This window comes from Magnolia sinica, chromosome 12 (genome assembly GCF_029962835.1).
Source record: "Magnolia sinica isolate HGM2019 chromosome 12, MsV1, whole genome shotgun sequence".
Classification (NCBI taxonomy): Eukaryota; Viridiplantae; Streptophyta; class Magnoliopsida; order Magnoliales; family Magnoliaceae; genus Magnolia; species Magnolia sinica.
In genome coordinates this window covers 46148366-46220454 of record NC_080584.1, presented here as the reverse complement: position 1 = coordinate 46220454, position 72089 = coordinate 46148366, and the positions used below count along the sequence as shown (strand labels likewise).

Below are 72089 nucleotides of genomic sequence, written 5' to 3'. Positions count from 1 at the left end.
TGGGTTTGACATGGGGCAGAGGCTATCTGCCCGATCATCACTGATGTGGGTCCCCCAAGAGGTCTACAGCTTTCCAGTATGGATGTGGGTTTAAATGATGTCGAAAGACTGAAAGAATTGAAGAAAAGGGGGGATGAGGGATGAAGGCTCACCGGGAACGGAGAAGATCACTGGAAATTGACTTGGGTACGCTTGATTGCAAAAGACCTGGACCTTGAAAATAGGGTTTTGCAAGAAGGAAAAGAGCAACGAAGGTAAGGGGAACCCTTCGCACGGGCGCGGTCCTCCCCCTTTAACAAACGCCCAGCCGTACGAGCATTAATTACTCATCATCAATGTGGAGCTAATGCGACTCCTCAGGTCTCCCGCCTCAACACGTGGCATGCCCCCACTCGCCGCATGGCTCCACTACCAACGACGGGCCCGTGTCACCAACTTACACGCTTGACGCCAAAAAGGCGCTCTGACAACTCACGTGGCCTCGAGCCATGGGACGCCACCTCAAGGGAACTGTACCTGATCAATGGTACACCTCGGTATTCACGCCTGCTACCTTATTCAACATTAATGATAGGACAACTAAGCACTCTGAGCAATAACGGCCCGACCTGACCAAGAATGACCTACTTCCCAAGCCCTCTTAGCGGATTTGAAAGTAGGGGGGCTTGTTGTTGCGGATAAAATAGACCAACCTATGAAAGAAGAGTCGGGTCATGTAAGTGTTGTGATGTATATAGCACCCTTATTTGTCAAATTTCGATGAGACAAAACAGCTTATAGTGTGACTTATTCATAAGATGGAAAGTTCCCCTTCAAGATCTACACATGAAGTTGGAATGTGCAAGAGATGAAGATGGTTACTTCAAGGTTGAGTTCTACTTTACTTCAAGTTTAGGATCAAGCTACAAGTACAAGTCTACTTTAAGTAGAAGATCCATTGAACGATACTGAAGATTCAAGTAGTAATTTCAAGGTATATACTTCAATGTCCAATAATTTCAGGTATAACTGACTTTAGAAAGACCCTAGACTTAGGTCCTTTCATATTCCAATCATTCACGTGTTTTTATACTTTGGTTAGGCTTTGGTTCGACTAGTCCAAGCCTAAGTTTGACTAGTCCAAGCTCTGGTTCGACCAGTCCAAGATTCAAACTCAAAAATTGAATTTTTCTAGTGGTTCCTCGACCAGTCGAGCAGGGTGTTTGACCAGTCGTGGACACATCCTCGACCAGTCGAAGGGAGCTCGACTCGAACTCCAACAACTAAATTTATGCTCCCTTGACCAGTCGAAGGCATTACTCGACCAGTGGAACAGGCACCTCGACCAGTCGAAGGACGGTTTTATTCGATCGTGTCCAAAATTTGAAATTTGATTGATTCTTCGATCAGTCGAAGGAGACCTTAGACCAATCGAAGAAACCAATTTTTAGCCTATAAATAGAGGTTTTTTCTCACTCCAAATTCATTTAGAAAAGCCACAAAAAGCCTTCACTTGAGAGAGAAAAGTCCCTGTCATTTTCAAGTTCTAGCTCGGTAATTTTAGATCTTTTTATAGTTTTTTATTTTTGTAATTCCTTCATCTCTATTTTGTGAATCTTATATTTTAAAGGGAGTTTATACTCTACTTTGTGAGATCTAAGGAATTCAAATAAGAAGCCCAAGGTTTGAGTTAATTTAAAATCTATTTAGAACCTATAACCCTTAATTATGTTTATTGGACATTGAACATCTATACATGAAGTGAAACGGTTCTACGGGCTACATCAAAGAGCATTTTCAGAAGAAGATAAGTATTCTTTATTTATTTTTGGTTTCTTGAGATATCTAGAAAATCTTCATATTGGTTTTGACTGAGATAGCCAGAAAATCTCAGCGTGGGGTTTTGATTGTGATAGCCCATTTGAAAACACAACTGTATATGTTTTAAGGTGAATATGAGAAAACCTTGATTATTAGTGAATGCCAATATCACATGGGTTGTGATTATTAGGAGTGGAGTAGGTGTGGCTGTTTGAGAACAATGGTGTACACACCGAACCACTATAACTCCTGGTGTTTTGTGGTGAATGATGTATGTGATGTATATGTGTTGAATGATTGTAATCTTTTCATGTATATGTGGTGAATGCTTGTAATATATAACTTTCTTCCTTTGCCTCTTGTCTTAGTTTGTGATCTTGATACTTACTGTGTTCAAGAAATCAAGTTGTCCTACCTAAAACATTTATTTTTAGTGTAAGATTGTCCTTTGAACAAGGTTTGAAGTAATTTCTCAATACAATTACAATTGAGATCTTTGATTAGTTCTAATTTATTTAATCTTTCAGTTCTTTAAATTTTAAATTGGCATAGTCCTATTCATCCCCCTTTAGGACTGATAGCTCACCCTTTTCAAGTCGGAAATCAACGTATCAAACTCCGGAGGCAGAAGCGCGAAGCTTGGTCGCCGACTAAGTAGGCAGGTCGATACGATCATGGTCAATGCTCCAGGTTGGCACAACCCAGCTCCCTTATTTCTCTCCGGATTGGAAAATCGACTCAAACCCATGTATAAGCAATCTGAAGAGGCTATCAAGACTCATGAAGAAGTTAAAGGCTATAGAAATTGGACATCACAAAGACCTTCTTTATAAGCGAAAGGACTTCACTTTGTTTGGTATACGTGGGTGAGCTTCCTGATATGCACTGCCATTCCCTTGGTTCGACCTCAAGGGGAGCTCGGTCTATCTGAGCTCGGTTTTCAGTTACAACTCTAGGTCAATTCTGGATAGCCTAGCTTTATCTGAGGGAGATATGCTCAAAATCTTCTCTAGAGATTGTGGAAGTCATCCGCGACACGGGTGTGATCTTAAGATCCTCTTCGAAGATCTCAGGGGATCCTCCTACTTAACAGGGAGATCTTCCCTACGTTCTCATCCCCCTTCAACTATAAAAGGGGACATAGCTAATGGTGAAAGGCACACACAATTCTCTACCCAAAAACTCTACTTTGACTAGACCCAAATTCCTGGCCTAACTTTGGCATCGGAGGGTCCCCTACTCTAGTCAGAGTCTCATTTGTCTTCTTCCTATGCAAGTATTAGAAGGTCTGAAAAGGGTGGACCTGATTTTTACATCAGCACCTTGTAAGTTAAAATATTTGACTATTGGATTGGTGGACATGTATAAAACGATTAAGAATGAAAATATCCAAGGTCATAATTCCAAGACGGTGTGGCCCTTAGCATGGGCCCACCATGAACTATGTATTCAATATCTATGTTGTCCATCCGTTTTTTCATATTATTTTAGAGCATGACCCTAAAATTTAAGCAATCTAGTACTCAGGTGGACCATACCATAGGAAGACATGGTAATTGTCTATTAAAGAGCCACAAAAGTTTTGGATCAAGCTAATATTTGGTTTTTCGCTTCATTTATGGTCACGTGACCTTATCAACAAGTTGGATGGCAACTAATTATTACATAAACATTACAATGAGTCCTAAGAGGTTTTAAAAGTAGGTCCTTCAATCACCATTGTTTCTTATGATATGGTCCACTTGAGTTTGGATCTGCTTCGTTTTTTTTTTTTTTGGATCATATCCTAAAATGGTATGAAAAAATGAATGAACAATGTAGATGCAGAATATATATATAAATATATATATATATAATATATATATATATATATATATATATATATATATATATATATATATATATATATATATCAAGATAAGCTCCATGGCAAGGGCTGCATCTTCTTAGGTGAGGCCGGGCACACCCTACACTTAATAGGATAGTTAAACCAACTTAATAGGGATCGTTTGGCACTATGGATTTCGAGGAATTTGAAGGGATTTCAAATTCCTTTTTTGTTTGGCACCTTAAATGGTTGGGCATTTCAAATCCCCTCAATAAAGGGTTTAAAATTCAAAATGTAAGCTAGGATTACATCTTAAAATTCTCTCATGAGTCACATGTGTAAAGTGTGTTGTTAGTTTACTAATTTACTGAGCACATGACCCGACTCACCAATGATATTGCAAAACAATCATATTATCATCTGCATCACTAAAATTACTTGAATAGAAATTTTGGCTAAAATATATATTTTAATAGACTTATTAAAATCATTGTGTCAAAAATTTACATACATATACTAATTAGAAGTATTTAATTTGATTTAGTATATAAAGTCAAACCCTTTTAAATTTATTATGAATAGAATCCACAGGCCAAATACAAGAGAAGGATTCCAAAAATCCTAAGGTATTTCAAATCAGGAATTTAAAATCCATGGTGCCAAGCCAGGCTAGGATTGTGATCCACAGTTGTGTAAAATGTTCTAGTCCTGCGTATGAAGCTCAGAAAAATGAAGCGGATTTCGTCCTTTCCCCCATGGTAATCCATGGGGGCAGGGCTCCATGGGGCCCACGGCAATGTATGAGCCAAAAACGAGTTAGGTATAGAGCTTAAGCGGACCACAAAGTGGGGTTGAACGTCCACCATTAAAAACTTATTGGGAGTTCGGAGAAGTTTCGGATCAAGCTGATATCTGTTTTTTCACTTCATCCAAGTCTACTTATGAATATGTTGGATGGTAAAAAACATCCTTAGAATGGTTTCAACGGTGGGTTCCATTATAACTGCAGCTTACTTTGGTGTGGTCCACTGGAGCTGTCGACCTGCTTCATTTTTACGATGATACCTTACAATGATACGAGAAAAGCGATGAACTGCGCAGATAAAACATTTACATCACGGTGGGCCCCACGTAGCCCTACCTGTACGGATTACTGTCCGGGAGGGGTAGGACGCAATCCGCGTCCTAGGAAAAAACCTCAATTTCGTTCGGTTCCACGGAGCAGCGTAAAGCAAGGAGAGAGAGGAGAGAGATGGCAGCATTGAGAGCGGCGGTGTCTGGCCGTATTGGTATCACCAGACGCGTCTTCTCGACATTTCCCTTCTCATCTCCAGCTCCAGCTGCAACTCCTCAGCCCGCTGCCGAACCTTCCACCAATCTCTTCGTTTCAGGCAATCTCTCTCTCTCTCTCTCTCTCTCTCTCTCTCTCTCTCTCTCACACACACACACACACACACACACACACACACACACACACACATCTCTGCCCGCTTGTTTGCATGGGGCCAATCCATCAGGACAGTCCTAGACGGTCCTGATGCACACGGCAGTGTGATAGATTACTGCCGGGCCCGGACGAGCAAAATCAAGACTTTGATGAGGTTGGATTTCACCGTCTCAAAATCCTACCTATATTACACGTGTTAGCTTCCTGCCTGCTTGTTTGCACGGGTTGATCCATCAGAACAGTCTTACACGGTCCAGATGCACGCGGTAGTGTGATAGGTCACTGCCAGGCCCGACAAGAAAAGCCAGACTTTGAAGAGGCTGTATTTCATCATCTCAAAATCGTACCATGGATTACAGGCGGCAGCCGACTGCCTGCTTGTTTTCACTGTCCAGTCCATCAGGACAGTTCTAAACTGTCCTGATGCATATGGCATGGTGATAGGTCACTGCCAGGCCCTGACAACCAAAATCAAGACTTTAAGAGGCTGGATTTCCTAGCATGAATCTGGGTCGTTCATCTGTTGGGTTTAAGATCATTCTGATTGGAGGATGCCCCCTGTAATACCGGTTCTAAATCCCAGTGATCGAGCGTGATTCATTGACCAAAAACAGGCCTGGTAGGGATGAACCCGACTCAGCCAGTTTGAGACCTAACCAGGGTTGACTTGGATGAGCTGACTTGTTCTCCTTCAATATTTAAAACCACGCATCGGACTGACCATAGGAAGCCAAGGTGGTTATTTGCCAATATTCTAAGTGGAGAAGTGGGAGATGTGAAGTCTAGTCTTATCTAGTCGTTCCTACTTTGAGCATGGTTTGCCGTAAGGGCCATTATGTAAAGGTAATGGTGGCAACCGTTATGTATTATAGGGTCGTAAAGGCCATAACGGCCGTTTCGGAAAAAAAGAGAGTTGTAAAGGCTGTTACAGCCCTAGTAATGGCCCGTTACAACCCGTAATGGTCTATTATGGGGCTGATACAAGTTCTTCGGTTTTTTTCTATAAAAATAAGAGACAGTAATGGCTGTTACGAGGGACATAATAGCCGTTACAACCCGCATCATAAAGGTAATGGTGGTGGCTGTTATGGCCACCATTGCCATTGTGAAATACCCTGACTTTGAGTTATTTGCCTTCCATGTGGGGCTCGCTAGATGGGATGTCCAATTTCAAAATGTACAGTGGGGGTGGGTTGCTGTCCAACACGTCATTGCTTGCATTTCTCATGCAAACATGTCCATCAGTGATACACATTGTTTGAAGTATTCTCTATATTATCAAAATATCCTCGATATTATCCGTATCTCCAGCTCGGCGATGCCGATAACACTGGTAGCGATACTGATAATACTGGTAGTATCAGATATGTATTCACATCGTCAATGTATCGCCAATATTTTCAACCTGTAAATTCTAGGTGACGCTTGTATTGTCAGTGTATCAACGATATTTCAAAATTTCACCAATGTATCGATATCGCCCAAAAAATGTCTATTAATAAAATTTCCATTTCAAATTTTTATAGGCTCATGGTTGTGTGTAGTGTTCAATTTGTTGACGATAATACTTTCATCACAACATGAGCGCTATTGATACCGCAATCTTTCGTTTCCTTTTCAATTGTCGACGATTTCTCAACGAAATATCTTGTGTTGTTGATATTCTGAAATATTGATGGATGGGATGGAAGTTTGGATGGATAAATGGGATGGTTGGACTGATTTGTTGTAGATGGATGGGATGGTTGGACTGATTTCTATCAACAACCCATGCTTTTAGGCGCTCATTAAATGAAAACTTATTATGTATGCATTTTTTTTTTTAACAAATTTTTTATTCCTAAATATGCAAATATAAGTATTATAGCATATCCTGAAGTTTCACTGAAAAATACCACTGTTTTTCCCATATTTCCCCAATGTTTACTCGCATTTCCTGTTATCGGTGATATTATTAATGATATTATCAGTGATATCGATATTGTTTTCATATCCTCGGCCAACAAAACTTGTGGCGATACCGATACTTCAAACATTGGTGATACAAACAAGATTTTGATTTATCTCCTCCAAGGACCCGACTTCAATTCTCCAAGGGAGCATGGAGGGCTGGTGTGCGCATTATCTTTGACCATCTAAAGACAGCTGGTGTGAGCATTTCACAATTCAAAATGCATGTTGAGATCAATGTATTCCAGATCAGTCACGTAATGGCCATATATAATGGAAACGGTGGTAACTGTTATGCCTTATGGGGTCATAAAGGTCGTAAGCTAGAATTGTGAAACGTATCAGACTGTCACTATGTTGGATCAATAGTGTCATATCATGGAACATACAAAATAAAGAAAATATATTGGTTTTAGTTTGTGTGTGTGTGTGTTTTGACACTATTGATGGTTTTGTTTTGTTTTTTCTCAAAATATTGATAATCTGATATGTTTCAACTGATTTCTGTAACATTGTTTATGAGATTATTTTAGTTAATTAACAATCTCTTCAAGTCTTCTTTTTGTTGTTTGGTTTCAACTAAGGAGGTCCTTCACTGTTCTCTTCGCATTCATTATAGAATTGGTGAATTGAATGTTAGAGAGGGCAATAGAGAGGGTGTTTGTCAGATGCTTCAAGGTTGCGATAATCCCATCTCAAGTTTGTTATTGTTGCCTTAGTTTTCTATTTTTTATTTTTTGTGCTTGCTAACTTTAAGTTTTCATTGGATTTATTCAAATGTTTTTATGGATTTGGTAGTTAGTTAGGTGTAGTCATTTGTTCCTAAGCTTGAGAATGATAGAAAACTTGCAAATGTATAGCAATGGTAATACAGGGGCATTTTCACACCAGGCTCCAGTGGGGGATGCGGGGGCACACTCAGGGTGGGTGGCCCGGGTGATGTGGGTGGCTCGTGTGAGGTGAGACCTGTGTGATGTGGGGCCCACGAGGGGGGTTTGACTAGGGACCTAACCCATGGGAAGTGGGGCCTGGGCTAGGAGATAAATAGACTAATTTGCCATGCTCTATCAGTTTGAGGTTTTCGAGCAAATGGTTAGTTGTCCTGCGTCAAAAGTGGTATCAGAGCAAGAGATCTTGTGTCTGAGATTCCTCACCGGGGGTGAGTAATGCAGGGCATTTTCACACTGGGCTCAAGTGGGGCGGCTTGCGTAAGGTGAGGGCACACTCGGGATGGGCGGCCCGTATGAGGCAAGACCTATGTGATGTGGGGCCCACGAGGGGGTTTGGTCGAGGGCTTGACTCATGTAAAGTGGGGCTTGGGATATGAGATAAAGAGATTGATTCGCCATGCTTTATCAGTTCAAGCTTTTAGAGCAAGTGGTTAGTTGTCCTGTGTCAAATGGTTGTTTCATATTGTGATCATTCTACCAGGCATTTTCAAGTAATTAAGGTGATCATCTTTCCTATGGTAGCGGGCATGATGTGTTCCGTTATGGCCTTATCTCCAAGAATGTTGGCCTTTTGATTGGTGCATATGTTACTCGACATGGATGTTAATGTTGGCCATATGGGTATGGATCTACATGTTGCACTTGCTTGGTCCCTAACTTTAGGGCACCAGGGCAGTGTAGAGTATTAATTTTTTAGTATGACTATTTTCTTTTATTAGGACATTTTCAAAATTTTAATGTTTGTAATCTATTTTTTAGTGTCTTAATAATTTTGGCAATCTCAAGATTTGAGAGCTTCTCACTACTCCCAAGACCGGTGCTCACATCCTTGCTGAGAGGATGGATAGTATGGTCCATTCGAGCTCTGGTTTGGCCTTAATTTTGGGCCCACGCCCTAGCTCAAGAGGATGGATGGTATGGATATAGCACATACAACATGGTGGGCTCGATTTGAGCCCAAAAAAGAACAAGGCTAGAGTGGAGCGAGATGACTCACCTAAGTGTGCAAAGCGACGATTTTCCTCTCTCGATCGGTTTTGGCATGGGGGAGCATGGGAGGAGATATGAGAGAGGAGAGGGAGAGTATGGGGGATATATATATATATATATATATATATATATATATATATATATATATATATATATATATATATATATAGGGGGTATGGGCCAGGTATGAGAGAGAAGAGGGGGAGTGATGTTTGGGCAAGGGAGGGGAGTGTGGGTAGAGAATTCCTTTTCTTTGTTGACTTGAACTAAGTGCAAGCCAACGAAAGCTAAGCGAGGTGTATAGTGAGGGTTGATGTGGCATGTGGGGTCCATTTTAAGTCTATGTTCAACAAGTCCAAGTCTTTGGTCAACAAATCAACATGTAGGGATTTGTGTGTGTGTGCGTGCATGTGCTATGAACATGTGCGAGAGTAGGTATGTGCGTGGGGTAGTATACTTGAGCGGGGTCATGTAGTTTGGTGCACACATGCGAAAAGTACACATGAATAGTAAATCTTCAACTCCAAGCATATATATCGTAAGTCCGGAGATTACAATCTACCCTCATAAAAAAAATCGTCCTTGAAATTGAAGGCACAAATACAACAACTAAACAAACAGATGAGCATATCTCTCTCTAATCTCGGCCTTGTGCTCCCAAGTTGCCTCATCTTCACTGTGATAACCCATTGGACCCTCACAAGCGGTAAGCGGTATTGCCTTCAATTGGATCTATTCCATCTGATCAACAGCTCTCACAGGTAGTAAACTGGGTATCTCTTGTAACACATTTGGAAACTTGCAAACTACTGGCAACAAGTCGATATTCAACTTTGGTTGCTTGTCTCCCCGTGAGAGTTAGAAGGCTCTCTAGTGGTCCCTCTCTTAACATCCTTAGGTATTAGAATAACAACTGCCCATGAGTGGAGAAAGTGATCGTCTTCTCGCAGCATTCTAATCTATCGTGAAAAGCTGACCACCAATGCATCCCTAAAATAACTTCCTATTACGATATCTTCAGGACGATCATGTCTGTGGACAACACAAAATTTGCAACTAATATAGGGCAGGATCTACACGAAAGGTCTAAGGTGGCGGATCTCCCTAAAGGTGTCCCTATGACTAATTGCTTCACAAGGGGTTGAAAGAATATACCCAAAGTATGTGCAAAAGCATTAGAAATAAAAGAATGTATACCCTTGGAATAAAAAAGAACCTTAGTAGGGGATGCAAAAATGACTACGGTACCTTCCACCATGAATCAAGAAGCATTCGGGTCTCCTTGCTTCAAGGCAAAAACCCAGCTCTGGGATGACAGACGCGAGGCTCGATCTCTCTTCTGATGCTGATGCTGTTGCTAGGGTCTTGACTACTACTGCTGAAACTGTAGCCTCAACGAGTACTAGAATTACGACATCTGTTGAATCGGTGGCCTTTACTAATACTGTAACCCTTGCTCTTGCTGCTTCCGTTAATACGACCTCTGATGCGACTGCCCCTACTGTTGCTGGAACGAGAGTCTATGCTACTACGACAGGCAGGAGCAATATCGTAAATGATGCCCAGCCTCTCCGCAGTTGATGCACCTAGCCTGATTCGGCCTTTGAGTTGGCCCTGTTAGAATTCTTGTGGCTAGGCTTGCCATCATCTGCCACTTAGCGGCGCTGGGCTGCAAGTCAGGCGTTGCTCTTCCTTTGCCCTTTTGTTACTCCCAACTCCTCTAGGATTGCTTGAGATCCTTCTCGATGAGGATTGCTTGCCTCACCAAACTGGTGAAGCTGTAATGCCCCATTTTTTATTTGCATGCTTGGAACTAAAGATTTACTATTCATGTGTACCTTTTTGCATATGCACACCTACCCGCACGACCTTACACAAGTGCACTACCCCACACATGTACCTATTCTTGCAGATGTGCATCACATGCACGCATACTCTCGCACACACAAACCCTCACAAATGGAACAAAGACTTGGATTTGTTGACCATAGACTTTGGAGTGTTCCCTACATGGCACATCACCCCTCACTTTATATCTCATCTTGCTTTTGTTGGCTACTTGGACTTGGTCCAAGTAGAAAAAGAGAATTAATCACTACTCAAACCATCTCTTACCCATGACATCATTCCTCTATCGTCACCATTCCACCTCCACCACAACAACCTAGCTCTCCCTCTCACACTTGCAACCCTTAGCAAAAGAGAAATAGAAAGAAGGAAAAAAGAAAGGAGAGAGAAAGCAAGAAAGAAAAGAAAATAGAGAAATGAGATAAAGAAAGAAAGGGGAAAAAAGAGAGAAAGAAAGAAAAGAAAGGAGGAGAGATGATGCCATCAGAACCATTCGCCGGAGCCAATCGAGGGAGGAAAACTGACACTTCACGCCTAGGCGGGGTCATCTTACACCATCCATCATTTTTTCCCCCCACACTATCCACTTGATGGACTAGCGTTGGGACCCACTTGATATATGTATTTTGTACATGCTGTTCATCCAGTGGAACCCATTGTGATGCATGTGTTTACCTGTCAATCTGTTTGGATAGATGTCGGGCACACCATGACATGTGTATTTTATCCTCACTGTCCACCTGCGCGTGGATTGCATTGTGAGACCCACCATAATGTACGTATCCTATCCATCCACGCTATCCACCTGTGTGTGGACAACGACGAGGGGCCCACCAGATGTATGCGTATTATTCACGCTGTCCAACTATGGACCCCACGCTGGGGCCCACTTGTTGCATGTGCTTTTGCATGCTGGTACACAGGAGGCCCACTTGATGTTTGTGTTTTACACATGCCATCTAGCTGAATGGGGCTCGTTGTGATGTGTATTTTACCCACGCTGTCTGTCCACTGGATAGGACGTGGGCCTGCATTGATGTATATATTTTATCTATGCCATCCATGAAGTGGGCCCACCCTGAAGTATGTATTTATCCATGCCATCTAGTTGTGTAGCCCACTGTGATGTACGTATTCTATACACACCGTCAATATAGCTGGTGGGACATCAATGACACTGGCTAGATGAAATGAAAGGTGTAAGTGGACATCAGCGACACTGACTAGATGGAGTATCCATGTCAGGAGAGAGGCTAATGTTGTGGCAGATTTATTGGTTACATACATTGTTGGAAGTATTCCCGATATTCCTAAATATGCAAATATACACATTTTAGCATCTCTTGAAGTTTCACTGAAAAATTCCGCCGTTTTCCCCACATTTCTGATTCTCAGTAATATGAATGTTGTTTCCATATCCCTGACCAATGAAACTTGTAGCGATACCGATACTTCAAACACTGGTTACATATAGTGGATTAAAACTTTCCCATACATTGTGGACACTCATATTCCCTCTGTGCTTAATCACCTAATCCTTCTATCCTAATGCCACTCCTACTTCCAAATTCAGTTTGGATTCATGCTCCCACTCTTGCTTCCACTTCTTAGCCATTAAAGGCCTATCTAGATTGGGGGTTAACTAGGAGAATGCAAGGCAAAGCAAACTTGTGACATAAACGGATGACAAACTGACTTCAGCACTAGGGGAAGTAAACCCTTTGCACTTGTTCATTTTGCTAAAGAAAAGTCATGGAAAATGCTCTGTCTTTGCATTTGAGTGTTTAGGTTGCAACTTGCAACTCCACAAAGGAAAACCTCGTCTCCCTCCAATTTTTTCATTTAAAATATCGCATCAGAGGCAAACTCTTTTACCTCCATTTGACTTTTTGAAAAAAGAAGAAGAAGAAGCTACACTTCCTTGTTGAGGTGGGGATGGCAAAGGCAAACAACATATTGTGGCATCCTCCACTTCCCAAGCAAGAGCAAATGTCCTGCAGACACAAATTGAATGCTCTGCTAGTTTACCCTCATACAAACAGGCCCTTTTAGTTTCTAACATTTTGAAACAAACACTTCCCTCTCCCACAACTGAATCCTTCAATTTGCGTGGGAGAACTTGTGAAGATCCATGTTTTTGTGTGGGACCCGCATGAACTTGAGATCGGGGCCTACACAATGGTTTGAGAAATTTGAAAAATATGGAGGAAGCAGAAGAAATTTCTGCCAAAGTCGTGTTTGCACACGTTTTACAGTCTGCCCATGATAGTTAAAGTCTTTTTTTTGGAGGCTTTCAAACAGCAAGTGGGAAAAAGTTGACACAGAGACCCAAGCACCTTTTTGACAGATGGACATGTTAGCTGTGCAATGATGCAAAAATCATGGAAATCCAGCTTGTAAAGATTGAGATATGAAAGCCCAAAGTGGGCCCTCAAAATTTCTGCATGCACTTGGATTTCATTTGTATGTAGCTTAGGCCTGCCTTGGTGGGCTTTGGTAAGATTTGGGCTTCAATTTCTGTCGTGGGCCACTTGTCATCCACATACTTGGATACTCCATTTGTCCATGCTTCTTGATTTGTTGGAGAGCGGCAGGCCATACATGGATCTGACCTTTTGGATCAACAACAACAACTGTTGATTTGTGCGAACGGCTGGCCTATTTTTTTATATATATATATATTTTTAAATCCAAATGATCTACATGGTCCAACTGTTGGAGGACAGTCTAGATGTCCTCCAGGTGGATTTTGATGTCCTCACTAGATTGTATATGGAAACACAATATAATTAGGAGGAAAAGATTTTGCTTGAATTAGTTGGATTTGTCATTTGGGAAGTTGATATCTGGACTTTCATAAGCAAAATCCTGGATTCTAAACCACCAAAAGTGAGCTTCATCTCCTTAGATTCATCAAAAAATCTTCAGAGGATTGGAGCACAAACATATAGATATTGAGTTCTCAAATGGTGGTGGTATGACAAAATAAAATCACTAAGGGCATATTTGGATTTGGATTGGTGGAAAACTAAGGAAAGCGAATAGTATTCCTTTGATCTAAGTTTTCCTTTGTTTGAGAAACATAAAAAGAGAAGAAATTGACCATTTCCTTAGCAAGGCAGTAAATCCTTTTTTAAAAAAGCCAATTGGTGGGAAAAGAAGTTTCCCATTGATGTGACGTTTTAAATGGAAAATTGGAGGAAAAAGAAATTTTCCTTGAAAAGTGCTAAACCAAACATCAAAAAATGCAAAGAGCATTTTCAGGACTTTCAGTAGGAAAACAAATAAGTGCAAAGGGTTTCCTTCCCTTAACGCTGTTGTCAGTTCACCATCTGCTTATGTCACAGTTTTCTTTTTTCCTTTCCTTCCCAGTTTACCCCCATTCCAAACATGCCCTAAAGTTCCCAAATTTGGGATTGAGGAGAAAGGGAAAGAATGAACAGATTTGGGATGGTCGTACGCTAGATTACAACCCAACAAACTCTTGGAAGACTGAAAAAAAAAAAAAAAACAATTGGAATCTGATTTTTACTTTTAGTGTTCTACAATTTTCTTGAATTCTATAATGATTATCATCATCATCATTGTAGCCTGTCCCCTAGTATTTCGAGGCTGGGTCTTAAACTGTAGATCACTAAAACTTTTATGATAAGCTTCCTACCAGACACCAACCTTCCTCATTTATCATGGCTTTTAAAGGTTCACACTGACACTTGCCAGTAAGGTCCCACCCATTATTGGCCCCAACCCAGCTATTACATGAACTCTCTAAAGAACAATAGGCAAAGTAGGTCATGGAGGTGTCATTGCTAGGCAAGCCACTAAGCTCGAAGCCACGTATGTAGGGTTGTGTTTAAGCAATTGCCTCAAAATAGTAGGGAAGCCACTGATGCATGTTTACTACACACCATCCACATGCAAACACAAACATAACCAACATTATACTTCCGCCTAACCATATTTGTGCATTATTTGGAAAGGGGAATTTGCTAAAAAAGTTGAGGTCTCTATCATGCAGTGCTAGACAAACTCGCTAGGCATGATTGGATTTGTTACCCATTAAAAAAATCCTGGATTTGGTCAAGTTGGGAAAGTTGCAACAGGATGGTAAGTATTGGATGATTTTTCATGTACAATAGAATAACCAAATTATATCCATGACTTATCATGGGTCTTGATGGAATTGAGTTAACTCACTGACTTTTCTAGGTACTGAGTTGAGTTGTGAAGACAATGGCATGCATAAGTTGAAAGCACCCATGTAAGATGCCAGAAGATTCACAAGCAACCTTAAGCTGCACGTGCACCATTGGCAATCTTGACCCCACTTGCCAACCATCACGTCCTTGGGTAGGATATAACATATCATAGAAGTATAGACTTCGGCTAGAATATAACTAGGATCATATTTATCTTCCATCCGTATGAACTCTAGAAGGCTTATGTGTGGCATGCCAGGACTATGCATGTCTTGAGCATAAAATTGATGCCTGAATTTGGTTCTCCCAATGTCTTGATGCTTCATCTTCAAATTGAGTAGGATTGATGCTTGAATTTGTTCTCGTTGATGTGGCGCTCAATTGCCTTTTGAACGAGCGTATTACCTTGTGTGTCTTAACTTGATCTTCAAAAGGGAATTGAGCAAGGAAGAACAAGGGAATATTCTCCTTCCAAAGGTTTCCGAAGCCTTGGCTAACCACTCGAAGAGTTACTCATTGGCCTTGGGGGAGAAGAACTCCCAACACTACTAGTTCTTGGCTCAAGTTCGCCTTCTCCGCTGCTAGCAGAAATTTTCTTATGGAGAGTTTTTTTTTTCCCTCCCGAAAAGGGCCTCTGGAGGAGAGGGTTGGTAGTGTTGTAATTAGGTGATCTAAAAGATAGTGAATCATTAGATGAATGACAAGTTAAGCTATGGGTTGTTGATTGGGTGGTCAAACCATAAATTGTAGAGAATTGAGGAGTATTGAGTTTGAGGGTTCTAGGAGGTTTCTAGAGGGTTTGAAGTTGAATGGTTGGGATTGAGACACTTGTAATGATCTTGGAGCTTGGGAAGGGTAGAATTGGGATTTCATGTTTGTAAGGTTGTTAGGGGGAAAGTTTTGTAAAAAGATTATAGGTTAGGGTCAAACTAAGCCTTTTACTGTATTTTGGTAAAAAAGGGTCAACGGCTCAATGAATTTCAAATTTGGCTTTTGGATAATTTCATGCATTGTTTTACCTGCACACCTAGCTCTCAGCTTTTCGGTCATAGCTCGGCACTAAGGCGTCAGGGTTTGGGTGTTTATAGCTTGTTTGAAAGGTAATCGGATAGGCTAACTATGGTTTTGATTTGAGGGTCAAATTCCTAGGGATTAGGGAGATGTAAGGTCTACAAGTCAGATCAACTTTTCAGCTTGCAACAATCAATTGATGTCATGCACTGTTCGGTTTTTCAATCATAACTTGGTGCCCATTCGTCTGATTGAGCTGAAATTAGGTCCATTGCAATGGTAATTTGATGGGCAACAAGATAGACATATCAATCAAAGGAATTGGACATGGAAAACCTAAAAAATTAGAGCCGAAGTCATGACTGTTAAAAGAGATGGCATCGGCCTTGGGCACTTAAAAAGTTTGTCCGTGTATAAGGGCCCATATTTTGTTGCTAAATCCCTGGAACGCTGAAAAGTTTTTCCTGCATGCAGATATTGTGTACAGAAAAGTGGATGTGGGTCTCTACCATGGTATTAAAAAATGGTTACTTAACGGCCGTTAAGTAATGGTAATGATCGGAACCATTAGGCGATATAGGGTTGTAATGCCCATTTTGAAAAGAGGGACCATTCTGGGCCCGTAACGGTCTGATACAGGGCAGCTACATTTTCTTCCTTGAAAAAGATTTTCACTGTTACAGGACCATAACAGCCATTGCTACCATTATTGAATACCTTGGCCCCAACCCTATTCCAGATTGGGTCCCACACCACTTTGGATTGAGTTGGGCCTCATCCCCTATGCTGGGAATGGGGTTTCTGGTGAAGTTTGATTCTTACCTAGGTTAGGCTAGGCTTAGATTGAGGACATGGATGCTCACACGATATTGTGCAATTTATGGATTGAATCGATGCAAGGCCTCCTTAAGGGTGGATTGCGTTAGTTAACTTATACACTCTATTGAGGGGTGATATCTACAGGAATCTACTGATGCATCCAAGCCACACATCTGTTAGATGGGTCCCAGATGGTCCTATAAGCTAGCCAATTCATGATCAAGCCCATCCAAGGGTGCCTGATCAAAGATCTGACAAATCCAACCACCCAAAGATTCAATTTTTAATATTCGGATGACATTGATGGTCCAAATTGGCTTGATTTAGGGTTTTGATCAGATCCATGTTCTGATGACAGGTCTGGACCAAATCTATGGTCTAATTACATTGAGGGACCCACATATTTAGTTGGGAGCCTATCCAGTCTAATGATTGTACCATGGGCCCCATATAATCAATTGGGTCATTGGGGGGCCAGATATACCAATCTGATGCTTATAGTTTATTACATATTTCCAGCATAGTGTTTTCTATATTCAGCATCTATTTTGCAACAATATCTGTCTACAGATTGTTATTTTTAGGTGTATACAACCAGCTACAACCATTAGATGTCCTATTCAACTGGCATTATTGATTTTGGAAAGTGGATTTGGATTTTTTAAGCAATATTTTGCTCTCTAATATTCATTTTTTTTTTTTATAGAAAGTTTCTTTATGGCAGTAGAAGGGAGTTGTCATTGTTGCCTTTCAAAAAAAAAAAGTTATCATTGTTTTAAATAGAAAGAAAATTTATGGGCTGTTTCAGTGAGGTATTTGGGGCAGGAATTTGCAAAATCCATGGATTTCAAATCTCCCATGTTTGCTTTTCGTTGGGGATTCACCTAAATTAATATATTTTCCAAAGCATCTCCCCCACATCCGATGGGATGCCCCCAAAATCATGCTGATCCAACCATCAAGTGGGCCATCAAATGGATTTCAAGGTTTCTGGGTGATTGGTCGTTTTTCTATCATGTGGTCAACATGATGATTGGATTCACATGAATTTTGGGCCAATCTATTTTCATGATTGAGCAACCCTGTTGGATGGATTGGATGTTGTACATGGGGCTGTACATGAGTCGAGCTAGCTCGAAAAGCTCACTCGGCTCGAGTCAGCTTGGATTGACTCAGCTTGAAAGGCCGACTCGGGTTGAGTTAAGCTAATTTTTTAAAGCTCGAGTTGAGTTCGAGCATGGTGCATTTCAACTCGAAACTCGACTCGACTCGAAGCTCGAACTCAAGGTCGACTCGGCTCGAGTAATATTTAATTTTTTTAAATATTATATATATTATATTAATATTAAATATATATAATATATATACATAAAAGTTAAAAATAAAAAACAGAAACCCTACCCGACCGGCCCTACCTTTACCTTCCCTCTCTTTCTTTCCCTTACCCCACCCAGCCGCTGCCTGCATAGAATATCATCGAAACGTTTTGGTGGAACATGTTTGTTGCTTGTTTCCTTTGCCCCTCTCTCTCTCTCTCTCTCTCTCTCTCCCTCTCTCTCTCTCTCCGAGCCAACCTGCGCCCAATCCCAACTTGGCCCGCTCATTCGGCCACCACAAATAAAGGTAGGTGAATTGTGATTATTGTTTTTTATTTATTTATATTAATACAATAATTATATGATTGTAGTTGTAGATTGTTTTAATTTTTATTTTCGAATAAGATTGGGTTGGGTTGGCTGGTTAGGCGATGGGTTGCATCGGGTTGGGTGCTGGTTTGAGTCGGGCTGGGGTTTGGGTTGGGTGGGGGGGCTGGGTTAGGTCGGATTGGGCGCTGGCCCGCTAGGTTGAGTTGGGTTGGGGTTTGGGTTGTCGGGGTGGGGGTTGGGTTGGCCCCACCAGGAGGATCACCTAATGCAAAGGTCAGCCTTATATACTCATCATATAGGTGACACCCTATAAAATAATTTACAGCCATTGGTAAATAGCAAAACAGAAGTGTGGTCCGTCATTGAATGGTTGTTGCTGAGGCTTTCAAAAGCCAATCTATGTGATTGTGCCAACCTATTGGATTGGTTGGATTTTATATACACATGAAAGCTTATAAGCTATACATTGGTTGGACCTTAACTTATAATCCAACATATTGGACTTGAGACCTTCTGAATAAAATAAGAAGTTCAAATTGATTATGATAGAAGTGGCTCTAGTAGTCTAGTTGCATAATTTTTGGAAGAAAAAGAAAACATTCGCTAAATATGCTTTGTTTATAAATTATAAGTTATAACAAATTAACAATATTCTAAATGGTGTGCAGCAATGTCTTCAGAAGATCCATCCACCGATATTTGGGATTATGGATCCCAAGTGTACTCCTAAAACTCTGGAAGAATGAAAATCCAATGTAATTTGTGTGAGGCCAGATTTGTTAATAAAACAAATCAGCTTAGACTACACTTATCAGGTCGGTGGGAGATGCAAAACTATGTCCCAAAGCATCAGATGAGGTACGATTTTTATACCAGGCTCTTGTAGACTCCAATAAAAAGCCTTCTACCCCCTTCCCCACACTGAATACAACTAGCCATAAGATATACTATAACAAACCCGTTCTAATTAATGAAGATTCTGAAATAGAGAGGGTGAAAAGAATAAGTAGGGAAGAGGAAGAGGAGAATGAAGCTAGATTAAGAAGAATGGAAGAAGAGCAATTACAAATAGCCTTGAAGTTAAGCAAGAAAGTGGCAGATGCATCAAGATATTAACGATGTGCTCCTCGATAACATGACACAGAAGAAGTACTGAGCTCGACAAGCAAGAAGCCATCAAAGTTTATTTCCAAACTCGCCTAATTTTACAAGAACTTGGGTATTCCATATAGATCAGCTCATAAAAATAGTTTGAAAAAATTAGCTGAATCTATATAAGAGCATGATGAAACAGTCTCCCCACCTTCTGATTCAAGTGAGGTTAATGAGCATAATGGAAAGGATACCACCAGCCTGAGCTTGGACGACAAAAATTATGGATCTGATCTAGAGTAGGATAAGGAAAATATTAAAACTTAACTTTGATGTATTAAATTTTTTAGTTGTAGTCTTGTAGACTTGTAGTTGTACTTATATGGAGTAAATACATTGACTTAATTTTCCTACTATAATGCTCTAATTTAACTTGCTTACCATAAATGCATTATCTTCTTATTTGTTCTTAAATTTTTTACATGTTGACTCGTAGTTGTATGGATAAACTGTTTTTTATATATTTTGATATTTGTTCTTTAAATATTGATGCTTATGATTATTTGTCATCTGATGTTGGTCATTAATATTTAGGCCACCTAGTGGTTTAGCAATATACCCCCCGTTTAGGAATTTATATTGAACAAGTACAATCATTACACTGAAAATACTTGTTCTTTATGGATTTCTAAATTGTCCCATTTTGGACAGTTCGGTATCATACCATGTTCTTAGGTTGTCATCATTCAATTTACATGTAGTTGGAATTTCGGTAGTGTTTCCCTATATTCTCTCCAGATATGTGGTTCTTTACTAGTTGGTTTCCACTACATGTGTAATGGATTACATGTGGGTATGACAATTAATTAGTATTGAATTTTACATATATCTGGAGAATATAGGGAGGTGCTGCCGAAATTTCAATTCGCATGTAAATTTTATGGGGACAGTACATGGTATGTTACCGAATGGGATAGAGATAATTAGCAGCTCTAGATAGAGACAAGTAGGAATAAGATATTTAGAGACAATTAGTAAACAAAATTTGAAATAATTGTGGACAATTTATAGTTATGTATATGTATGTATGTTGGTGGATTTATTTATTAGGGGACTATTTGAGACACTTGTGTCTTGTAGTTTATGGAAGGGCCTGATATTGTTTGTATTATATATTTATATATACGTATAAATGTGATTGATTGATTACTGCAGCCTATAAAAGCCCTGATCTTACCCTACCCTTGTTATCTTTTGATTTTTAGATGACTAGTGAAGAAAACACAAGTACTCCTGGCCCTGGTGTGTCAATCACATCTCCTTTTGTTGTGGAGGGAGACAAATTAGAAAACAAGGTTGAAACAACTTCAGGTTCGGTGAAACCGTGAAAGAGAAAAAGAGATCAGCGATATGAGAATCTTTTGATGAGAGCATGCAACCAGATGGTTCAATCAACATTAGCTGCAAGTTTTGTAAAACTCTTTACAACAAGCATTCTGGTTTTTATACAACTTACTATTAGATGCATCTTGATAAATGTATGAAGAGACCAAGAACATTGGAGGGTGGAGTCCAACAACTGCTTTCATTTACCATTCTAAAGATTACGACTCTTAACGTATAAGTATGATTTGGAAAAACTGAAAGAGTGGTTTGCGAGGTTGGTGATAGTTAATGAGAAGTTATTTAGCATGGTAGAAAGCAAAGTTTTTATGTGATTTTGCAAATTTATAAATCTCAAATGTGAGAAGGCCTCTCGTATTACTCAGAAAAAAGAGTGCATGAAGATATATGATAATGAGAAAGCTAACTTGAAGGCTCTTCTGACATTCGTATCCAGAATAAGTTTGACTTCGGATATGTGAACGTCCTTGAATCAAAGAAAGGAATATACGTCATTGATAGCACACTTCGTTGATGCAGATTAGAAACTACAAAAGAGGATTTTAAACTTCTGCTACGTTCCTCCTCCTCATACTGGTGTGGTACTGTCCGACTGCATTTACAACTGTTTGGTTGAGTGGGGCATTGAGAAGAAATTTTTTTCAATTACTTTAGATAATGCCTCTTCCAATGATACTTTGGTTTCTTTCTTACGTACTCAGTTCAAGGCTGTTGGAAATTTATTCTTCGAAGGTAAAAATATTCCAAGTCAGATGTTGTGCTCACATACTCAACTTGATTGTGTATGAAGGACTGAAAGCAATTGATTCAACGATTGCCAACACACGAGATAGCGTTAAATATATAAGGGGCTCACCTTCAAGATTGAGTACGTGGAATGATATAATCTAATGTTTGAATTTGAAATCTAAACAACAGTTGAAGTTGGATGTCTGCACACGCTGGAATTCAACTTATGAAATGTTGGATATGGCTTTAGAATTTAAAGTTACATTCCCTGAACTTGCAACACGCGATAAAATGTATACATACGTACCAAGTGATGAAGACTGGAAGAAAGCTGAAGATGTTCATCAGTTTCTTAAAGTTTTTTACGACTTCACGAAGATTTTTTCAGGAAATAAGTATCTTACGACCAGTGTTCAAGTTGTCGGTGTCGCTACAAGTTTCACCGGCCAGAGATAAAGATATAATATTGTTATCGTCGATAATATTGCTGATAACTGAAAATTCGGAAAAAAAGGGAATAACACGAGGAAAATGGTGGAATTTTTCACTGAAACTTCATGTCAAGCCTAAATACACATATTTGTATATTTAGAAATTAAAAAAAATACAAAAAAATTACATTACATAACCGTAGGGTCCACTGTGATCATCAGTTTCTAATTAGTTGCTTCTTGGTAGTTGTGATGAATGTGCCCTATATACACATCATTAGTAATATCTACGGTAAATTTGCCATACGCACACCACAGTGTTCAAGTTGTCCATCAAATATGAACGGTTTCTCATACCCAACATCCTCAATTAAATGTATGTGCCTTATATCCACACCGTCCATCAAATATGACAGCTCCTTTTAAGGCATGATCAGAAAAATGAAGAAGATCTAAAATCTTAAGTGGACCATACCACATGAAATAAGCTGTTGTTATTAAATCATCACCACTGAAAACATCATGGGGTCCACCAGACTGTTTATTTGCCATCCAATCTATTGATATGGTCACAAAGACATGGATGAAGAGACCAGACAAATATTAGCATAATCCAAAACTTTCATGGCCCATGAGAAATTTTATTGGTCGATTACCACTATTTCCCATTTTATGGTCCACTTGCTATTAAGATCTGCTTGTTTTTTTTTGGAGCATGCCCTAAAATGAGTTTTCAAAACAAATAGACGGAGTGGATATAAGGCACATGCATCACAGTGGGCCCCACGGTTAGGGATTCCACCCACCTCAGTGGATAGGGACCCATTAAAGCTACGCCCAGAATCCCTCAAAACCAGGAGCGCGACTTGGGTGCAACCCCGGAATAGCAATTTGAGTAGGACGCTGACCATAGGGCCCACCTTAATGCATGCATTGTATATCCATGCCATTCATCTGTTTTTCCAACCTAACTTAGAGTGTGGTCCAATAATGAAGAAGCAATTTCAGGTGGACCGTACCACAACAAACAGTCATTGAACATTCACCATTAAAAACTTCCTAGGCTCCACCGTAATGTTTGTTGATTATCCAACCTATTGATAAGGCCAAACATACCTGGATGAAAGAAAAACAAATATCTGTTTGATCCAAAACTTCTGTGGCCCACAAAATGTTTTTAATGGCCAATAACCATTGTTTCCTATGGTGTGGTCTACAAGAAAATTATATCTGCTTCATTTTTTGGATCATGCCCTAATTTAATATGAAAAAACAGATGGACGACATGGATATACAATGAATGCATAGAGGTGAGCCTTACGATAAGGGTCCCACCCACATCACTTGTTTCGGATGCGGATTGCGTGTGTGCCACACCACCGACCTCCTTGGTGGGTTGATGTCACCAAGTTCTATTGGCCCCACCATGATGCATGTGTTATATCCACATCGTCCATTCATTTCACAAGATCATTTTAGGGCATTGGCAAAAAAATGAGTTAAATTCGAATCTCAATGGACCGTACCAAAAAAGCAGTGAGGACTGAACGTCTACCATTGAAAACTTCTTAGGGGCTTTCAGATTTGGATCTACTTAAGATTTTGCATCAGTTCATAAAATGATCAGTAAAAACGGATGTAGAGGGTGGATATACAAAAAATGCATAAAGGTGGGCCCCACACATTAAGGTAACACCCACTAAAGTATTACCCACTTAACACCTAATCCACTTCCCTTAATAAACGGATTGCGTATTGAGCATATGAGAGTGTACTTTGTAAATTCTGTGGAGCCCAACATGATTTGGATGTGTTATCCAAACCGTCCATCCTTTTTAGAAGGAAAATTTATGGAAACAAGTTAAGAATTAAGCATATCAGAAGTTTGTGGACCACACCACAGGAAACAGTGTAAATTGAACACCTACCATTGAAACTTCTTCGGGGCGACAGAAATTTTGAATCAAGTTGATATTTGTGTTATCCGTTCATCCTTGCCTTTGGATCCTTATGAAAAGGTTTGACGAAAAATAAACATCACTGTGGGCCCTAGGAAGGTTTCAACAATGGAAATCATTATTCTCACTGTTTCCTGTGATGTGGTCCACTGGAGCTTTGGATATGTTTCGATTTTGGGTTTAGACCCTAAAATGAGTTGGAAAAAAGGATGGACGGCGTGGATAAATCACATACATTCAAGGTGGGCCCAAGAGAGTTTACTTGGTACGATAAAGCGATAAAGCATACCGAGTATATCAGTACGCAATTGGCTTCCACCCTTCGAAAGTTAAAAAAATCATTTGCAGGGAGGGAATTTTCCCGAAGAAAGGGGGATTTTCGAAAGGGGGGTTTCATTTGCACTGAAAACTCTCCCATCTCAGAAAGGGAATTTTCAACTGAGGGATTCATCAGATTCGCTTCTTTCGATTTCCGATAACCAGGTATTACCTAAATCAAAGATTATTATTTTTTTTTGTAAAGTTTTTTCCTATTTTTACGTATTTACGCAAGGATACAGTCGATATTCTTGGCGAGAATCCAAATTATCAACAATATCGAAAATTTCGCCGATATTTCATCGATATTCCGTAGAGAAACTAAAAATTGGGGTTTCGGTTTCGCCAGTGCAGCGACACCAATATTATCAGCGATATTTTGATAATATCGCCAACAATTTAAACACTGCCTACGACATATCAATTTCTTCCTGAAATTATTTTCATTATGGACGCGCTAAAAAAGTGTCGTTGATGGTCCAGATTTTTAAAAAGCGACGGCTTTAGGAATGCAGATAAAATTTGATAAGTATTGGGCTGAATGCCTCTTGTTAATGGCTATTGCAGTTGTCATGGATCCACGATACAAGATGACAATGGTTAGATTTGTTTTCAGATCACTTTATTCTAGTTTCGAAAGAGTTTCAGCAGAGACCGCCATTATTAATGCTGCAATTGAAGAGCTGTTCACTTCAAATGTTGATGATTCAGCCGAAACATCAAGTAGAATAGGTACTTCTCAAACTGCGGGCAAACGACTTCGTGACTTTGTCTTTTTGAGACCAAGAAGAAACGGAGACGCATAAAACTGAATCCGAAGTGGAGAAGTATCTAAAGGAGCCGGTCATAAGGCTACAGGAAGACAATTTCGATGTTTTGCAGTGGTGGAAGTCGAGAGCTCGTGAATACCCTAGACTTTCGGTAATGGCACGAAACATTTTATCAATTCCAATTTCGACCGTGACATCAGAATCAACTTTTAGCACCGAGAGCAGGGTAGTTAGCAAGTATTGAAGTTCACTCGCCTCGAATACAGTTAAAGCCCTGATATGTATGCAAGATTGGTTATATCCAGTTTGGAGCGGTAGCAATTTCAATGTTGAAGAGTATGAGGAGGATGGAAGTGAAGACGAGGTCCAGAATGCTTGAAGGAATGTAAGCTTTAAAAATTTTGATTAACGTTTTATATTTTCTGATATATTTTAACTCTTTGGATTTGATGTTGATTGTTGAGGACTAACATGTGGTTTTGTGGTATGATAGTCTCTAGAGGTTTATGTGACATTCTTTTTTTGTCTTAGTAATGTGGCATATAAGACATTTTAAACTTAACACGACTGACATTTAATTCGTATTTTTTAGCAAAAAATATAATAAATTTACATATTTACAAGCTTGACTCGACTCGACTCAAACCACTAACTCGACTCGAACTTGACTCAACAGCTTTCCAAACAAGCCAAGCTTCAATGTTGAGCTCGAGGGTGAGCTCAAGCTCGAGCTCGAACTCGAGTATAGCATGGACGAGTCGAGCCGAGCTTGGCCCACCTCGACTCGACTCGACTCGGCTCGATGTACAACCCTAGTTGTACATGCCCCATTGCTGGCCTCGCATGCAGCTAGTTGCACGTTTTCTAATTTATAACTGGCATGTGAGACCTTCCCGTTAATGTCTGTCCAAATCCATGGATTTGTAGTTTGATTCCCAAACATTGAACTTTGGAATTTGTCAAATCCAAATCCAATGCAAATCCATCAATTAAAAGGTCGTTTGGTTCCTTTGAATCCAACCCTTTGGAAATGGATTCCAGTAGTTAGAGGGTGAATTTATGTTTGGGTCCTAGGAAAACATGGGAAATGAATTCCCAAAATTATGATTCTTATCTTTAAGATAAGTTGCAAAATTTTGGGAAATCAATTTCTATCTAAACGTCATATTTTTGAAAATGATAAAAGGCCTCTCCTTTCCTAAAAACTGTTTCCCAATATCCAAACACAAAATTGGATTTCCCTAAGAATCAAGGTGTTCCATAATGGTAACAGTCGCCGTCACGGCTACTGTCATTACCATTTCGATACAGCCATTTTGGCCTTTCCTTTAAAAAAAAAAAAAAAAAAAAAACCTGTTTCGGGACTGTTAGTGGTCATTTTTCTATAATGGCTGTTTCGGCGTTGTCACACGCAATGGTTATCGTTACCAGTGTTCGAAATATCGGTATCGCACTATGTATCGCACCCTTGGGATACAAATACATATCGGTTATCGCACGGGATATATAGTTTGTATCGCATAATTTATCGCACTTTTTGGGAAACATGGGGAAACATTGAGGAAATGGTTGAAATTTTTAATGAAACTCTGGAGATTGTTAAAAAAGCCCTTAATACACACTTTTAAATTATAACATCTCAAAAAAAATATGCACATAATAAGTTTCCTTTGTATAGGGTCCTAAGTTATGCGATGTTTAGCTGAAATAATGCAATTATATTTAAATTGGATGCATGATATTTATAAATATATCATAGTCATGTATGAAAACGCAACCAATTCATTGAAAAGCAAAAGAAGAACTAAAGAAGTAAATTTTGAGAAATATACATATTAATAATGGGGACTAGTTGTGATCTAGAACCACATAAAGTTGTGTGGTGGCTCATAATCATCATCTCCATCTCAATTTGGAAGCAGTTTTACATTCCTCCCATTGGTGTGGCATACCATAGTTTTTTAATCAGGCAACTTTTCTATGTACGAATCACCGGATGAATGGTGGATTTTACATTTGCAGCATATCAGATGGAAAATAAATGACATGGTGGACCCTGAAGTGACGTCACCAAGTTCTATAGGGCCCACCATGATGTGTGTTGTATCCACACCGTCCATCCATTTGGAGATATCATTTTAGGCCATGAGAAAAAGAATGAGTCAGATCCAAAGCTCGAGTGGACCCCACCACAAAAAACAGTGGAGAAGGGACGCCCACCATTAAAAATTTCTAAGGGCCACAAAAGTTTTCAATCAAGCTGAAATTTGTTTTTTCCCTTCTTTCATGTCTGTCTTAACTTATAAACAGGTTGGATCTCAGATAAACATCATAGTGGACCTTAGGAAGGTTTCAACAGTGGGCGTCCCTGTCCCCACTGTTTTCTGTGGTGGGGTCCACTCCAGATTTGGATCTGACTCATTCTTTATCTCATGCCTTAAAATGATATAGGCAAATGTATAGACGGTGTAGATATAACACATTAATCATGGTGTGCCCCACAGAACTTGGTGCGTCACTTCAGTAGCCAGTCTGGCCACGCAACCTATCTTCCGCGTCCGGACGCGGATTGCGTACTAGCCCCGCCCGTCCCTAACTTCGAACAGGCAGTTCTGTGGGCGGGCCCACCGTGATGTATCTGTACATCCAAGCCGTCAACCCCTTTTCTCAGATTATCTTAAGGCATGAGCACAAAAATGAGGCAGATCCAACGCTCAAGTGGACCACACCAAATAATAAGCATGGTTGCATTAAAATGCACAAAGCATTAAATGTTGGTTGGTGCTCTGTTGGCCCCACCATAATGTATTTGTTTCATCCATTCCGTTAATCCATTTTTTATGATCATTTTAGGATTGATACAAAAAATTATAGGATGTAAATCATAGGTGGACCACACCACAGGAAAACAATAATGATTGGATATCCACCATTAAAATCCTCCTAAGGCCCACTGTACTGTTGATTGGGTCCTAAAGACCCAGATGAAGGGAAGAAATAAATATCAGGTTAAATATCAGGTTGATCCAAGGCTTTTATGGCTCCCAAAACGTTTTTAATGGTCAATGCTCATTCAACACTGTTTCCTGTAATGTGGTCCACTTGAGTTGTGGATATGGTTTAATTTTGGGCTCAACACCTAAAATGATCAATAAAAACGGATGGACGGCGTGGATAAACCACATACAATCACGGTGGGCCCAACAAAGTTTACTCAGTAAGACAAGAGCGTGCTACACTTAGTACGCAATTCCACGCCCGTCATTGACGGGGCACATTGCGTCACTAAGTTATGTGGGTCCCACTGTCATTCATGCACTGTATCAACTCTGTACATCAGCTTTATCATATAATTTTATGGCTTTAAACCAAAATTTAATCATATCCAAATTATAAGTGGACCACACCACCTGAAATAGTGTGAATTGAAGTCTACTGTTGAAAACTTCTCGGGGCCCACAGAAGTTTTAGATCAAGATGATATTTGTGTTTTCCATTCATCCATGCCTGCGTGATCTTATGAACAGTTTGGATGACAAATAAACATCACTGGGGGCCTTAGAAATGCTTCAACGGTGGAAATCAATACTTCCACTGTTTCCTTTGGTATGGTGTACTTGAGCTTTTGATATACTTCAGTTTTGGGCTCAACCCATAAAATGATCTGGAAAAACGTATGGACGGTGTGGATAAACCACATGAATTCACAGTGGGCCCAACAGAGTTGAGTCAGTACGATGAGAGTGTACCGAGTAACTCAGTACGTGTCACCATTTCATTTTAACCTATCCGCGCGCTCCATTTTCACCCATCCACGCCCCTCTCCTTCGCATTCCCTCTCCTTCATGCACGAAAGCATGCGTTCCAAAGCAACGTTCGCGGCGAGGTTTCCTCAATCCTGCCTGATTTTTCGCCGGAATCTTGGAAAAATTCCCACCTCCGATCACCGATCTTCGCTGCGGCCTACAGGTACTCTCTAATTTCTTTCATTTTTTTTTTAAAATGATTCTTCACATATACGCGGCTTTTAATGGTCGGTTGTGACGATACCGACGATATATCGTGCGACATCGACGATATATCGGCCGATATCTGGATTTTGGGTTTTTTGGTATCTTCCGGGAGTTATCGGGAGGGTTTTGTCTCGCAGGGTTGCGATAATGATAATATCGGCCGATAGTATCGATATTTCGAACACTGACCGTTACCACTATGCAATGGCAGTTACATAATTGTTTTGGCATACCATGTTATGAACAACTTTCCCAGTACCCAAATACCATAGACAAAACTCTTTCACTGGGAATCTGTTTCCAGGAAATAGTTTCACATCTGTTTAGTATTCCATGGAGCCAAACAGTAAGGACTGGTCTGGGGCTTATAAATGCCACAGCCTCTCTCTATGGTGGGTGATGATCATTTTGAGTGAAATGGCTCTTTAACATGTGTTGCTTGATTTTCTGATACCGTTAGTTGCTAGGCTCCCACACCTCCATCCGTGGTATTTCTCAATTGTATGGCCTAATTGTTGAGTTTGTAACAAGTTGGTCTTTGAATCTGGTATGTACAATTTCAGATTTATGATCATTTTGATTGTGTTGCGTCTACCTTGTTGCACTTGCCCAAAGCGTGAGAGGGAGTAGGAGAGAATTTGGGGATGGGGTTGTGGAATTATCAGATTCGTGAGAGTGAAGAGATTGAGAAGGATGTTACCCATAGACTTCAAGCTGGTGTGCCTCTGGAGTTTTATATGATCATCATGTAGCACTCAAACTGAAATGGAATTTGATAGAATAGCTGTAAGACCAGGCATGCTTTATGGGGCAGAATGTTGGGCAGTTAAGGAACAGTATGTTCATTGGATGAGTGTAGCTGAAATGAAGATGTTGAGATGGGTGAGTGGCATGACAAGGAAGGATATAATTAAAAAAACAAATGCATTCGAGAGAACTTAGGAGCAGCATCAATAGGTAAAAAGATGAGGGAAAGTAAACTTGGGTGGTTTGGTCATGCACAACGAAGTCCAAGAACTGTGCCAGTTGAAAGGGTTGAGTTGGTACAAGTTGAAGGCTCTAAAAGAGCAGGGGAAGGCTCAATAGGACGTGGATGGAGGTAGTAAGAAATGAATTGATGACATATGGTCTAACTGATAGGTTGAACAGGATTGGTGTAGCTGACCCCAATTAACTAGGATAAGGCTCAAATCATGATATATAAACACAAACAAAAAACCTATACTTGAAAAGCATTTTCTGCACATGCCAGTAATCTTGCTACTAAGGATTTCCCTGGCTCAAAAATCAGGCTGGTTCATCCATTAGGTGGCTGTGTTTTGTATGTTGCATATAGACAAGTGGTTATTTATTAGTCCTTTTTGTTCATACATATGCGTTGCCTGCATAGGAGTAGACCAGCCTGATTTTGGGCTGGGGTATGTATGCCTGATCCAATGAATGGCCTGGATTTTACACATGGGCAGAGCCTTGAAACATATCCTGTGAGGATCCTCTTCGCTCCTTTGATTAATCTCCTTCTAATTTCTTTTTATAGTATTGATACTTGGAAATGTCTAGGAATCCAATCTGTGCTCTACCAATCAAGCATGCTGATAAGATCTGCAAATCTTTCTTTACATGCCTTCTGCAAAGTCCTCCCTTAATTTGGAGCTGATGGCATCAAGAGATCTGAAGAATCTAATGAATGGTGAAGTTTACTTGTCAAGTAAACTGCATTCATTTGTTTGCTAGTTGGGGAGGATATTGATGGTAGATGTTCGTCGCGATATTGCATCTTCTTAGAAGCGAATCCATCTATTTTCAGTTTGGAATTCTCTAATGAGGCAATGATAGACTCTGGGGTTTTGGTTACCTATAACTCGAACAATGGAAGAGGGGAAAAATGTACTTTTATCTTTCTCAAATCACCTAATTGTGCCCCACAATGGATGGCCGATGCCCCAAGAAGCACTCTGACTGGAGGTGCAACTCGGGCGGTTTGGGTCGGGTTGAGGTTCGACCACAGCCCAACCTGACCTCAAGAGGACGAACCCGCAACCCAACCCAACCTGAATTCCAACCTGTTAGGCTATACCCGACCCTGAAGTCCTCTGTACTCGACCCAACCCGAACTGACCCGACCCAAATCCACGTGATCATTCCCAACCTAACCTGACCCAACCCGAATTTGCTCAACGAACCCAACATGAATTCAAATCAGGTTGGCACTTTCCAACACAAACCTGACCAGAGGACCTTGACAACGGAAATCAATCTGAACCGCACTTGGGTTGGTTCAATTGCAGCTGCAACTCTGACAAGACAGTATTAACCCTTCCATTGGTACCTTTCAAATGGATGACCAGTAAAAGAAATACAGCAATGGTCGACATTCAAACGAAAAAAAGTGTCTGGTTGGGTTGGGTTGAGGTTCAACTTGGGCAGTTTGGGTCAGGTTGAGGTTTGACCAGAGCCCAACCCGACCTCAAGAGGACAAACCCGCAACCCAACCCAACCTGAATTCCAACCTGTTAGGCTGTACCCAACCCCAAAGTCCTCTATACTTGACCCAACCTAACCTGACCCAACCCAAATCCACATGATTATTCCCAACCTAACCTAACGCAACCCAACCCAAATTTGCTCGGCAAACCCAACTTGAATTCAAATCGGGTTTGGCATTTTTCAACACAAACCTGACCCTAGGACCTTGACAATGGAAATCAATCCAAACGGCACTCGGGTTGGGTCAATTGCAGCTGTAACTCTGATAGGACAGTATTAACCCTTCCATTGGTACCATGCAAATAGATGACCGGGAAAAGAAATACAGCATGGTCAACATTCAAATGAAAGAAAGGGTGAAATATTGGCTGGCCTGGATATTCCTATTTGGCTGATGTTAAGGGCATGATTGATTCACTCTGTGACCCATTATCTCCTGTCTGGATTACTGATCAATGAGCCCTCCTTGTATAAACTGAGAACCAGACCAGGCTATCCTAACCTAGAGTCCCTGACCAGAACATCTGCTAGTTAGTAGAATTAGTCACCTTTGACTGGACTGGATTGCCATGGCAACATGGGTGAAACTGATACATTCTTACCAAGAAGAAAACAAAACTTATTATGATTATCTGATTTCATGCTTATGGGTTGGGTTAATGATTTACTAAGTAGTAAGCAAAATGGTTATTTTTGGGGATTTTTACTGCAAAATTCCTGACTATTTCTAATTTTACCAAAAAATGCCTCCAAGAATCAAAATTCCCTCGATGTGCTTTTGGAGAGGTGAAATGTTCAAATTGCCTTCTTTATTTTCTTCTTTAAAAAGTGGTAAATTCAATAATTATTGGGCCCAGGTGGTTTATGTATGACATCCAACTTGTCTAACAGATGCACCCTACCATGATGATCAACTGAACATAAAAATATGGCTGATCCAACAAGGAGTTGGGCACACAATGAAAAACAATGTACACCAGCCAAACAAATCTAAATTCGCATTTAGCTCGTCTGATTATTTGACCGGCCAGATTTTTGGTTCGTCTAATCGTCATGTTGGGTTGCATATTATGGATGGGTTGGGTGTGGCGCACATACCACGTGGCCCCCACAATTCTCAACTTTACCACTTGTTAAACAAGAAAAAAGAAAATGAGGGTATTTTGGTAATTTCTCCCCACAGAAAGGCACCGGACAAATTCTGATTACCAGAGGCATTATTGATGCAGGACATGGAAAATTAAATATGATATGCAAGATTTCAGGCTTAGATCCTTCCAATTCAGAAACAATCACACAAATTCCATGTCCCACATGAAAATCCAAACATTCAATTAAAAAGGGGAATCTATGCAGGTCCAAGCCGACACAGGCTAGGACTGGGCCAATAAAAATTATAAATCAAACGATGTCAAAGGGAAATAAAATCAACAACTCATGCATAAAAATCAGTCCCTAATCCAAAGGATTCCCTAATTTCAATTCAAGGAACCCTAAGGTGATAAAAAGGGGCAAATCAATTAGGGATCATGTAATCTAGGGTTAAGATTCATGAAAAACGGCTATGAGAGGATAAAAACCTGAGCCGAAAGATGATCCCGCGTATGGACAGCAACAATGGCCCAAACGGACGTGCATGTGATCCCGGTTGCACTTGTATGAGGCCCACTATTTAGAAAAATGCTACCTTGGCTCTGGTCGGCCAGGGATGGACTCCAAAACTCCCAAATCTCAGCTCGAACCGATGTACGGTTTGTGCGTGGTACTCCGTCAAAGTTTCAGCTCGCCCGTGGGCCGAAATCTGGAAACCTGCTGTAATGAAGAAATCTGATGCAACAAAAGGACAAATTCGAAGTACGGATGGTGGGGGAAGATGGAAAAAAAGATGATGGAAGATGGGGGTGAATTGGGATCGATGTGGCTTCGCACCACGGTAGTTAGCCCTTCGAAAAGAGAGGGCTTCGCACCCACTTTTGAATTCTTCCACAACTCACGAAGAGAGCAGAAAAATAAAGCAGAAATTTTTTATTAACTTCAATCAATGAAAAGAACTACAAGGGGTGCCTATTTATAGGGAGAACCCTATACCCAAAAACTCGTACCATGTGTGACACCTATTACTTAGCGATGAAGTAAACTAAAATAAAAACCAAAAAAAAAAAATCTAAAGCGTTCACGATGTTCTAAATAATAACAATAAGCAAAACCTAAAATATAAAACTAATCCAACGAGTGGGCCACGATCATGAGATCCCATGGTGGGTTTTTCTTGACTATCGGGCCACTTTTCTGAACCAAAACTTGACTTCTAGCTAGGAGGCCCTCCCTGGACGTCGTCATCAAGCCAGATCGATGGTGGGGTCCTCCTCCTACGTACGTACGTGCGTAGGGGGCGGCGTGAGTGCGCGTGATGTCCCCATCAATTATGCAGTAAAATTATAATTACTGAGGAATTCTGTGCAGTAAAAATCCCTTCTTTCTTAACTGTAATAGTCAGTTGAGTTTGTACATGCTATGCCTAAATATTTCTCAATCATGGGAAATGGTATTTTACACCCCCATGTTAACCTTCATTTTTTTATTGCTTTTAAATAAATGTTGATATACAGGGCTGAGCAAACGTACCACATCAGAGGGTCTTAGAGAAGCCTTTTCGAAATTTGGCCAAGTTGTCCATGGTACGTGCTTCACTTCTAGAATTACTGAGAAATTTGCATCTTTGAGAATACCATTTCTTATATGATTCTTTGATTTGCAGCTAGAGTTGTAACAGACCGGGTTTCAGGATATTCTAAAGGTTTCGGTTTTGTAAGATATGCAACCCTAGAAGACGCCGCCGAAGGTATAAAGGGCATGGATGGAAAGGTTAGCTAACATCACCCTTAGCATTTACATAAGTTATAAATTTCACTGTGCGAGATTATGAAAAGTTAGTCATCATCACAACTAGGCTCCTACCGACTGGACATTTAGAATGAAAGAATATTAGTGAGAAGTTCCAAGGTGATTTCCATGGCATTGGTGTGCGAGATGCTGACCACCATGAACATGCACATGGCCCATTTGATGACTGTATCTCAAATGGGTGTGTTTTCTGCCTGAAGAATGGACTAGCCTGATTTTTGGTCCAAGGCACATTCATGCTGCGCCCCCACCCCCACCTGATAAAACCATGAAAATTTGGCATGTCACGCTAATTGACCTGCCAATCTCTCCTTGTGTGGGCACCTCAAGATTATCTTCAAGACTAGCAGTCTCTAGATTATTTTTCCCTCACCATGTTTTATGATTTCGAGATACTTAAAAACTATTAACATGTCCATATCATATCATGCTCAATTCTTCAATTTTAGTTGCAGAAGTCATTTGTGTCATGTCCACAAAGGGTGCAACCCGGGCGGGTTGAGGGTCAACCTGAGTCCAACCCAACCTGAACCTCTAGAGGACCCAACCCACAACCTTACCCTACCCGAATTCCAACCTGAGGTGCCCACCATGAACCCAACTTGAATTCCTCTACAACCCGACCTGACTGGACCTGATCCAACACAAATACATGTGATTGTTACTAACCCAACCTGAATTTGCTCAACCCAACCCAACCCAACCCAATTCCAATTTGGGTTGGCATTTTCCATCCCAAACTCAACCCAAGGACCTTGACAACCCAACCCAACCTGACGCAAATTTGGGTTGGGTCAATTGGGTCCAGGTTGAGCCAAACCCAAGTTGCAGCCCTAATATCCATGCCGAATCCGAGCATCTTAGACCATACATCGGGATGATGGAATTCTGGATTGCTTCTTTTTGTATAAGAATCAGCATATGATTTTGCGGGAAGGTTTGAACCTCTTGAATTGGTTGGAACTATAGGGTACCATGACCATCAGGGTATAGTGTCCAAATGCCCAAGTGTGTGGAAGTGTGGCTTATGGTTCATTGATCCATTTCATTGTTCTGTTGGGGGCCCACCTTTGATGGAAGATTCCCCAAAAATCCTCCAGATTGGGAGACTATTGGATCTTTGGACTTCTCTCCATGCCCTTGAAGGTCTTTCTTTACAGGCTGCTGATTGAAGGTTTGGGATCTCGTCCAGACTGGAGATTTTGGGGTAATCTCAATCCATTAGGGTCTCAACCAACGGTCTGGATCACTAAATCACAGGCCCCATTTGTATGTACCAGGTGCATCAGAGTACTACACGCACCCTAATTCATCAGGACCTTATAATTCCTCATGAATTTATCTAATTACTAGACACATTGATTTGTCAGTGCCCGTCATTATCATTGAGTCTTTATCCCAATTAATTGGGGTCGATTTGTTAATTCCAAAACAAGAAAACCATATTTTCAACAAAATAACAGAAATGCCCACTTCCTTTCAGCTGCAGTGCGGCCCCGCTTTCGTTTTCATCACATTACCAGTCTTTTGAAACGATCACACTCTGCTTCAGTCTTTTATATTGTGGAAAGTCCAAGGAGGGCCTGTTGGAGATCATGAATTCCATGGGAAAAGAAAATAGTTTTCCTTGATTTGACATTTTTTTTGCCATTTGATTTGTTAACAAAAATGGATTCCACACAGTCATTGTTAGGCTTTTTCACATTTCCTTTTTTCTAACACGCGAAACGAGGTAACAGTTGTCTAATGAACACGGGATTTCACATGAGTTCTCCTTTCAAATCAAACACAGCCATATCCATTATTTTCGTCTGATGGTGAAACATCATTGCTTTTTCTTTTCTTTTCTCCTGGAATCCATGATTTCAAATGTGCTCTAAGGTTATTTCCACCGTTCTATATTTTATCTTATGTTTTGTATCTCTGATATTTATTTTCTTCTCATGTAGTTCTTAGATGGTTGGGTAATTTTTGCGGAGTATGCAAGACCCAGATCACCGCCGCCACCACCGCAGACCAACGGACCTTCTCCGTCAGGCTTTCCATAACTCGAATTATTATTTTCAGAGATGTTGAACTGTACCGATATGAACAACTTATGGGTTTGTGTTCTCAATTTTGTCTTAAGAGAACTCTATGATTTGAAGAATAGCCATGAAAGAGAATTCTCTTTCACACTCAGTGAAAACGGTTTGATTAGTCAACGGATGGGTAGGAAGGAGTTTTAACATATAAACATTTATTATATAAACATTTTAGAACTTCGAATTATTTGGAGGTTTGTATTAATCAATTTCCCTTTCTGTTTTAGAGGAATTATAAGATTATCGGCCGGAGTTAGTGCTGTGCACTTAGTTTCTCAGTTCTTACAAGTGAGCCTGTTGTTTGGCAATCGAGACCCCTTTGATCTGTTCCAAGAGTCTTCCTTGTGGTTAGTCTTGGGTCATTTTCTTCCATTGAATACAGACCATGGCAGTATTTCTCTTCATAACTGCAGGCCATATATTTGAAATGTAGTGTTGCTGTATTGTAGGGGATTTTTGGTGCAAGTCCATCCACAGTTGAATGTGATGGGCCGGTGTCTTGATCATCCAACCATGACCCCATTTGTAAATACTGAAAATCTGAGTATACTGTGCAAGATTTGTTTGAGGATCTTATGATTCCTGAGCTTTACTGAGTAGAAATTCTTTTATTTATTTTATTTTATTTTATTTATTTATTTATTTATACAATTTCAGTGTGAAGATCGTTTTTGTTTTTTTTTTTGTTTTTGGTTATTTTCTGTTTGATCCATTTTTAAGATCGATTTTGTATGGTTCTTCACCAATCTGGCCCATGTTCCCTAAATCTGGCTGTTTCGGGCCAACATGGGGCTGATACAGCCGTGCTGCTGTTCATGGGCAATACTGCTACAACACATGAACCTGGTTTATCCATGGTTCAAAAACTCTGTGACTCATCCTCGACTTGAAACTTGGCTATGTCGATTCAGCAAGATTTTGGGCTGACTCACAAGGAAACTCGCTCATGACTCAGTTGAAACTCGGGAAGAGAGTTGACTGGGTCGACTCAGTGTGCCTAGGCATGACTCGGACCAAGTCGCTCAAGGTGAGTGAATCTTTTTTCAGTAAAAGGATGAGATTTGAGCCCACAGCCTCCAGACTCCAGAAAGAAGGATATCGAACCCCCATTTTATTTTCTTTTGGACATTTGTACCCTTCAGCCTCTGGGATTATATTTCTCATTCGGCACACGTGCCAACCATGCCTGTGCATGGGACATTTGAGCCGTGCATAAAGTAGGGCCCACAATGCAGATGATCCATTTAAAATCAAGATGACCTACATGCACAGTATATATAGCCTAGAAATTCTCTCAAATGTTTATTCTTTTATGTAGTGGCAGCCCACCTGATGAGCTGATCGGCCTGACTCTCTGCTTGTCAACCTAATGCACGGCTCAGGTCTACCACGTATGAATATGTGACAGGTTGGCACGTCTCCCTGTTCCTACACGTGCCAATGTGGTAGATGTGAGATCCATGTTGGTTATCTAGCTGTCCCCAGCGTATGTGGTGGGCGCAAAAATCAGGGTCTGGTCGCTGCATGGCTAGTAGTGCATAAGGAATGGATGGATGAGAAAGCGGATTAGTATATCAGGCAGTTTAGTGGCTCACGTGAGATGGGCAGATGCTGATGTGGCACGTGGCAAAAGTGCACCCATGTGTACAGTATTGAACAGTCATCAGGTGTGGCCCACCATAGACATGCCATTGCTGAAAAATCTGGCCAGTGCACAAAATATGGACCGAGGGTTGTCCATTTCTAAGGCATGGATTGGATGGTTAGGATTGCCATATAAGAGGTTAAAGATGGACCCCACAAATACATGGCTAAAATTACCCATTGGCTTATTTTATATTAATGATCTTGACCGTCCATTTTATAGGCATTTGATGGAGGAATTAGAGTAGTCCGATCAGTGTTATCTTTAGCTGGGTCCCCCATGAAACGTGTACTGAACCTAATGGACGCTTTGGATCGATTAACTGTGTCTAAGTGTCTTCATGCGGTTCGGGCCACTAACTAAAGGTTCTCGTGGCGCGCGAGATCATTTTGGTGTGCTGAAGATATTCCCAGGGAGAGATGGGACATGAAAGAGGAGAATCACTTCACATGTGCTAATTTGGAACACGTGTGAGAGATCCAGGCCTAGATTTTGGGGTCCACCGTGAAAATGCCCTGGCCGGGAGTCTTAGGGTCTGATATTCTCTCATCATATGGGAAGATATGGTAGTCCAGATCAAATCGCCCCCTGAATCCATAAGGTGATGGGTAATAGGGAGTAGGATTTGACGCCAGATATTGATTTATTACACGGTTGGTTAGATCTAGATTTCTTTTATTTTTATTTTTTTTTCAATTATTTTCATATAAAGGTATATAAATGAATTATGATTAATTACCAATGTTATTTTGCATTTTTTTTCTACACTGGTAATGAAAGCTTGCTTTTTGGATATTAAGGGTTTGTTTGGTTTCCTGGGATGGGGATGTGGTAAATGCATATTCTCAGAGCATTTATTACATCCCTGTGTACTTTTGGATGAAATGTCTCCTCCCATCATAATGAATTTTCCTGTTTGGAAAATCATACTTTTTGTGGAAACTCTTTCCCATTTTTGAAAAGCAGCTAAGAAAATGTCTCCACTGACACACGTGCAGGACCACCAAAAGTGGCAGAGACACACCTATCAGGGACCCACATGATTCTTCTTTTGGATGCGGATTCGGTGGATCTAGGGAACCACTTGGCTGGGTGGATCTGTGACTTTGGGGCCCACCGTGATTGTGTTTTATATTCACTGTCCATCCCTTTAGCCCATTTTAGAGCATGAGCCCCAGAAAGAATAAAAAAATCCAAACCTCAAGTGAACAACATTATGCCCACCATCAAATGATTCTTGTGGGCCATGAAAGTTTTTGATCAAGCTGATTTTTATATCCAGTTTATCTATTACGAAGATGTTCGATAGTAAATAATGTAATGGACCAATGGCATGCGATCTCCAAAGTTGGTGGACCCGTCTGATTAGCGGCTTATATGAAATGCTCTCTAACAACCACTTCACTCATTTACCAAACCAGCATCTAAGCCCGACAATGGCAAAGCTGTCGTACCAAACTGTGGGTCCACCGACTCTTCTCATACAATCCCTTGTAGACCACCGAAACTATCAGTCACCACTGTTTCTTGCGGTGTGGTCAATATCAAATTACGATCAGCTTCATTTTTACTATCCTGCCATAAAATGAGACAGACCCATAGCTCAACTGGCAGACTGAGTGGAGATACCTCGTTTCAACACTTCAAGGTCTTGGTATCGATCCCTAGTGGGGGTGGCTAAAAAAAAAAAAAAAACCTGGATGGATGCTGTGGATGTAAGGAACATACATGAAAGTGGTCCCACAACATGGGATCCACCGCAACGACGTCCTAGGGACAGTTAAACAACAATGTTCATGTGCATATTGCCTAAACAAAACCAAAAAACATAAACATAAACTTGTCCAAAATTACAAACGTCCTAGGGACAGTTAAACAACAATATTCATGTGCATATTGCCTAAACAAAACCAAAAAACATAAACATAAACTTGTCCAAAATTACAAACGACCCATGGATTTACAATACATAGATCAACTATTTGACCACTACTGTAATAGTACTATGATGCATCTATCGACTAGAAACATCAACGATAAAGGATCATTAGCTGAAAAACCATAACCATAATAGTAATGCCAAAAATAATAAACAAAACCAGCATCAAATCATGATTAAAGTCACTACAGCCAATTGAGTTCCCAGGGTTGGCTGTATGTGGTGTTGCTGGTATCATGGGAGCAAGCATATCAGTTGTGAAGTAGTAACCGAATGCCTCGTCAACGTCAATGCCTACCTAATTCGGAACGACATCACCTATGAATGCGCTCCACGTAAGAAATGCTTCCTCTGCATACTTGTATGACATGAACCGAGCATGGTTGTAACCCTTAACTTGGACCTTGCATTCATCTCATGTGTAATATATTCCTGGTTGTCTTCCTACGAACACAACGTAGAATTTGGTCATCTGTTCAAAAGAAGAAGTCATTGCTCATCGTTAGATTATCCATAATTATAAGCAGTTACATACCAGGTAATATATCACCGTAACAAGTGTCGCTGTGACTTGCGCGTAAGTTAAACCTGCATGTAATTCAAATAGATAACAATACATTCCCATGATTAAACTATAAGAAGATCCAATCAACTATGTATATTAATGCACTTTATGTGTTAAAATACCAGAGTGAGAATTCTGTCTAAAAGTGCTCCAAAAAATAAGTGTGCTATCCAAAGTTATACAAGTCTATATTATCCGAAAAGCAAAGCCTACGAATGACCGATTCAACAGTCAAGCCAGGTACAATGTTCCTTCATATGTGGGGTCCATCCCCATTTAGCAACATCCTTACAAATGAAATTCTCTTCTCTTCGGAAAAGTTAAGGAAGACGGCCTCATATGATTCTTCTTTAGATAGCAATTTCATCGTCCATAGTACCTCATCAGCTGTGAGTCCCTCCAACTCTTTCAAAGCCGGTATAATCTATGACATCGAACCAAAGTTCTTACCCTTATCGATTGAAATCGCAATTGACTTCATAGCTCCCCTAATATTAACCATCCCGGTGCCAGTTATATCAACTAGTTGCTCCACTCTCGGTCTCTTTTTAGAATTAACTGTGGAGTTCGTGTTGCCGGAGGCATTCCCATTCTGCATCGGACTCGGATGAGGAATATTGTTGCCTCTACGGTTATCGTAAGACCAATGGATTTTCGGTGTAATGTCGTCAAGATCTTCAGAAGATATAATGTTAATATCATCATTCAGATTGACTATGTGATTGAAGGAAACCTCTGTATCTCTCCATCGAGGAGTGGTAGCGTCAGGAGAGAAGTTGTCAGTGACACATGCTTTACCGGTAGCCCTGTCGTTTTCGAATATGTACTCAAGATCATCGTACCTTGGCATTGGTTTGTCATGAAACTGAGCAGCATCTGGATGAGACTAGACATAATATAAAAAACAACCGGTCATTAATATTGCATAGGCATGATGAAATATAATTTAAACTGAATTCCAGTTATACCTTAATCTAGTCCATCCACACTTCATCTGAAGCGACGACAACTTTTAGGTCTGGGTCCCATCCAAATCCAGACGCACCGTGCAGATTTTTGATAGTGTAGTTCTTTTTCACTATGTGGATGCGATTTTTAACGTTCCCATTATTGATCTTGAGGCCTAATTTCAACCTCATGTTGTTAACTACTCTTGTTGTCACGCCCCAAACTCGGAAACCAGGCTCACAAAATTTCAATCGCCGAATCCGGCGCCGACAGCTTCTGTAGTACCCCATTCTCGGCTCCCGGCACCCATATACCAGGTTCCGATCCTGGGATCCTATAAGGAGGATTTTTCAGCATGAATTTATTCCGTAACAAACATAACCATAAGCATAACCCAAGAATAATATCCAAGACACCATCACAAAATTCACTATAATAAAAAACTTTAAGGTACAATGCTCATAAAGGAAAATGCAATGATAATAATAATGGAAACTCCTGAAGCTTGATTACACGCTCTTGCTCCTACTAAGCTACGACTGTGTCCTGACGTCACCTACACGCATCAATTGTGCATAATCTTATAAAAAGCATAGAAGGTGGTAGAGTGTGTGCGCAATATAAGCGTGCTCAGAATGCAATATCAGAGTAATGCGAAATATATTGGTAAGTCCATGAATGCTATCAGCTGTACCAAGGCTATGCGATGTAAGACATGAATGCTATCAGCTGTACCAAGGCTATGCGATGTAAGACATGAATGCTATCAGCCACATCAAGGTCATACGATGCAAGGCGTGAATAGTGTCAGCCATACAAAGGCCACGCGATGCGAGATGCAACTCAAGCATACCAATCTTCATCCAAATCCCAATAGCAATGAAGCTCATCACTAGAGCATCAAATATCAGTACAGTTCTCACTCTAGATAATCACCGAGGTTTACTACATTCCAAATGACACTGCCCCTTTCCTAGGAACGCAGTCCAAGTGAGCGTAAGAAACCTCACTATCCGCCTCGCCAATAGCCTGCCAATACCTATCCGGCACGTCGATAGTGGACCTATTTATCAGCTGGTCATACTCAGCCTAGCAATTGCCTCCTACCCTTGGGCGGGTAAAGCCACACCTCCTTCCAACCGACCACGACACAGTGGGAGATGCGGCCTCATGGTATTCGGCCCTCGTGCGATCATGTATCCACTCGATCTCGACGTTGGTGTCATCCTCTGGTACCATTGGGTTTAGAAATTTTCACCCATAGACATCTGTGGTACCCCGATGCTAGTAACAGTATTTCTGGTGTTCAATCCTGCCATTCACGATATATTTATGGAGGCTATGGCCCTAATGTCGCTAGGGTGTACAGTAATCATGTCACACAAATGCCAAGTGTATGAATCACACTATCAGTCATGCATCAATCCTGTGCATACCGGGCGCTCATGTGAGGCAACTCCGCCTATCAGGGAGCTCCATAAACAATCTGCCCAATGGCATATGCTATGATCCGTCACTCCTCATATCAAACATACATTTGATATGTATGGGCATGAATCATGGAGCTATACTAAGCATGTTATATAGTAATGAACTCTCTTCATAACAAAGATGGGCCTAGATGGCCTACACCTAACAAGTATGGGCCTAACAATGGGCCCTAGGGAGAGTTACAATGCGGACATTTAACAACCATTGCTTTATAATGTAGACGTCAAACCATCATTGCTCCCAAGGCATGACCCATCATAAACATCATTACATACATTACGGTGGAATCACACATCACAACGGACCTCATATACATCTTATTAGGCCTCACACAAAGGCCTCACATATATCTCATTGGGCCTCACTCATGGTCCTTATATAAATCACATTGGGCCTCAACTTATGAGCCTTATATACATCACATTAGGCCTCAACCCAGGCCTCAAATACATCACAATGGGCCTCATCATATGGGCCTCATATACATCAAGATGGGCTACACCAATGGGCCTCATATACATGGAGATGGGCTGTAACAATGGTCATCGATAAATACAACAAATCCTTCACTCTCATAGGGAAGAGTGAGGACAGGAGAGGACATCAAACGGTCCTTCAGCTTTGCGAATGCCTGCTCACATGCGGCGCTCCAAACAAACTCTGCGCCATTCCGAGTCAACCTGGTCAATGGGGCTACAATACGAGAAAAGTCCTCAATAAAATGCCGGTAGTAGCCCACCAAACCAAGGAAACTGTGGATCTTGAACACGTTTATGGGCTGGCCCCACTGACTCATGCCTCAACCTTCGAGGGATCCACTTCAACGCCCTCCCTCGTCACCACGTGACTGAGGAACTTCACCTCCTCCTACCAAAACTCACACTTCTCCGGCTTTGCATATAGCTGGTGGGCACAGAGGGTCTGCAATGCAATCTCCAAATGCTGCTCGTGCTCCTCATGGGTCCTCGAATATATTAGAATGTCGTCGATGAAGACTACAACAAACTGATTAAGATAAGGACAGAAGACCTCGTTTATCAATTGCATGAAGACCACGGGCGCATTGGTCGGGCGCATTGGTCAGTCCGGAGGATATGACCTGAAACTCAAAATGATCATAGCGCGTCCTCAAAGCTGTCTTCGAGATGTCCTCTTCTCGGACCCGAATCTGATGATAACCGGAACGCAGGTCAATCTTCGAAAAGGACTGTGTACCCTGCAGTTAATCAAATAAGTCATCTATCCTCGGGAGCGATACTTATTCTTGATCGTGACCTGGTTGAGCTCGCGGTAATCCACACAGAGCCTCAACAAGCCATCCTTCTTGCTGATGAAGAATACCGACACTCCCCATGGCAAACTGCTCGGACGAATGAATCCCAACTCCCGCAACTCGTCCAATTGCCGCTACAGCTCTCGCAATTCCATCGGTGCCATACGATATGAGGCCTTCGAGATAGGCGCGGTACCAGGCACAAGATCATATGAGACTCAATATACCGGCATGACGGCTACCCCAGAATCTCCTGAAACACATCGGGAAAACCATAAACGACTGATAGCTAGTCGATACACAAGGTAACGGGCTTCTCAATGGCGCAGGACATCAAACAAGACAACGATGCTCCTTTGGGCTCAGTAATGAACTAGAACTGAGGCAAGCCGGGTATATAGAACATGATTGTCCTCGCGGAGCAGTCCAAGATGGCGTGATACTCGATAAGTCAATCCATGCCCAAGATGACATTAAATTTGGACATCAGCAATACGAACTGATCAGCAGGCAAAAAGATATCACCAACCAGAACGAGGCAAGACGAGTAAAATCGGCCCAAGAATGTAATCTTTCTCAAGGGCATCGATACGGTCAACCTCTCGCGACTAGTGTAAGGCCCGTATCCTAACCCGTACCGTTCTATAGGCTTTCGCGGTCCTATTGGTTGAATTTTGGTGACCTGCTATCTGTTATCGGTGTTTACGTGTAACCCTGAGTCATGTCCAGTATATCTGAGTCGGCTCGAGTCGAAACTTGTACCATCACGACCGCGTCGTTGCCGCGGTTCCGATGTCGTGTCTCGCGCGCCAAGGCGATACCCGGGCCAGGAGATGTGGGCCCACGTTTAGTTTGAGGAAAAACATCGCGCGTTGCAATCCCTAGAAAATCCATCACATCAATCACTTCACTTGTCAAAGTACACCCATTAATCTATCCCATTCCCAAGTACAAAAGTAACCCTTAAAAATCAACTCTATCCCTTACTCAAGTACACCCATCGATCCCTCTCCCATCACTCCTCTCCCATCACCCCTCTCCCTCTCATTCTCTCTCCATTTTTCAAACAACATCCCATGAGAGCACCCAACGTCCATGGCTCCATGAGAGGAGCTAGTGTGGCCCACCTTTTTATCTCTCATTTTCACCCTCCGAAACCAATCTCAACCGTTGAAATTCTTTCCTTGGAGTTCTAAGACCTATTGGAGAAAGGAGGAGTTCAAGATCTAGAGGTGGGTGCTTCTATAGCCTAGATTTGATGTTTTTATGATGGGCCAAGTGAGGCCTACCGATTGATGATATGGATCTCACTTTGGACCCTAGATGTGGCCGATGGCCCACCTTAATTATCATGATCATTCCATGATGGGGCCATTCTCCATGGACCCCATCATGATGTTTACTTCCTAGTTTGATAGAGGTCATCTAGACCTTCCATTGTGGTGGAGAAGTAATTTTCACCGTTGATTTTTTATTCGATGGGCCCACATATATTGGGACCCACTTGATGTACGATTGAAAGCATGGAACGGAGGGCCCATAGTGTCGGGGTCCCTCCATCACTTGATCTCTCTCTTTCTCTCTCTCTCTCTCTCTCTCTCTCTCTCTCTCTCTCTCTCCTCCCTTTATTTTGTGGCCCCCACGATGTGTATGTGATATCTAGACCGTCCATCAAATAGACCCCATGGCCGTCCAAACCACGTGGGCCCTACCTTATAGATGTTGGGAAAATACAAATGTAAGGTTGACCCAAATCAAGTGGGCCACGTCCATGTGGGACCCACCTTGATTGTATATTCAGACCGTCTGTCCAGCATCCTGGACGCTAGACGTGGGTTAGTGGAGTCTGAACGGTCGTGTATTGGCAGGTAGAAACAAAAATATAACTTGATTTAACAAGCTTTAGAAAGGGTTGCTCATGCGGCCTCCTCCTTGATGTATGAAGTCAATCCACGCTGTCTATTCTATTCCCTAGCTCATTTTAGGCATTGAGTTGAAAAATGGAGTCAATCTGATTTTCTGGCGGGCCATAGCGTTGAAAACAGTAGTTGTTACCGTTGAAATCTACCTTGATTTTTCTACTCGCTAAAACACATTAAATATTGGGCTTGTTTGGTCCATCTTGAGTCCTGGAATCCAATGGCTGGGGTGGATTTTGCTGATGCAGGCCCCACGTGTGAAAGACCTCAGAAAACTAATTTCGAAAATAAAATAAAATTAGGCAGCAGCGCCTGTTGCTGCCGCTGACGCCAGCAACGTCCTCCTGCTGCGTATGACGTTGGAGGCAAGGACGTGGGTCCTTGCCGTGGGACCCACCATGATGTGTGTAGAGCATCTACATCGTGCATTTTAACGGGGCCCCTTAGGGCAGTGGGCCCTCCAAAAATCAACCTTATGTGGTGCTTAGGTGGCCCACATCATAGGAAACAGTATAAATGAATGTCTGCCCTTGAAACCCTTTTTGGGTGTCACAGAAATTTTGGATTAATATGAAATTTGTTTTTTTCTCTGCATCCAGGCCTGCATGACATTATGAACAGATTGGATAATAGAAAACTATTATGGTGGGCCCCACGTGGGACTTACAATGATGTATGTGTTTTATTCGCACCGTCCATGGCAGTGGACGGTGGAAACCACCACGTATGTGTTTTATCAAAGCCGTCCAGGCAGTTGCTGGACAGCCAGTAGGCCCCACCCTTAATGTCTGTGTTATATCCAACCGTCCTTCCATCTACGGGCCACACGTGTGGACCCTACCATGAGGTATGTGACCCACCATAACGCATGTGTTGCATCCAAACTATCCAACCATTTGGCAAGCTTATCTTACAGGCTTGAGACTATAAATAAGTTAGATCTAAAGTTCAAGTGGACCCCACCCTGATTTATGTATTTGATCTCTACCATCCAGATATATGGGACGGTGGGATTCACCTGATGAACGCATTACATCCTCACCGTCCAGACAGCATAGGACGATGGGGCACACGTGATAAATATGTTATATCCTCACTGTCCATAGGTGGGACGTGGGACTCCCATTGATGTATGTGCTTTATTCACACCATCCACCTGTCAGGCCCACCTTAATGTGTATGAGGCCCATTAGTACGACCCATTGATGTAGCCCACTTGATATGTATGAGGCCCATTAGTACGACCCATTGATGTAGCCCACTTGATGTGTATGAGGCCCATTAGTACGGCCCATTGATGTAGCTCACTTGATGTGTATAAGGCCCATGTGTAGGGCTCACCTATTGTGTATTTGAAGCCCATGGGACATGGCCCATTGCGATGTATTCGAGGCCCATGGGCAAGGCCTAATGAGATGTATTTATGGCCCATGTTTGAAGCCCATATGTTAAGGCCCATATGATGTATTCGAGGCCCATGGGACGTGGCCCATTGCGATGTATTCGAGGCCCATGAGCAAGGCCTAATGAGTTGTATTTATGGCCCATGTTTAAAGCCCATATGTTGAAGCCCATATGATGTATTCGAGGCACATGGGATGTGGCCCATTATGATGTATTTGAGGCCCAAGTATGAGGTCCAATATGATGTGTATTAGGCCCTTGAATGAGGCCCATGGTGATGTATGTTATGCCCTTGTGTGAGGCCATGGGCCCACTATATGTTTGGCCCTATGTGGGCCACTCATTAGGATCAATGTTGGTTAAATGTCCACATTGATGGACAATGATAGTTGAATGTCCACATTGTGACCTTTTCTTAGGCCCTTTATTAGGCCAAGTTACATTATCGAGGCCGATTGTCGAGGCCGAGTCAAATTGTTGAGGCCAATTCTAATTATTGTGGTCGATTGCCGATTCTGGTTGTCATGGCCGATTGACCAATTATCGATCGAGGCCGATTGCCAATTCTGATTATCGTGGCTGATTAACCGATTATCGATCGATTTCGATTATCGTGGTCGATTGTTGATTCTGGTTGTCGTGACCGATTGACCGATTATCGATCGAGGCCGATTATTATGGCCGATTGCCAATTCTAATTATCATGGCCAATTAACCGATTATCGATCGAGGCCGATTATCGTGGCCGATTGCCAATTCTTGTTATCATGGCCGATTGACCGATTATCGGTCGAGGCCGATTATCGTGGCCGATTGCTGATTCTGATTGTTGTGGCCAATTAACCAATTATCGATCGAGGCGATTATCGTGGCCGATTGTCGATTCTGGTTATTGTGGCTAATTGACCGATTATCGATCAAGGCCGATTATCGTGGTCGATTGCCAATTCTGGTTGTTATGACCGATTGACCGATTATCGATCGAGGCCGATTATAGTGGCTGATTGCTGATTCTGGTTGTTGTGTTCGATTAACTGATTATTGATCAATGTCGATTATCATGACCAATTGCCGATTCAGGTGGTTGTGGCCGATTATCATGGCCGATTGCCGATTCTGGTTGTTGTGGCCGATTAACTGATTATCGATCGAGGCCGACTATCGTGACTGATTGTCGATTCTGATCGCCGATTCCGATTGTTAAGGCCCAATGTGATGTATATGAGGCCTATGTGATGAGACTCATTGTGATACATTTGCGGGCTAAGCGATGGAGCCCATTGTGATGTATGTTAGGCCCATATGAAAGGCCCATCATGATGTGTATTAAACTCTTGAGTGAGGCCCATAGTGTTGTATATTTAGCCCTTGTGTGAGGTCATGGGTCCACTATATGTTAGGCTCTATGTGGGTTATTCCTTAGGGAACAATGTTGGTTTAAATGTCCACATTGTCGTGGTTGATTGTCGATGCCGGTTATTGATATCGATTATGAGTATGTGACCGCATAACATCATGATACGTGCCTATACGCATCATCTGCATGTTTGTTATGAGATGTGGTTGACCATTGCATATGACATTGGGCATGTTGTTATGAGACTCCCAGATAGGCGGAGGTTATCTCACATGAGCGCACGGTATGTGCAAGATTGATGCATGACTGGATTGTATGACTTATACATCTTGCATTGTGATTACTGCTTGCCCTGGCAACATCAGTATTGTAGCCTCCATAGGCATATCGTGGATGACCAGATGGGACACTGAAAATCTGTTACTAGCATCGGACTGTCATAGATGGCCCTGGATGAAAATCCCTAAACCCTCTTGGTACCAGAAGACGCCCCAACGTCGAGACCGAGTGGATACATGAGTGCCCGAGTGTCGAATACCAGGAGGCTGCGTCTCCCACTATGTCGTGGTCAGTTGGGAGGGGATGTGGCCTTACCCGCCCGAGCGTAGGGAGCATTGCTAGGCTGAGTTTGACCAGCTCGTAAATGGGTCCACTATCGATGTGCTAGATAGGTATTGACAGACTATTGGCTAGGTGGATAGCAGGTTTCTTACGTTCACTTGAACTATGTGGCTGGGAGAGCGGCAGTGCCATTTGGAGTGTACTAAACCCCGGTGATGATCCCAGAGAAGAACCGTATTGATATGTGGACTTACTGAGTAGGAGTTGCATACTCATTCATTCATTCACTATCCACTCGGGCTAGTGGTGCGCAACTATTTGTTATGTGTACTTTCACATGGCCAGGATTTTGGTTGAGGCGCACAACTAACTTGAGATCAAGAGTTTACCACGTTGAGTCTGACTATCCAAATTTAAGTATGGGACTGGTTTGGACAGAAGTCCCCTGTGATGGACCCCATAGCCTGCGATACTACCTACTATCATCCCGACTTCACATTCCAGTGTGGTCATTCCATTCGCACAACATATTGCATTACATCCGTGACATATGACATTTTGGGTTACTATGTTTCTGCATTTATATGGTCTAGGAACGGCTGACGTATTTGTGAACACATAAGGAATTGTACATTATATTGTATTCTCGACATTTGACATTTGGCTCTTTATGACTTCTCATTTGCATATCTGATCTATATTGCATACTCTGATATTGTATGACTCATGGACTTGTCAGTATTTTTGCTTACTCTGTTATCGTATGATTTATGATATTGTCAGTATTTCTGCTTACCCTGATAATTCATGATCTTGTCAGTATTTCCGTTTACTCTGTTATCGTATGATTTATGATCTTGTCAATATTTCTACTTACTCTGATAATTCATGATCTTGTCAGTATTTCTGCTTATTTCGATATTGTACGATTTATGGATTACTAGTATTTCCGGTATTGAATGATTATGGCATTGTATTGAATACTTGGCACTTACCTTGTGCACACACTTACACCACCCTCTAAGCTTTCTATAAGCTTATGCACGATAGATGCGTGCAGGTGATGTTAGGTTGCAGCAGTGTTGAGCTTGGAGCGTGCAGCGGTCTTCTGGAGCTTGATTTTCGATTTATGTATTTTTCTTTCAGTATTGTACTCAAATGATAATATTAGTGGATATGTGATGATGATGTTACCTATGTGAATTGGGTAATCTTGTGGTTATGCTTATTACGAGTTAAATGTACATTAAAAAAAATCCTCCTTATAGAATTCCAGGATCGAAATCTGGCGTATGGACACTAGGAGTCGAGAATGAGGTACTACGGAGGTTGTCGGCACCAGATTCGGCGATCGGGATTCCTATGAGTCCAATTTCTAGGTTTGGGGTGTGACAAGCAGACTTTGTCGGTAATCCAGTCGAACGGCAGAATCTCTCGAACATAAAAGAATGCGAAGCACCGGAATCAAACAAAACTCGAGCAATGATGCAGAAGCTAGAAGTATACCCTCAACGACTCATCCGGATGACTGCGGGTCCTGCTGAGCCGTATAAAACCTAGCCTAAGCTAGATGGGGAGGTACTTGTCCCCTTAAGGTCCCTGCTACTGCTGCTACCTCTACGGCAGCCTATATTATTGTCTCTGCTGTTGCTGGGGTCTTGACGTCTGAGGTGGCTGCAGTCGCTGCTGTTGGGGTCGTTGCTGCTGTGGTCGCTGCTGCGGTGGAGGCTACTGTGGCCCTCTCGACTGCTGATGCTGCTGAGGGCAGGGGCACTCATGCATGTGGTGCCCTGTCCCACTACATCCAAAATAGGTCCATGTAAACGGTCACTGGGGTGGCGCTAGAGGTGCTGCTGGTGCTGTTGGTGCTCTGACGGTTAAGCGACCCCTATGCCTCTGTTGCTAACGACGCTGCTACTACTGGGAGCTACCGAAGGGGACCTGCCTCTTCCGGTCTCTCCTCTGATCATAGTCGCTCTGCGTGCCAGCCTACTCAGTCTCATAAATCTGAGCCCTCTGTACTACTGCCTGAAAAGTCGGGAGCACATGCCCAACAACATGGCCTCGAAGACCGTAACACAAATCATTCTTGAAACAGCGAGTCTTCCACTCCTTATCATCAATCAAATACGGTGCAAACCTCGATAGCGCCACGAAACAAGCCGCATACTGCGCCACAGACATGTCTCCCTATACCAAGGTCTTGAAGTCTAACGCTCGCTGTCGACGAATATGGTTGGGGAAGTACTGCTGGTCGAATCGTTCAATGAAATCCTCCCATGTCTAGACGAAGTCAGCTCCTGCAACACGGGTGATGGAGGTCCACCAGTGCTCGGCCTCACCCTGGAGAAGAAATACGGCTAACCGAACCCGCTGCTGGGTCGTACATGCCATCATATCAAAAATCTTCTCCACCTCGGAGCGTCATCTCTCGACTGTTGTCGGGTCTGGCTCGCCTTGGAAATGTGGGGGGTCGAGCTGTCGGAACTCTCAAAGAAAAGCACTCATGCGCTCCTGCTCTGCCTGGGCTAGCAAAATAAAAGGGTGCCTACCCTGCTCCTGAAGGGCGGCCATCACAGCTTGCAACATCTGCTATAACTGGGAGGCACTCACGAGTACGGACCGATCAGCACCAGTCTCAGGTGGACGAGAGGCATCCTCAGGTTAGGGAGCAGGAATCTCTGGTGATGGAGTGGGAGTCGTAGGTGGTAGAGCGGGAGTCGCTCGGGTCCCTTTCATGGGCGGCATGTCCTATAGGAAAGAACAAAGGCGCTTATCAACCTTGAAAACTCTCGAAGGCACGCACGTTAAAGGTCTATACAGAAAATCGCTAAGTTATCCGAATTCGAGACCTGATCATTCTAAACTTATAGCAGACATGTGATGTTGTTTTTAGTTATTTCCAAGTTATGCTCTAATACCAACTTCTATCATGCCCCAAACTCGAAAACTGGGCTCACAAAATTCTCGATCGCCGAATCCAGCGCCGACAGCTTCTCTAGTACCCCATTATTGGCTCTCGGCACCCATATACCAAGTTCCGATCCTGAGATCCTACAAGGAGAATTTTTTAGCATAAATTTATTCTGTAATAAGCATAACCCACGAATAATAGCCAAGACACCATCACAAAATCCACTGTGATAAAAAACTTTAAGGTACAATGCTCATAAAGGGAAATACAATAATAATAATAACAGAAACTCCTGAAGCTCGACTGCACGCTTCTGCTCTTACTAAGCTACGGCTGCGTCCTGGCGTCACCTGCACGCATCAATCGTGCATAAGCTTATAGAAAGCTTAGAGGGTGGTGAGAGTGTGTGCACAATATAAGCGTGCTCAGAATGCAATATCAGAGTAATGCGAAATATATTGGTAAGTCCATGAATGCTATCAGCCGTACTAATGTTATGCAATGCAAGACATGAATGCTATCGGCCACATCAAGGCCATACGATGCAAGGCGTGAATGGTGTCGGCCATACCAAGGTCATGCAATGCGAGATGCAACTCAAGCATACCAATCCTTATCTGAATCCACATATCAATGCGGCTCATCACTAGAGCATCAAATATCAGTACAGTTCTCACTCTAGATAATTACCAAGGTTTAATACACTCCAAATGACATTGCCCCTTTCTCAGTCGCGCAGTCCAAGTGAGCGTAAGAAACCTCATTATCCACTTGTCCAATAGCCTGCCAATACCTATCCAGCACGTCTATAGCGAACCCATTTATAAGCTAGTCATACTCAACCTAGCAATTGCCCCCTACCCTTAGGCAGGTAAGGCCACACCCCCTTCCAACCGACCACGACACAGTGGGAGATGTGGCCTCCTGGTATTCGGCCCTCGTGTGCTCATGTATCCACTCGGTCTCGACGTTGGAGTCATCCTCTGGTACCATCGGTTTAGAGATTTTCACCTAGGGACATTTATGACACCCCGATGCTAGTAACAGTATTTCTGGTGTTCAATCCTTCCATACACGATATGCTTGTGAAGGCTATGACCCTAATGTCGCTAAGGCGTACAGTAATCATGTCACACAAATGCGAAGTGTATAAATCAAACTATCAGTCATGCAGTAATCCTACGCATATTGGACGCTCATTTGGGGCAACTCTGCCTATCAGGGAGCTCCATAAACAATCTGCCCAATGGCATATGCTATGATCAGTCACTCCTCATATCAAGCATACATATGATGCATATGGGCATGAATTATAGAGCTATATTAAGCATGTTATATGGTGATGAACTCTTTTCATAACAAAGATGGGCCTAGACGGCCTACACCCAACAAGTATAAGCCTAACAATGGGCCCTAGGGAGAGTTACAACGCGGACATCAAACCATCGATGCTCTCAAATCATGACCTGCTATAAACATCATTACATACATCACGGTGGAATCACACATCACGACGGACCTCATATACATCTCATTAGGCCTCACACAAAGGCCTCACATACATCTCATTGGGCCTCACTCATGGTCCTTATATACATCACATTTGGCCTCAACCCATGGGCCTTATATACATCACATTGGGCCTCAACCCATGGGCCTCAAATACATCACAATGGGCCTCATCTTATGGGCCTCATATACATCAAGATGAGCCACACCAATGGGCCTCATATACATCAAGATGGGCCGCAACAATGGGCCTCATGTACATCAAGTGGGCCCACCGACCTAGCCGGTCCATCTACACCATTCATCCATTTTTAGAGATCATTTAAGGGCATTTCCCACAAAAATTGAATCATACAGGAAGATCATTTAGACCATACCACAAATAGCTGTGAAGATAATGATTTCCACCCTTTAAAATTCCCAGGGCCCACCATAATGTTTATTTTTCATCCAATCTGTTCATACAGTCACAAAGACTTGAATTAAGAGGAAAAACAATATCATATTGGTCTAGAACTTCTGTGCTCCCAAAAGGGTTTCAATGGTAGGCATTCAATCCTCTACTATTTTCTACAGTGTGGTCCACCTGATATGCAGATCTGTCTGAGCTCACCATCTGGATGGATGGTTTGGATGTAACACATACATCAGTGGGCCCCACAGAACTACTGACGTTAGATACAACAGCTACCCAGCTACTAGATTGCTGGGCTGCTGGCCCAACGTCCAGCAGATGGGCGGCTCAGATACAACACATATCTTATGAGGGCCCCACGGAAGTTGTTGACATCAACAACAGCTATTGTTGCTGCTGAAGATGGATGAACGGCGCGGATGAAATCCATACCTCTGGTGGGTCACGTCTAGATGGACGGATGGTATAGATAAAACACATATGCCGTGAGGGGGAGGGGGGGTCCGCAACAGGTGGACGGTGTGGACTAACACATGGGGTGGGTCCCACCCGTCTAGAATGTTGGACGGTGTGGATAAGACCCATACATCTAGTGGGTCCCACGTAACTTGCTGAGGTCATTACATCAGTTATATAGCTGGTGTGAGTTACACTAGCCGATCTGCTTTTATATTAGGTGGGTCCCACGTGTAGCCCACCTCATGTAATATAATTAATAATAATAATAATATTATTATTATTATTTAAAAGCGGCAGCATCTAGGCCCTGGACGGTGGCCTGGATGCAAGATACATCGGGGTGGGTTTCCACCACCGGATGATAGATGGCGTGGATAAATCATGCTTCAAGGTGGGCCATTCAAACAAGGAAGGGGGGGGGGGGGGGGGGGAGAGAGAGAGAGAGAGAGAGAGAGAGAGAGAGACGCGTGTGATGGGAGGGACCTCGGCACTATGGGCCCTCCCTTCTATACATTACAAAACATACATCAAGTGAGTCCCATTACATGTGGGCCCAATAATAAAAAAAATTCAACGGTGGAGATCCCTTTCCACCATAAAATACAAGGTTTAGATAACCATTTCATACTAGGAAAATAAACATTATGATGGGGTCCATGGAGAATGGCCCCATCATGGAATGAACATATGAGTCATGGTGGGCCATCGGCCACACTAAGGTCCAAAGTGAGATCCATACCATCAATCGGTAGGCTCCACTTGGCCCATCATCAAAAATATAAATCTAATCCTATAAACACCCACTAATTGCTAATCTTCTTAGTTCTATAGCTTCCTTAGCTCCTTGGCTTCTTCTTTAATGGAGGTTGATGAGAATTAAAGGGTTGGATGGTGAGATTTGGGGGGTAGGAAAGTGAGCCTCTCTTGGCTTCTTTCTCTCCTTAGGATTTTTCTCACATGGTTGCTTAGGAAATGGAGGGAGATAAGATGGAATGGAGTGATAGATGGGAGAGGGGATGGTGGTTGTAAGAAGGATGGGATAAGAGGGATGGGTGTTGTAAGAAAGAGTTGACTTTGGGGATGGCTTGTGTAAGAGAGGAATGGGTGAGTGATGGGTTATGATGGGATGTGTACTTGACTTGTGATTAATTGATTGATGTGATGGGTTGTAAAGATTCTCTTGAAATTCGCAACGCGTGATGTTTCTTCGAAATATACGCGGGCCCACAACTCTTGGCCCGGATATCGCATTGGTGCACGAGACGCAGTATTGGAACACGGTGACGACGCGGTTGCTAGGGTACAAGTTTCGAGTCGAGTTGACATAGATATACAGGATGCGACTTAGTATCGCGCGCAAATGCTATCTATGCTTTGTGGGTTGCTGGAATTCGACCGAGAGGACTACGGGATCCTAAGGAATGATACGGACTATGATACGGGCCTTACACCTGTATAAGATTCTTTTTTAAAGCCAACACCACTTTTTCGTCTTGCAAGGACCAACTTCATCAGTCCACCCTTTAGGATGCTGTCCATATCATCCGTCCAACGAAGAACACCCCCATAAGACTAGTCCTCAGGTGATCTGTTCATGGTATGCTTTCTGAGAGATCTACATGGGGTACTAGTAGGTGAACCTAAGGAATTTTTCATCGGAGTAAACAGTACAGATCGTCTATTCGGTGACATGGAGCCGCTTCGGTCTACCTCAATTTACAAGAAGATCAATTAGGAATGTAAGTAGAAAAAATTGTCATTGTTAAGATGATATATCGCATCCTTTAAATAAATCAGTAGTAAAGCATACCCCATTATAAAAAAGTCAACTGTATATTAAACAAAATATGGAACAACATCATGGGTAATCTAGTAATGAGATTCTTGAATGCTATTTCAGGAACGACTGAACATGTTCGTCTTATTACACTGTATCTAATTTGTTTGACTCACTGGATGAGTTTGGTTCCACATTTTGGACGTGATTTCATCACGTGTTCTTGCCCACTCATCTCTTTCGTGTGGGGTGACATTAAAAAGCAGACGACCTTCATCGAGGACAGCTACTTCTGTAGATGATGGAGTCACACCATCGGCACCATAGCTAGACGACCCCTCAAACTCAATCATGTCATCGTCTTCTGACATCCTTATGAAGTTGTGTAACACACAACATGCTAGCATTATCTTCACTTGAGTTTATATTAGATATTATGGAGCAGTCTTTAGAATTGGGAACCTGGCTTTAAAAACTCCAAAACATCTTTCTATTTCGTTCCATAGTTGTGCATGACGATAATTGAATAACTCTCGAGCATTGGATGGTTTCCGGCCTATACGATACTCATTGAGATGGTAACGTGCACCACGATATGGGGCCATGAAACCAGGAGAGTGCGCATATCTTGCATCTACTATGTAGTATTTACCTACATTTTAAAAATAATTTTTCATCAATAACAATCCTTATTCGTTTGATGTTATGAACAATTCAGAGTGCTTGATGTTCATGGGTTTACCACTGGGGATTACGAAAAGATCGCTTGAGTGAGTCAAAACGCTTTACAAAACGCGTGCATCTGATGTGGAACCTTCTCATCCTGTTAACACATAAACAAACTTCATGTCAAACTTTCAACCTACCATAACATTTTGGGATATGAATCTTTTCCTATTTCGATAGACAATACTACCCACAGATGCTACAAAAGTAGGAATGTGTGTCCCATCTATCGCAACGATACAATCCTAAGTCAAACTTGTCAACCGTTAGGTGATATTGGCGTTTATATTTTAATGACCAAGGACCTTATACAACTGCAAAAAATATATGTTATATCATACCTGAAAGTATTAAGCCTAATGTGGGTTTAATGAAATCTTGACTGCAGTCTCAAGTGTAGGTAGTGTAACAAAATCTGCATATAAAGAAACGACTGCATCCAATACTTGATTAAAGTGTCGGCTTACTTTTTCGCCTGACCTTACAAAATAATGTCCAATCACTCAGTTCTGGACATTGTGACTTAATGTATGGAAGAACATGACAAGCTGCTCTTCCATACTTATATGCTTCGCATCCGCCAACAAACCATTGTCTCGTAAAATTGAGCAAAGATTAAAAAACGTAGTCTTTTTCATCCGTAGTTGTGAAATGCAATCAGTCTCCCTTGCCCTAATAATCCCGTCGATAATACGGGCACGGTCAAAATTGAAAGTGCCCTTATTTGTCAATTAGTGTGAGAGTTGAGTCAACGAGTTAAGTGAGCCTCATATGAAGATCATACAAGTGTCTACCTCAACTGGATGTGTAATCCGAGCTTGTTATAGGTAAATCAAGTTAATCAAGCCTCACATCCCATGTCACAAAACACCAGTTATATAAAAAGCCTTAAAAGTCTTAGAACAACATGGGCATTTTTGTCTGGAAACTTGAATTTCAAAATAGGAAAATCTTCCAAGTTTTTCAGACAGTGCTCGATGATATCGAATACAAATCATTGGCATCGAACACTTAAGTTCGATGATATCAAATGCCACTTGATGTCATCGAATTAGGCCAGTCTATGTCCAGCAACCACAAAGTATTTTGGACAATATGATTGATAAGTCGAGCCTTGTGTCGATAAATTGAAATTCAAATATCGATCTCCTCGAAGAAGAATCGATGATATCGAGATTCTTTGAGCTTTGTCTAAAACAACCTTTGGAAAATATTCTGACATTGCTCGAGCCTTGTGTCGATAAATCGAAATTCAAATATCGATCTCCTCGAAGAAGAATCGATGATATCGAGATTCTTTGAGCTTTGTCTAAAGCAACTTTTGGAAAATATTCTGACATTGCTTGAGTAATCGAATCAGCTTCGATATCATCTGAATTCAAACATCGATGATATCGAGATGGGTTCAATATCATCGAATTCGGTCGAGTTCCTGTCCAACGTGCCTCTAAGATAAATCATGCATTTTATCGATGACTCGAATTGAGCCTCGATGACATCGGAATTCAAATTCCGATGACATTCGAGGGAGCTTCGGTGTCATCGATTGTGGACAACTTGTCCAGTGAGCTTAATAGGTAAAAACTCTGGAAATGACCGAGGAATCGATGAGGTCTCGATATGATCGTAATTCAAATATCGATGAAATCGATGAACGTTCGATATCATCGAAATAGATCAAAATTGTCCAGCAAGCTCTTTTGTAAATCATAAGGAAAAGATCGATGAATCGAACATCATGTCGATGAAATCGGAATTCAAACTCCGATAACATCAATTCGGGGCAAAAAGTTTCTAGTATATTCTTTAGTGGAGATCGTATCATTGAACCTTGCTTCGATGACATTGAAAGTATATGTTCGATGACATCGAAGCAGGCCCGATGATATCGAACTCGGTCAGAATCTGAAATCTTTATTATCGTTGGAACTTTTTGTTTATTTAAGGAGAGCTTGTTCTTAGTTGTTGGTGTGAGAAAAAGAGAGAGAGCTTTGAGAGAGTAGCTGCATATCATCTACCGTAAGCCCTTTTTCTTTTGGGAGTTCATTTCTCAATCCACCCTCATCATTGATATCTAATAAGGTGGATTGATGAATGAACTCCCCCCTTCAAGGTTCATCTACCTACTATCATAATGGCAAATCATTAAGCTATGATACCTTGAATGCTTAATAGCTTGGAATCAATCCTTCTCTAAAAATAGGAAAACATTTATTAGAGTAGGATTCCAACATACCCTTGACCTAACACATCATTTTATTGGTACATCATCAAGTGTTGCAGGTTAGGGGAGTTCATTCCTCAATCTACCCTCATCATTGATATTCAGTAGAGTAGATTGGTGAATGAACTTCCGCATTCAAGGATTCTTCAGCTACCACATTAATGGCAAATCATTGAGCTGAGATTCCTTGAATGTATAGATCGTGGTATTACTCTGTCACTCCAATGATTAATCATTTAATAGAGTAATTACCAACATAACCTTGACCCAATCTGTCGCTTTACATTTGGAGCATCATCTGTGTTACGGTTCAAGGGAGCTAAAGAATCTTCATCGATAAAGAGGCGATGAAAATTCCTCATCAACGTGCTTAACGGGGCTCATCTACTTGTCTGTAAGTCACTAGAGTCCAAAGACCCTGCTGATCATTCCTTTGTGTAGGATTGGGTCACAGGTGATTCTCACCCCTTTCAAGTCCTCATAGGAGGACTCCGATGGGAGAGTACGTGGGGGTGCTATGTGTTGACCCTTGCTCTGTGGAGAGCATGTCTTTTGTGTAGGTCTTTGACCTGTGTGGTCTAAAACCTAGGTGTTGTGTGTTGACCTTTGCTCTTATGTGGGGCATAAACTTAGGTGCTGTGTATTGACCATTGCTCCTGTGTGGGGCATAAACTTGGGTGCTGCGTGTTAACCCTTGCTCCTGTGTAGGGCATAAACTTGGGTAATGTGTGTTGACCCTTGCTCATGTAGAGCATAAACTTATGCCTCTGTGTAGGGCATGTTAGGTACCTTATGTAGGTCCTAGAGTCATCCTTGTGTAGGTTGTACTGGTTTGAGGTGAACCTGATTTGAAACCTCCGTTAGTGAGATCCGGTACACTCAAAGATTGAGTGCATACGTCGAAAGTGGAGTAGACATATAGTCGAACCACTATAAAAACGACTGTGTTTGAGATTGCCATTTACTTCTACTACTTGTGTGATTTCTCTGAATGTTCTCATATTGCATGTGTACATGATTATCTAGAACTAAGTAGAATCATACCTCACACACAGTCACATCCATCATGAACTATGTTGTACATCTTGTTTATCTTTGAATAGTCTCATGATTGGATCCTCTATCTGGCTTGGAAGCTAGTAGAGTTACATTGAAGAAATCCTGCTATTTGCATATTAGGCAAGGATAGGGTTGATAGATTTTAAATCATCATAAAATTTTAAAAATTCCTATTCACTCCCCCCTTAAAGGACATCTTGGCATATTTCTACTTCAATTAAAGCGGTCATTACCGCAATTTCAATAATCAACAGACCTAAGAGGGTTTCGAAAAAGGTAAGTGCTACAATACTCCTATGCTACTATTGCAGTAGATCTCGCAGCCAATATTACTGCAAAGAATTCCAACTCTTCATCCGTACTATCACTCCCAACCATATTGATTCACATCTCTCTATATAGGATGTATGTGAATTTGATTAGAATGATGACACTATATTTTATGGATGACTAACTATACATCGACCACACTAACTGAATGTATCTAATTAGTGAGGTGGCTGCGCACGGTAACTTTCATTTTAATTTCAACAAGATGTTATTAACCTTTTCCAATTCCCTGTGCCAGGTGCAAATATCCTACACGAGTGTAAGATCTGAGCTTTCTATTAGGTTGGAAGTAATGCTTAGATTGTGTATCTTTCAAATTCAGAGAATTTCACTCTCCAGATCGGCCACCAAGTAGATACAAAGTAAACCGATGGTTGAAAATAATTTCTCTGGACATTCATATGTTAATTTCACTCTGTAGTCCGATTTTTATGTCAGAAGATCTAAAAGGTGTATCTCCATATGGAAAGTTCAGATTACACACACGTGCCACACTTGAAACATGGCCCCGCTTGTGGATGTGTACCACTGACATGCTACTTGTCGAATTAAGCAAACCTCTTGCTGATTCCACACACGTGCCATGTATGGAACGTAAGTGCAAAATCCTGAGCTTTTTTTCATATGGATGGAAACAACACTTGAAAATCTAACAAAATCGGAGGCATTCCTAGAATGCGTCGGACTCTCCATTTCATCTGTGCCATGTGGTCCACCTGAGGAGTGAAATAGTATGATCTTTTTTTTTTCCAAAAAATCTAACTAATGTAGCCACTTGATGGACGTATATGATCAGGAAAATGTGTTTTATATTGGCACGTGTCCCTGGTTTGGATTGGCAGAACGCCCAGACGCGTGTGGAATTAGCAAAGCTCAGGAAATTTGAATTTGAATTTTGACGGTTGAGGTGTCTCGCGAAGATCGCTTTATGGGACGCGGATTGCGTGTTGAATCCAACGCCGCGCCATACGTCCATTTTTCCATCTAATGTGTTGATACCAAAATTAAAGCTTATCCAAAGCTCATGTTGACCGTACCATAACAACAGTAGAAATAATGATTTCCACCGTTGAAACCTTTCTAAGGCTCCTCAGTGATGTTTATTTATCATCCAAACTATTCATAAGATTTAAAATAACATAGATGAATGTTAAAAAACAAATACAATCGCGATTCAAAACTTCTGTGGGCCCCAAGAAATTTTCAACGGTATACATTCAATTCACACTGTTTCCTGCCGTGTGGTCCTATAAATATCTTATAAAATCGATGGACATGGAAATCACAGTGGACCCCACCGAGTTTACTAAGCACGCAATCCGCGGCCCCGTCATTCCAGCCACGAGCGCCAGTCTCGTGGTATGAAATCGGATTGCGTACTGAGTCCGCAATCGCTCTCATATCGTTCTGAATTTAGGCAGTTGGGCATATACACAAGAGTAAAAACGGTTGGGCCCACTGTGAATTCGGGGTTTATCCATGCCGTCCATCCGGTTTTGCAGATCATTATAGTGGTCGAGCCCAAAACTGAAAACTCAGTTGCAGTCTCAGCATGACAGTACACCTATATCCTACTGCGTATACTCAGTTGCTCCTACAGTGAATGTGGATGGGCTATCCACGCTGTCCATCCTTTTTTCCCTCTAATTGTAATGGTTGTTCCGAAAACTAAAGAAGGCCAAAGCTCAAGTGAGCCACACAAGCAGAAGCTGTGCAAAAATTGACTTCCAACAACGTTTAAACCTTGGTAGGGCCCACAGTGATGTATATTTGTTATCCAACTGGTTTAATATTACTGAGACATGGATGAAGGGAAAACACAAAAAACAGATTGATCCAAAACCTGTTTGGCCCTAAGAAATTTTCGATTGTACAATTTCAAATCACTGATGCTGTATCAACAGTGTAGTGCACCCGGGATTTGAATAATCTTCGTTTTTTGACTGAAACCATCATATTATCGGTCCACCCCACGGAGTGGATAACCTATGTAACTCATGGTAGACCCCATGGAGTATACTCCTTATGATGAGCATGCTGAGTTTACTCAATACTCAATCTGCGTCTCCTAGAATGACACTTCTATTTATCCATGCCGTCCACGGCATTGATTAATTTTATAGTGGTAAGGTGCGTCCAGAAAGATGAGGTAGATTGAATATTCAAGTGGACCACACCAACTAATAATTCTGCTTCTTGCGACAGATGCAAGAGATGTGATAAACAGCGTGGATGAAAAAACACGTCACGGGCGGAGATTCCCCACAAAGAGGCGAGAGACATGCTCGAGTGCACTACCCATAATCCGTTTGTGGCTACAAACGGAGAAAGATTCCCCACAGAGACATATATAAAACCCTCCTGTTGGCCGTATTGACTGTACATAATTAAATATTACAGCCAAAACGAGGAAGATGGAGTTTGAAGATCTGGCCGAGACTGCATACCTGTAAGTGACTTCTTCCTCCTCTACCCATCCGAGCTCTGCAACAATGGCTAGAATTTTCCACCAACAAAACCAATGATACTCACCTGTGAGGACGAAGATATCAAATCAGTTATAAGAAACGACTGGTATTATCTATGACTTCTCAGAGCACATGACTAGATATTGCAGTTTTTCTCTAGAGCAAATGAGATAAATATACTTGCGCCGAAGTTTGTCGAAGGTAGAAGCCTCCAAATAGAGAAAATGGTGTAATCAAGGAAGCAAAACGACGACTCCTCGAAGGTGCTTCAGCGGACCACCGAGATTGGGTTATGTCTTGTCGACGCCTCGAGCCAATCACAGATTTCGCGCGGGATTTCCCTTGGAAATTGCCGAGCTTACGTATCAGGAAACGCATTTGCAGGCTGCCCTTATCAAGTGCATTTACACCGCCTGCCAAATGTGAGACGGGGTCATGATGACCGGTTTCCATGCGATTTCACCACACGCTTTTAAAACCAACAGTCCCTAAAATCAAAGAGGGTGTGAATTTCATGTAAGCCCACTATGATACATGTGGCTTATCCACACTGTCCATCCATTTTGTAGGCTGATTTTATGGCATGAACCTAAAATTGGGGTAGATCCAAAGCTCAACTGGACCAGGCCACACAAAACAATGCGTTGAGCACCTATCATTAAAAACCTTTTATAATCACGATTTGTTATGTTGTGGGCCACCCGAGCTTCAAATTTGCCTCATTTTTTAGCTCATACCCTAAAATTTTCTAGTAAAATAGATAGACATAATACGTCACAAACATCATAGTGGGCCCCATGAATTGATATTATTGTTTTCCCTTTATCCCGGTGAAATTTTTAAAATTTTGAATTCAAAATTTAAAAGATTCCTAATATGATATTTGAATTCAAAATTAAAAGGTTTTTAATAAATTCAAATTTTATTTTATTTTTCTATTCATTTGAATTTAAAAATTAAAAGTTCCATAATATGGTGGGCTCTGAGATGATTTCAACCATCTTCACTATTTACAGTGGTGTGGCCACCTTGAGTCGTAGATTTGCCTCATGTTTGGGCTCATGTCCTAAAATTCAGTAGTGAAATTGATTTCCAAAGTGGATACGATGGGCCACCCAAAGCTTAGATTTTACTAATCTTTGATTAACTAAATTTCAGGTACCTTCCTCCTTATACATCATATCTACCCATTGAAGATGATACAAGGTCCCTAGAAAATCGCCAAAATGGCCACAAAAGTAGAGGACTATTGAAGAATCTCGTACTCTCGCCTCTCTTATTTGGCTATCTTCATCATTCTCATCTGCATCACAGAGAGAGAAAAGCTATCCCAAGATCCCCTGAATTTCATTGTCTTCAACATCACTGTAGAAGTGGTCAGGTAAGTGTTTTTTTTTTTTTTTTTAAATTTTTTTCTTTTAACTTATTTATTTATTTTTTTAAAATCCTTTTCAGATTTTTCTATTATTCTTAGCTACCATTTACCAAACATGATATGTACTTGTGTACATATAAGAGAATCCGTTTGTTCATCTTTTGGGCTGTATAGTGGATGGGCCATACCCCAAAAACCATAGCTTTGAGACAATCTTAGCTGCCAACTTGGACGATTTTTGCCCATTGAATGTTCATGGTCGGTTGGAGTTTTCATGAACCGTCCATTTTCAACCATCGAAAGTCCTACCCGTGGTTTAGATCATATGACCGGAGTAAGATTTTTGGGGAATGACTCATGCAGGACAGATGAACAGTCCAGGTGAAGAACATGGTGTGATCCTGTACATGAGTGAAGTACACATCTCTGTAGACAAAAGGGTGATCTTATGCATGAAAACTGAGCCACTCATCCGTTGACCCCACCCCAAAAACTACAGAGGTCAGATGACCCTAGCCAACTAATGTGTGCTCCATATAGTAAGGGCCCACAAACACTACACCAAAATCGTTTATTAGGAATGGCTAGTGCTTTGGTTCAGGAACAATTTTAAGCCGTTCCTGATTGTGAACTCTGGGCACATATGGAGAGTGGTAAGAGAATTCAGCTTAGGCTGGTTAACTCTACAGGATATGGTTTTGTTTTGAATTGCGTTATGGCTTTCTTTTGTGCTCACATAACACGCAAGTCTGTCCTATTTCAGTTAGAACTTTTTCAAATTCTAGTTTAGTGATTAAGGGCCTTTAGGAAGTACCTCCAAATTGGGATTGGTTCAGCTTAGAGAACCAATCCACTGTGTATTTACAGCAGCTCAAATACTGCAAACAGCAGGTGGGTCTGCTTTTTTCCCTTCCTTTCTGCAAGTTGTACTCAAGTTAGACATGTGGCCAGATAACCTTCGTCTTTCACATAGCTAGGAAGTCTAGTACTGTTGTTCCCAAGTATCTATTTCTGTTGTAAATTTGAAAGGTGTACCTGATATGTAGTGAGAAGGCCACCCGTGGCTATCCTGAAATTGAAGTCATGATTCAGAATGAAAAAGCCATTTCACTTGCACTCCAGGTTTTATCATTTTAGAAGAAAGAAATATCTCTATATATGCACCTTATGTTATCTGAGCTTCTTTATATTCTATTCCACAATATGTTATAAAACCAAAAGTGTCTTCTTTTTGTGCAGAGCTCGCTATGAGGATGCTGGGTTTTCTATCAGATGGACAGATAAAATAAAAAAAATAAAAAAGTTTGCTGAATTTCGAGGTCAACTGAATGGGATTCTTTTTCATATAAGTCAGGTTTTTCACATAGCTTATGATAAATATGTTTTGCCTCTGTTAACTATCTCACGCCAAACAATGATGTTGGGGGACTCAATTAAGAAAAATAAAATAAAATTTGGAAACTGATTTCTGACTATCACAATGAATACCTGGGAGGAGGGCAATACAAGGGATGAAAACGGAGGTTCGGAGAATTATATTTTGTCAAATACTTTTAAACAGGGCGACCATTCCAGCAAGTACTCTAGTAGCTTTTGGAGTAGGAAATCTGAAATGAGTACTTGTGAGTAAATTTCCAATTAAGGAAAAGAAAGAAAAAATGCTATCCAGAATGAAGACACTGGTGAGGTAATAAATAACATGGACCTTAGCACACTAGGCTGGTATGCTGGGTCTTAAGTTGATTCAACAGGTGGTTGCTCTGTTACTTTATGGCAATACCCAAATTTACAACAATGCAGGCCACAATTTGTGGCCTGCTGTGGTTGACTAGCTTCAACATGCATTGGTCTAGTATCAGTGGTGAATTGGTGATACTGTATCATGTGAGTGTTTTCCTATATGTATGCATGTATGTATTTGTGTACTTATGTGTGTGTGTCTTCTCAATGTTCTTTCGTAAAGTGTTTTTTGGTGTTTTAAACTGAGATGTTTATTTTAATTTGGCAATCACCTCTCTAATGTTTTGCAGTCTGCAAAGCCTAGTGAGTCAAGCTAGGATAGTCCTTGGGGCCCTGGAAGACCAGGATGGCAGGGTTATGTTGTTGATAATTCCATTTGCTGAGAGTATTATCTTGAAGCGTTTTTTTCTTTCATGCTGATTGGTACAAGAGTGGGTTGGAGTGTCATTTCCGGAACTTGTGCAGTTCCACTATGCTTTAGTGTGATGTTCTCATACCTGGTTTTGAGTTTTAAATGGCTTTTGCAGATGAAAAGTCTTGTGGGGACAAAAGTGGAGTGGCTTTACTATATACTTCAGGTTCACGACTGACCGTGAATTTTTTATTTGTGTTTCCTGCATGGGGTTTTGTTTACATATTCCAGATGAGCCCGTAATTGCTTCATTCTTGCCGGTCTCACTTTGGAATCCATTTAAAGTCAGTGGGTTTGAGAGCCCACCCTCTGATTGGGAACATGTGCTGAAGGAAGAGCTAAAATGGTAGGAGACTGACCGTTCAATTCTGAATGTTGGTGACTTGACCTGACATTGCTTGAAATGGATTTTTAGCATCTGTATTAATAAACAACAAAGACAGTTATCGTTGAAACATTGAGATTGTGTGGTGTAAATGCTCTGGTTTTGAACTGTAATTAGTTGAAACTATTTGAACCATATTCATGAAATAGGTGTCCATATCTATCTTAACGTGATTAGATCTTACCGTACAAATTTGATTTATGTTCTAAATCAATGGGTGGGCCATGATTTTATTTGGGGTTTTTATATTTTTTCATTTTTCATTGGTCTGGATGGAAAAATATTTTTATATTTTCCATTTAAAGGGGTTCTAAAGACTCTAGTTTATATTTTTATTTACGGTACAGTTTTTGCATTTTTCATCATGCAATTTGAGCTTCATTGCTTATAATTTGGCGAGGATTCGGTCTGGATACACTTCTTTGATAGATTTTGTGTTTTTCTGCATGATGCAATGCTATTGAAATTAGCTTATGAAGAACCTACCTGCACACACCATCGTTTTGGTTGGAATTGTGGCTACTCCCACTTAGTTCATTTCCATTTCATTCGAAGCACTCTTTAAAGAAATTGGCAGAAATTGGCACATCAACACTACACCAAAATTGTTGAATTGGAACGGCTGGAATTTTGGTTTTAAAACGGTTTGAGAAATGAGCTTATGCTGATGGTATAATTCGAGCTTACAACATTCAGACGTACGATGTTCATCATACATTACAACGTAAGATGAGAATAGTAATTTCTAATTTTAGTTTAGTTTTAAAATTTTTAAAGTATCTTATTTTAATCTTAGTTTTTTTGTGTAGTTGATAATACTATTACGCTCATTTTGATCCAGCTTTGGTTGAACTGAAGCATCTTCAGTTATTGGACTTGAGCTACAAAGCTTTTAATGGTATCCCAATTCCACAGTTTTTGGGTTCCATGAAGGGGTTGAGGCATTTGAACTTGTCACATGCAGGGTTCAGTGGCTTGGAAACCTCTCTAAACTCATTTCCTTGCAGCTTTCTTCATATTATTACCACTCCCTGAGTGCCAAAAACTTGTGGTGGTTAACAAGCTTTCTTCATGTGTTGCTGGAGTATCAAAAACTTCCTTGTGTGCCGTTTGGTATGATTTTTTTTTTTTTGGATATCTAGGCCCAGAAGAATGTCAGCTGAAATTGGGTTGGTCGACAAGGCACAAGATATGTGTCGGGATAGCTAGAAGTTTGGAATATCTCCATGAAGAATCAAGATTGAAAATTGTTCACAGAGACAATCCTTGACTAAATAGAGAGTTCTTGAGGCAGTTGCTTTATGATGTCACTAAGCAGTTCTGTTTGAATGGGTGCAGAGTTGTGCTAACATTTGGATTGAATGCACTCTTTGGGAGAAAGAAGGCAAATGCAAATCCAAAAGATACTCTTTACATAGGCAATTGGAGCCCATCAAACAATCGTGCTTTCGTTCAGTACATCCTCTCAAAGGGACAAAAGATCGACTAATGGGAATTCGGTAATCATAATCACAATCTCAAATCTTAAATCGAACATCCCATGTCTTATTTTATTTATTATTATTATTATTATTTTAAAGTTCTCTCTCTAATTTTTATATGGTCCACTTCCTATTAGGAAACGAACTCTGTGGAGGCAGAATTGCTCATGTTTGTTGGGAGGAGTATTCTGTTTTTATTTGTCGGTCATGTTTGTTGTGTTCATCTCATTTCAAAATTATTCATCATCCATCAAAAAATGATTGCTCCATATTCACGCATATTCTAACCAACTTATTGTTAGAAACGTGGTTTCATGTGTTCTTTATTATCTTTTCTACGAGATCATTTCCATTATATGTAATGTTCTACTTGTTTCTTCTTCTTTTAGTTTTTTGTAAATACATATACGGTTGATCAAGGTTTTTTTTTTTTTTTATCTCGGAAAAAAATCCACAAGTTGTCTCCTAAAGTATGGCCATTTGCTTTAATTCTCTGTTGCAGGTCAATAACACTGATGCAGAAGGTAGACTAACGCTTGCAGATGCTTTAGTTTATGCTTGTAAACAAGGTGCTAAGAAGGTATTGTCACCTCCAAAAACACAACTCTATTTTGTTGGCTTGTTCTGTTTAGGGCTGTCAACGGGCCGAGCCTGGGTTGGTGTTGGCTCGGATTTTGAACTGTTTCAGGCCAGGCTGTCAGACCGGCCCTATTCAAAATTCTAATTTTGCAGGCCCGAGCCCGGCCCATTGACACCCTAGTTCTGTTTATCTTTTAGAATTAATTGTGATCAGCTATCTTAATAAATTATTCTGATATGTATACACAATTGCAATTCATGGTGGGAATACCTAAAATAAATAGAAGCTAAGCTTGTCATGAAAAAAAGAAGAAGAGAAGAAGATAAATAGAAGTTGATTCTATTTAATATAGTTACTTTCTCAAGTTTTAAACCACTGGTTACATGAAATACCTCTGAAATATCTGATAGGAACATGTGTAGAGGACACCAAACACCAGTTGTATCGTAGTTCACCAAACACCAACAGTTGAATAAACACTGAACCCCATCCTAGAATTGAAGCTGTATAAGTGTTGAGTTTGTGGCCTTTGCAGTACAACTTTGTGGGCCGCCTCCTTGGTCCTAGAGGGAACTCTCTCAAGCGAGTGGAAATACCAAATGTCGTGTCTTGATCAGAGGGCGTGGCAGCATCAAAGATCCAATTCGGGTAGTGATATTCTTTGTTTAAAGATATGGAAAATAAGGGGAACGAGACTTAAAGAGTGATATTCTTTTCTAATGTTTTAGCCACTAAAAAGAGTGAGCTTAGCAGTCCTAGATTGGGGGGGGGGGGAGACTATGCCAAATAAAAATAAACTTACTGAAATAATAAATAAATCAGGAAATAAACTCTCACTAGTGTTGAAAAATTGATTTAAACTTAGTTCGTAGGACAGCTTACACCCAAAACAAAGTTTAGGCAGGACAACCTTATTTCACGAATGATAGTAGAGATTAAGATCTCAAACCAAAGTAAGATCAAATAAAGCTATCTATTACAAGCATTCACCACATTTGCATAAATAAAATTATAACCATTCTCCACATATGCAAAAAGTAAACATTCACCACAAACACCAAGAATGTGGTTCGGTATGTACACCAACTGTTCTCAAACAACCACACCTACTCCACTACCAATAATCACAAACCACGTGATATTGGCTTTCACTATAAACAAGGTTTTCATAGGGTCACCATAAAACCTGATACAGTTGTGATTTTAAAGGGCTTATCACAAACAAAAAACCCCACACTGAGGTTTTCTGGCTATCTCAGTCAAAACCAATAAATGAGATTTTCTGGCTATCTCAAAGAAACCAAAATGCAAAGAATAGAAATATACTTATCTTCACCTTGAAGACGTATCTCTTGATGTAGCCTGTAGGACCGCTTCTTTTGAAGTAGATTGTTCAATGTCCAGTCACATAAACAAGGGTTCTAGGCTGAAAAGTTGTTGCTTCGACTCATCTAAGATCTAACGAAATTTCAAATTTTGGGTGCGATTGGATAAAACGGTTCTTCGACTGGTCAAGGGCCCTGTTAGACTGGTCAAGCATGGGCTTCGACTAGTCGAGGGTGATAGATTTTAGTTGTTGGACTTCGAGTCGAGCAACCCTCGACTGGTTAAAGGCCCCTCGTCGACTGGTTAAAGGCCCCTCGTCGACTGGTGGAGCAGTCTGCTCGACTGGTCGAGGAAGCAACAGAAAAATCTGTTTTTTGGAATTTAAACTTGGACTGGTCAAAGATTTTCTTAGACTGGTCGAGTCACAACTTAGACTAGTCGAAATTAAGCATAACAAAAGTATAAAAACCCATATAAGTTTGTCATTTGAAAGCACTTAAGTCTAAGGTCTTTCTAGGGTCTGTTATACCTGAAAAGACTAAATATTGTAGTTTGAAACTTGTTCTTCTACTTCATTCTTCAATAGAACGTGTAGTTGAAGATGGAACTTGATCTTCTACTTGAAGTATAGTAGAACTTGAACTTTCCATCTTAATCTACTTCATGACTTGAACTACAGTAAGGTCTTGAATCATAGTAGATGTTGAACTTGCTTGACTTGAAGTGAGGACTTGAACTTTCCATCTTGATCCACATTAGACTGACCACTTCATAAGCTGTTTTGTCTAAACGAAATTTGACAAACTAAGGTGTGTTTTATACAATATAGCACTTATAGCTACATATTGCTATGCATTTGCTGAAAAATCATTCAGTGAAGGAAAAAAATCATCCAGTGCACGGGAAAAAAATTTCCTCCACACCTTACATTAAAATCCCCCAATTGATAACTAGGACCATCTTTTAAAAACTTACTTGAAATAATCAGAAAGAAATACCATACCTTATTCTGTTGAAATTCCTATCAAAGATACCAAATTAACAAGGTAAAATTCTCATCCCTTGAGTACTCTTGTTCCATGAATTGGATTTCCATGGCTCTAGAAGGATGGAAGACTAAGGGCTTGTT

The 72089-nt window shown here is 41.1% G+C and overlaps 1 protein-coding gene and 1 long non-coding RNA gene across 2 annotated transcripts; both read left to right on the top strand.

Moving 5' to 3' along the window:
• Nucleotides 1-30352: 30352 nt before the first annotated feature.
• Nucleotides 30353-32045, top strand: LOC131221306 (uncharacterized). Its single transcript, XR_009159185.1, has 2 exons — nucleotides 30353-31615; nucleotides 31647-32045. It is a non-coding gene; the product is annotated as an uncharacterized LOC131221306 (long non-coding RNA).
• Nucleotides 32046-34225: 2180 nt separating this feature from the next.
• On the top strand, nucleotides 34226-36865 carry LOC131220034 (organelle RRM domain-containing protein 2, mitochondrial-like). Its single transcript, XM_058215012.1, has 4 exons — nucleotides 34226-34235; nucleotides 34300-34368; nucleotides 34449-34555; nucleotides 36544-36865. The coding sequence occupies exons 1-4, from the start codon at nucleotides 34226-34228 to the stop codon at nucleotides 36640-36642; spliced, it is 285 nt and encodes a 94-aa protein (XP_058070995.1). The 3' UTR covers nucleotides 36643-36865.
• Nucleotides 36866-72089: the final 35224 nt, after the last annotated feature.

What these genes read in the sequence shown, in the direction of transcription:
- LOC131220034 (XM_058215012.1), top strand. An exon ending in ATTTGGCCAAGTTGTCCATG is followed by an intron (nt 34,369 to 34,448) that starts GTACGTGCTTCA and finishes TTTGATTTGCAG; the next exon opens with CTAGAGTTGTAACAGACCGG. An exon ending in TAAAGGGCATGGATGGAAAG is followed by an intron (nt 34,556 to 36,543) that starts GTTAGCTAACAT and finishes CTTCTCATGTAG; the next exon opens with TTCTTAGATGGTTGGGTAAT.